Consider the following 68,800-nt stretch of genomic DNA (forward strand, 5'->3'; position numbering starts at 1 on the left):
TGAGCCTCAGTTTCCCCATCTGTGAAATGGGCTTGGTGCGATGATCCTTTCCTTCCTCCTGGTGGGACTGAATTAATTCAAGGGGCAGCCCAACTAATGATAATACTAATAATAATGATAATAACTGTGGTACTTGTATGCGAAGCAGTGTGGCTCAGTGGGAAGAGCCCGGGCTTTGGAGTCAGAGGTCATGGGTTCAAATCCCGGCTCCGCCACTTGTCAGCTGTGCAACTTTGGGCAAGTCACTTAACTCCTCTGTGCCTCAGTTCCCTCACCTGTAAAATGGGGATGAAGACTGTGAGCCCCCCGTGGGACATCCTGATCACCTCCCCAGCGCTTAGAACAGTACTTTGCACATAGCGCTTAATAAATGGTATTATTATTATTAGTTTGCTAGGCACTTACCACGTGCCAGGCACCATTCTAAGAGCTGGAGTGGAAACCAGTAAATTGGGTTGGACCCTCTCCCTATCCCACGTAGGGCTCACAGTCTCCATCCCCATTTTGCAGATGAGGGAACTGAGGCACAGAGGAGTTAAGTGACTCGCCCAAGCTCATGCAGCAGACAAATGGCAGCAAACCTTCTGACTCCCAGGCCCGTGCTCTATTCCTATGCCATACTGCTTATCTGTCGATGGTTGTCGATTAATCTCTGGTATGTACAGAGTGCTCGCTTGCTTTGTGGAGAGCCCCACAAAGAACGCTTGGGAGGGTACACTACAACAGAGTTGGTAGATGTGACCCCTGCCCACAAGGAGTTTAGAGGAGGAGTTGGGCGTTAAAAACAGATTATTGGATCGGTTTCATCAGACCACACAGACAAACGTTTTAAGTGCCTGCCAATGAGAAAGTAAGAAATAATCTTTAGGAGGCGTGAAGATGTAGCCATCTAGTCTCGGCTTGCTACCGCTGCAGCAGAACCGTTTAATTTTTGCCTCATGATGGCTTCTGCTTAGTTACTTGGTTTTATGAAGAAAAATTGGATCTCGCACCTGCAGTATTGGGTAACATCCAGCTCCTCAATTTTACTCACTTTTGACCCACTGCACATCCACCGTACACCCCCTGGCCTGGAATGCCCCCCCTCCCCACATCCGCCAAGCTAGGTCTCTTCCTCCCTTCAAGGACCTACCGAGAGCTCACCTCCTCCAGGAGGCCTTCCCAGACTGAGCCCCCTCCTTCCTCCCCCCCTCCTCTCCATCCCCCCCAGCCTTACCTCCTTCCTTTCCTCACAACACCTGTATATATGTATATATGTTTGTATGTATTTATTACTCTCTTTATTTATTTTACTTGTACATGTCTATTCTATTTATTTTATTTTGTTAATATGTTTTGTTTTGTTCTCTGCCACCCCCTTCTAGACTGTGAGCCCACTGGTGGGTAGGGACCGTCTCTATGTGTTGCCAACTTGTACTTCCCAAGCGCTTAGTACAGTGCTCTGCACACAGTAAGCGCTCAATAAGTACGATTGATTAAGGAGAGAAAGGAGGCAGGGAGGTCAGCAAGAAAGTTGATGCAGTAATCAAGGTGGGATAGGATAAGGTCTTGAATTAACTGATAGTTTGGATGGAGAGGAAAGGGTGGATTTTAGTGATGTTGTGAAGGTCTAATGTGTGGTTGAAGGAGAGAGGTGAGTCCAGCATAATGCCAAGGTTACGGGCTTATGAGACAGGGAGTTTGGAGGTGCTGTCTACAGTGATGGGAAAGTTAAGGGGTGGAGAGGGTTATGGTGGGAAAATGAGGAGTTCTGTTTAAGTTTGAGGTGTTGGTGGGATATCCATGTAGAGTTTTCCAACAGAGGCAGGAGGAAATGTGAGACTGCAGAAAAAGAGAGGTCAGGAATGGAGATGTAGATTTGGGAGTCATCCACCCAGAGATGGTAGTTAAAGCCATGGAAGTGAATGAGTTCTCCAAAAGAGTGGGTGTAGACGGAGCCTAGAAGACAGATGCAGGGATCTAAAATGGAAAGGGACTGAATTGAGAAACGAAAGGTAAGCACTAGCACCTACATGCCTCTGTGCCTGCTGACAGTGGAGGGTGCGATGGAATTGGAGAGACAAATCAATCTCTGGTTTATGGAGTTCAAAACAGAAATAACTGAGATTCTTTCAACTATTAGAATTTCTCAGTTCCAGGCTTTTCTTCATTTTTATTTTGCTGTATAAGACCCCTTTTCTGAAATTTGTCCTGGCAGCCTTGCTAATGAAATAGTAAGCTCCTCTCTAGATAGATAGTAAGCTCCCCGTGGGCAGGGCACGTTCCTGATAACTGTTATATTGCAACTTTGAAAGTGCTTAGTTCAGTGCTCTGCACACAGTAAGTGCTCAATAAATATCTCTTATTGTCGATTGATTTACCTTATCCCATTCTCCCTTTGCTCAAATCAGCCAATTAATCAGTCCTATATACCCGGCACATAGTAAGCGCTGAACAAATACCATGAAAATACTATCAGTTGAGTCGCTGCTGCTTGGGAGAGTAAAAAGATTTAGAAATGACAATCCTTGCTCCCCAAGGGGTTTATAGACTAGCTGGTGGGACAGACAGTTACATTTCAGATAAAGTAGAATGTTTAAGATTGTACTCTCTCAAGCGCTTTGTAAAGTGCTCTGCTCACAATAAGCGCTGAGTAGTTACTAATGATTGATAAAGTTGTATAAGGAAATGCTTTGGGGGTTGTGGGAATTTAAGTACTCCAGTGGCATAGAAGAGCTTAGTAAAATTTGGGACTGTAATGTGGGGATAATAAAGATTAATCAATCAATCAATGATATTTATTGAGCACTTACTATGTGCAGAGCACTGTACTAAGTGCTTGGCAAGAGTACAGTACAACAGAATTAGCAGATATGTTCCCTGCTCAGAACAAGTTTACAGTCCAGATGAGCTTACAGGGAAGGCCTGCTTAGGGAAATGTGATTTCAGAAGGGCTTCTTTCTAAGCTGGTGAGAGTTGTCATTTTTCAGACATGAAGCTCACTGTGGTCAGGGAATTTGTCTGTTTATTGTTATATTGTACTCTCTCAAGTGCTTAGTACAGTGCTTTGTATATAGTAAGCACTCAATAAATACTATTGACTGACAGGGGACGAAGTCCTTTGCTTCAGGGAAGGCCTGAGCAGGAAGTGTGCAGCAGGAGATACAAGAACATAGAGTACATAGATACAAACACATAGAGTAGGTTAGCTTGAGAAGAGTGAAGCCCTCCAATTGGGGTGTAGTGGGAGAATGAAGTGGATGTGTGTGTAGAGGGGGAGGGAAGGAAGGGAGAAAAGAAGAAAAAGCTGATTGAGTGCATTGAGGCCAATGGTCAGGAGTTTCTACTTGTTGTCGAGAGGTGTGCCCCCAAACCAATGGAAGTTTTTGAGACGTGGCCAGTCGGTTTTAGAAAAATCATCTGGGCAGCAGAGTGATGTATCATCTGGGGAGGGGAGAAACTGGAGACTGAGAGTGAGGATCCTGACACTCCTTCCTCTCCGTTCAAACTGCAGCCACACTGATCCAAGCACTTATCCTACACTGCTGTGATTACTGCATCAGCCTCCTTTCTGACCTCCCTGCCTCCTGTTTCTGCTCACTCACTCTTCTGCCCAGACCATTTTTCTACAAAACTGTTCAATCCAGGGTTTCTCCACTTTTCAAGAGCCTCCAATAGTTGCCCATCTAGCTGCATTAAACAGAAACCCCTTACCATTGTAAAGCACTGAATCACATTGCCCCCTCCCACCTTACTTCTCTGATTTCCTACTACAACCCAGCCTGCACACTTCAATCCTCTTGAAACATGCAAAATCCCTTATTTCTAAAATACTCCTGGAAAAGAGCTCATCACTTGGGGAAGCAGCGTGGCCTACAGTATAAAGCTCTAGCCTGGGAATCAGAGGACCTGGGTTCTAATCCCAGCTCAGTGACTTGCCTACTGAGTGATTTAGGCAATGCACGTAATTTACCTGGGATTCCTTTACCTTAACTGTCAAATAGGATTCACTACCTGTCCTCCTTCCTACTTAGACTGTAAGTCCCATGTGGGACAGGGACAGTGCTTGATGTAAAGTAAGTGCTTAACAAATACCATTTAAAAAAAAATTAAGGAAAATGCTAAGTGCGTTCTTTGTTGTGCTCTTAAGATTACTGTTTGCAGCACCTGAAACTTTTTTTTTCCCCACCTTGTCTCTTGATCCTTACAAAAATTTGGTTCCCTTCTGGTTTGCAGTTCACCATACTGGTCAATCCCCAGCCATTGACTCCCAAGCAATATTCTCACCTGCTCCCTGCCCAGTTTCTTAGTGGTTCAGCCTAATCTCTTTCAGTTCTGTGGCCCCATGTCCAGACTGCTTTGCTATGCAACTCTGCCTCCTTATTCTGTATCTGTAATGAAAGTAAGTGTGGGAATGAGAGTCAAGACCTGGGTTCTAATCCTGGCTCCACATTTTGCCTTCTGTGTGATTTTTTGGGTTAGTCATTTAGATTCCTTAGGCCTCAGTTCCCTTATCTCTAGGCTGTGATGTTGTTGTGGGCAGAGCATGTTATAATATACTCTCCCAAGTGCTTAGTTCAGTGCCCTGCACACAGTAAGCGCTCAGTAAGTATGATTGAATGAGTGAAGGAATGAATGAATAAAATAGGGATTACACACTCTTTTAGAATGTGAGCCTGTGGGTCAGGGAAAGTGTCTGATATGATTGTCTTATATCTACTGCACAGCATAATGTAGTGGTTGGCACATAGTAAGCATGTAACATATATCACACAAATAGTAATAATTATTATTACTGTTTTCATTACGTAGTTTGTTCTAGTGGAAAGAGCACAGGCTTGGGAGTCAGAGGGTCAGGGTTCTACCTGCTGTCTTGTACTTCCCAAGCACTTAGTACAGTGTTCTACACACAGTAAGCGCTCAATAAATACGATTGAATGAATGAATGATCTTGGACAAGTTCCTTAACTTCTCTTTACCTCAGTTTCCTCATCTTTAATTTGGGGATTAAATACTTGTTCTCCCTCCTACTTAGAGTGTGAGCCCTTTGGCACAGGTACTCTGTGAATTCCAAATAATTTGTAGGTACCCCAGTGCTTAGAACAGTGCTTGAAGCATAATAAGCATTTAACAGATACCATAATAATTTACAGTAGTGTTATTTCTTGAGCATCCACTGAGTGCAGTGCTCTGTACTAAAACTCGTGGGTAGTACAGTAGAAACACAGGGCACGTTCCCTGCTGACAGTAGAATCAAATACTTTCCTGGTTTTACCACATTTTAAAGTTGGAGTCCATGTTTTTGTTTTGGCCTTTAGATTATCTTTAGTGACTTTGTTTTTTCTTTTTTTCTGGCCTCTGCCTGCCCCTATTAATCAGCCACTCACATGTTTCTTAGGAGTACCTATGCAGTGTTTGGTTGTCACATTGTTGGTTTTTTTTTTAATTTTGTTCATTTTCTTAGTCTTTGATGGTATTTTGGGTGATTTTTGGACAGTAATATCGTAGGGATTAATATTGGAAGTTATAATAGACTTAATTGAGACTGTGAGCCCCACATGGGCCAGGGACTGTGTCCAACCTGATTTGCTTGTATCCACCCCAGCGCTCAGAACAGTGTCTGGCACACGTTAAGCGCTTAACAGACACCATTTTAATGGAGTTAACATGAATCCAAATATCCGGAAAGAAGTGATTTTATCTTTCCCACCGTAGATGTAAGTAATTGACTCTTTGCAAGTGGTCAGTATTCCTCCTGATTGCTTGAAATTGAGTCAGGTAAAGTCCTCTAACTACTTTCATGCCTGAAATGAGGACTTCTTATGTGGAGCAGCTCACAGAAGGAAATTGTGATATAAGCAAATAAGGGCCATCCATAAAATGCAGGTTGCATAGTTTCAATAAATGGAAACTGATATTGAGAAAATAGTTAAAAGAGGCCAGTGTCTGATCTGCTCAAGGTGTAAACTCCTTCCCTCCAATCTCCCTGGGTATCAGTGGAGCTGACAGGCGGCGTTACCTAATTTTATTATAGGTCGGGTCACCTGAACCCTTGAAAGTTTCCTCCAAATTGTAGCGAGTGAAATAAATTGCATTCAGAAAAGTGCATCTCCAGAAATGATATTTATACATGGCCCAAAAGAAATCACTGTGAAAACTATGAGGCACTAAAAGCAGTTTTCAATAAAAAGTCACGGTAGCCTTTTAGATTCTTACCACTATATTGCTACACTAAATTTGGAAATAAAACCTTGATATAATACCCCCTACAGTAGACCTATCCATTTTCTGGCCTTTGAACTATTTCGGGTGTATATATTAAAGCGTGCTATATTTTATGTACTTTGAAACCTATTTTAAAAGGCAAACTGGACATTTGACATTTGGACATATGGACATTTGAGGAATCTGAAAATGGGAAAATTTGGTAGCAAGTACTGTGTATTAGTAAAAATGGATATGACTTAAAAGGACACCCTAATTATTGTAAAAAGGGTAGTTTGTTTTGAAAGGTCATCAGTGATGCTCAGCAATGAGTTAAAATGTATAAAATGGGAGGGTAGCCTTTTGGTTTTCTTTTAAACCCTATGCACTTTTCTCCTTCAGTCCTTTTCCTGAATTTCTTATTCTTCCCCCCTTGCCCCTCTTCCCCCTCCCACACCCTCCCACTCAGTACAAATCTCCAAGACTGCTACTATCATCACATACTAGATAATGACTCTATTAAATACCATACTGAAGGTTAAATAGACATGATTCTGTCCCTCTAGTTACTTACCATCCGAGTTAGAGAAACCAGCGATGTGCACAGATGTATGAAAGATATATCTGGACAAAACTGAACAGCACATAAAATTAAATGAAAAAAGCAAGGTGGTGTGAGTGAAAGGAGAGTTGTAGCTACAGGAATAGAAAGTGTAGAATGAAGAGGAATTCCTTATTAGCAATATTAATAGTAGTAGTAGTAGTAATCAACCAATGGTACTTATCGAGCATTTAATAATAATGATGATACTTGTTAAGCACTTACTATATGCCAAGCACTGTTCTAAGCGCTGGCTTAGATACAAGGTTATCAGGTTGTCCCACGTGGGGCTCACAGTCTTAATCCCCATTTTACAGATGAGGTAACTGAGGCACAGAGAAGTTAAGTGACTTGCCCAGGGTCACACAGCAGACAAGTAGAAGAACCGGGATTAAAACCCAGATCCTTCTGTCTCCCAGGCCCATGCTCTTTCCACTAAGCCACACTTTACTGTGTGCAGGGCACTGTACATAGCCGTTGGGAGAATTCAATCAAGTAGACATAATCTCTGCTCTTGGGGAGTTTACAGTCTAGTAGTAGCAATAGTATTTGTAGTATTGGTATTTATTGAGTCCCCTACAAGGTGCATTGTAATGTTCTAAGGACAAAGGAATCCATCAGTAGTATTTGTTGAGCATTTACTGATCACTGGAGCGTTGCCCGCTGTTGGGTAGGGACTGTCTCTATATGTTGCCAACTTGTACTTCTCAAGCGCTTAGTACAGTGCCCTGCACACAGTAAGCGCTCAGTAAATACAATTGAATGAATGAATGAATGAAGGAAGGAATGAATGGTAGACACAATCCCTGCCCTCAGAGAGTTTACAGTTTTAGTAGAGCACATTTCCTGCCAGCAATAATAATAGTAATAATGATCATTATAGTATTTGTTAAGCACTTTTTATGTGCCAAGCACTGTTTTAAGCATTGGGGTGGAGACAAGGTAATCTGGTTGTCCCATGAGGGGCTCACGGTCTTAATTCCCATTTTACAGATGAGATAACTGAGACACAGAGAAGTGAAGTGACTTGCCCAAAGTCACACAGTTGATAAGTAGCGGAGCCGGGATTAGAATCCACAGCCTCCGACTCCCTAGCCCATGCTCTTGCCACTAGGACATCCCAAGGATTTCCCAAGGAACTTTGCCTCTGACAGAAGACCCAGACATAACGAAATCTACCAATAGAGTAGTCTATATCAAAAATTAAAGTGCTGAGGGTGGACAGAATAATAATTAATAATAATGATGATGGCATTTATTAAGCGCTTACTATGTGCAAAGCACTGTTCTAAGCACTGGGGAGGTTACAAGGTGATCAGGTTGTCCCACGGGGGGCTCACAGTCTTCATCCCCATTTTACAGGTGAGGGAACTGAGGCACAGAGAAGTGAAGTGACTTGCCCAAAGTCACCCAGCTGACAAGTGGCGGAGCCAGGGATTTGAACCCATGACCTCTGACTCCAAAGCCTGGGCTCTTTTCCACAGAGCCACATTGCTTCTCTATATAAAGTAGAAAATAAGTTCATCAGCTAGTGAAGGCTGAAGGGTTTTTATACAACTTAGGGTTCTGGGCAGTAATCAGGAAAGGCTTGTTTAAGGAGGAGGGATTTTAAGAGGGCTTTGAATATCAATTAGTCAAACAATTAATCATATTTTTTGAGTGCTTACTGTGTGCAGAACACTGTACTAAGCCCTTGAGAGAAAATCCCGACTCCACCGCTTGTCAGCTGTGTGACCTTGGGCAAGTCACTTCAGTTGTCTGGGCCTCAGTTCCATCTGTAAAATGGGGATAAAGACTGTGAGCCCCGCGAGGGGCAACCTGATCACCTTGTAACCCCCCAGCGCTTAGAACAGTGCTTCATTCATTCATTCATTCCGTCGTATTTATTGAGCGCTTACGGTGGGCAGAGCATCATCATCATCGATCGTATTTATTGAGCACTTAATATGTGCAGAGCACTGTACTAAGTGCTTGGGAAGTAGGGAATCAGCCTGGCTCAGCGGAAAGAGCCCGGGCATTGAAGTCAGAGGTCATCGGTTCAAATCCTGGCTCTGCCACTTGTCAGCTGTGTGACTTTGGGCAAGTCACTTCACTTCTCTGGGCCTCAGTTACCTCCTCTGTAAAATGGGGATTAAGACTGTGAGCCCCACGTGGGACAACCTGATCACCTTGTAAATGCCCCAGCGCTTAGAACAGTGCTTTGCACATAGTAAGCGCTTAATAAATGCCATCATTATTATTATTATTATGACACAGCAATGTAACAGTCACATTCCCTGCCCACAACAAGCTCACAGTCTAGAGGGAGAGACAGGCATTGATATGAATAAATAAATTACGTATGTGTGCATAAGGGCTGTGGGGCTGGGAGAGGAGGTGAGTAAAGAGAGCAAGCCAGGGCGACACAGAAGGGAGTGGGAGAAGAGGAAAAGGGGGCTTAGTCGGGAAAAGCCTCTTGGAGGAGATGTGTCTTCAGTAAGAGTTTGAATAAGGCTTTGGATATGAGGAAAGTTGCATCCTGTCAGATCTGGGGAGGGAATTTCAAGCAAGGGAAACAGCCTGAGCAAGGCAGCAGAGGTGGAGGAGTGAACAGTGAAATGCATTTGGGAGAAATGAAAGCATCAAGCTGGGAGGTAATGGAGAAGAGAATTGCTTACAAGTAAACTTCATCAATCTTTTGAACACTTACTATGTGCAGAGTACTGTGCAGAGTGCTTGGGAGAACACAATATAACAGAGTTGGTTGACATGTTCCCTGTCTAAAACAAGCTTAATGTCTAAAATGGAGAGAAGATGGTGGAGAGAGCCTTTAAGCCAATGGGGAGGAGATTTTGTTTGCTGTGGAGAGGCATGGGGAACCAACGGAGGGTTTGGAGGAGAGGAGAGATGCATGTTGAGCTGTGGCTCAGGAAAGTCATCCATGCCCGTAGTGGGTCCTAAAGATTGGAGGTGGTGAGACTGGAGGGAGACTGGAGACCGGAGAGGAGATGACCCAGTATTCTAGCCACTATGTAACTAGGGCTTGACTTGTACTTCCCAAGCACTTAGTACAGTGCTCTGCACACAGAGAGCGCTCAATAAATACGATGGAGTGAATGAATGAATGAATGAGTGAACGAACCAGGGTGGTAGCAGTTTGGCTCTAGGAGATGTGAAGGAAGAACTTGGCAGTGGATTGAATGTGAAGTTGAAAGGTACCAAGGAGTCAAGGATGATATTGAGGATGTGGGCTTAATGGGCAGGGAAGATAACAGGGTTGTCAACTGAGATAAGAAAGAGGGGAGGAGTAAGTTTATGGGGACAGGTGAATAAATTTGAGATATTGAGTTTGAGGTGCCAGTGGGACATCCAAGTGGCGATGCGCTGAAGCTGTCTTCCAATCGTGTTCTGTTGTACTCTTCCAAGCGCTTAGTGCTGTGCTAAGCATACAGTAAGAATTCAGTCGGAGTCCCTGAAGGCAAAAGGAGATGTGGGATTCTAGGCCAGGGATGAGACAGGTAGATTTGGGAGTCCTCCCTCTAGACTGTAAACTCGTGTGGGTACAGAATGTGCTCCCAACTCGCAGTATGGCACACTCCCAAGCATTTAGTACAGTGCTCCACATTCAGTAGGTGCTCAATAAATACCATTGATCTATTGATCTACACAGAGATGATAGTTGAAACCAGGTGATGGGATGAGCTCTCCAAGAGAGTGAAGTTAAGAGTGAGAATAGTAGGAAGCTTAATCAGTCAATCAAGCAATCAATTGTTTTGATTACTGTGTGCAGAGCACTGTACTGAGCACTTGTGAGAGCCCAATACAACAGAGTTGGTAGACATGTTTCTTGCCCACAGTGAGCTTGTAGTCTAGAGGGGTAGCATAGAGCATTGAGGGAGCACCTCTCTAAGAGATGAGAGGCACAAGGGGAGGTTGCAAACAGAACTGAGCAATCCAGAGAAATGAGATGGGAACCAGGTTAGTAAAATCAGCCGAACAAAACCGAAGAGTGTTTCAAGGAAGAGGGAGTGGTCTTCAGCTTCAACAAAAGTTGACAGGTGGTCGATTATCAGGGTGGCATATAGCCCTCCTAGAGCCCAGGTCCTTCTGACTCCCAGGCCGAGGCTCTATCCATTAGGCCATGCTGGGTCTAGAACGTGGAGTTCCCAGGATGGGTTGAGGAACCCCGAGACCTGAAATGGTGATTATTTTTTAACACCCATTATTTTTAAGGTATTTGTTAAGTGCTTACTATATACCAGGCATTATAATAATAATTTGTTAAGCGCTTACTATGTGCCAAGCACTGTTCTAAGTGCTGGGGTAGATACAAGGTCATCAGGTTGTTCCACGTGAGGCTCACAGTCTTAATCCCCATTTTACAGATGAGGTAACTGAGGCACAGAGAAGTGAAGTGACTTGTCCAAGGGTCACACAGTAGACAAGCGGTGAAGCCAGGATTAGAAACCAGGTCCTTCTGACTTCCAGGCCCCCGGGCTCTCTCCACTACACCACGCTGCTTGGAATCAGGAACCCAATATGAGGTTTCACCCCACCTTCTTTTGCCTCCTATTCTTTTATTTGCTGTAGGCAAAAGCACTACAAATACAGCCCTGAAGAGCCTGCCCTTCACAGATTTTCCCCTCGGGCTCTCCGGCCGGGAGTACCACCCTCAGCAGATTGACAGTGAAGATGTGTTGCGCAGAAGGAACTAGCTGACAAGATACTTAGCTGAGTGTGACTGGACACTTAACATTCAGCCTTCGTCTCCCGCAGTTGTCAAGCGAGAATGAGCGATGTGGGGAAGACTGTAGCGGGGATTGCTGGCATCTTGGTTCCGAGGGGAATATGCAGGTGCAGCAATCGGGGAGGTTCGATTCAGGGGGAAGTTTGAGTCTGATCTAGCCTGATCTGGGGTTTTCGGATCCCTTGAGCCTCAGTTTCCCCCTCTGTGAAATGGGCTTGGCGCGATGATCCTTTCCTTCCTCCTGCTGGGACTGAATTAATTCAAGGGGCAGCCCAATTAATGATAATCTAATAATGATGATAATACCTGTGGTACTTGTATGAGAAGCAGTGTGGCTCAGTGGAAGGAGCCCGGGCTTTGGAGTCAGAGGTCATGGGTTCAAATCCCGGCTCCACCACTTGTCAGCTGTGTGACTTTGGGCAAGTCGCTTAACTCCTCTGTGCCTCAGTTCCCTCACCTGTAAAATGGGGATGAAGACTGTGAGCCCCCCGTGGGACATCCTGATCACCTTGTAACCTCCCCAGCGCTTAGAACAGTGCTTTGCACATAGTAAGCGCTTAATCAAATGCTATTATTATTATTATTATTATTATTATTATTATTCGTTTGCTAGGCACTTACCACGTGCCAGGCACCATTCTAAGAGCTGGGGTGGAAACCAGCAAATTGGGTTGGACCCTCTCCCTATCCCACATGGGGCTCACGGTCTCCATCCCCATTTTGCAGATGAGGGAACTGAGGCACAGAGGAGTTAAGTGACTCGCCCAAGGTCATGCAGCAGACAAATGGCAGCAAACCTTCTGACTCCCAGGCCCGTGCTCTATCCCTATGCCATACTGCTTATCTATCGATGGTTATCGATTGATCTCTGGTATGTACTGAGCGCTCTCTTGCTTTGTGGAGAGCCCCACACAAAACGCTCGGGAGGGTACACTACAACAGAGTTGGTAGATGTGACCCCTGCCCACAAGGAGTTTAGAGGAGGAGTTGGGCGTTAAAAGCAGATTATTGGATTGGTTTCATCACACCCCACAGACAAACGTTTTAAGTAAATGCCTGCCAATGACAAAGTAAGAAATAATCTTTAGGAGGCGTGAAGATGTACCCATCTAGTCTTGGCTTGCTACCGCTTCAGCAGAACCCTTTAATTTTTGCCTCATGATGGCTTCTGCTTAGTTACTCGGTTTTATGAAGAAAAATTGGATCTCGCACCTGTAGTATTGGGGAACATTCAGCTCCTCAATTTTACTCGCTTTTGGCCCACTGCACATCCGCCATACACCCCCTGGCCTGGAATGCCCCCCCCCCCCCCCCCACATCCGCCAAGCTAGCTCTCTTCCTCCCTTCAAGGTCCTACTGAGAGCTCACATCCTCCAGGAGGCCTTCCCAGACTGAGCTCCCTCCTTCCTCTCCTCCTCCTGCCCCCTCCCTCCCTCCCACCTTACCTCCTTCCCTTCTCCACAGCACCTGTATATATGTATATATGTTTGTACTTATTTATTACTCTCTTTATTTTACTTGTACATATTTATTCTATTTATTTTATTTTGTTAATATGTTTTGTTTTGTTCTCTGTCACCCCCTTCTAGACTGTGAGCCCACTGTTGGGTAGGGACCGTCTCTGTGTGTTGCCAACTTGTACTTCCCAAGTGCTTAGTACAGTGCTCTGCACACAGTAAGCACTCAATAAATATGATTGATTGATTGATTGATTCCCGGGATAATCGCAAAGATAATGCTTCAAGCTGAAGCTGCCGGTTTCCAGTTGTTGCAATAATGTGCTAACATGCTGGTCCCCTGAAACAGGCTGCTTATTAACTGTGATGCCCAAAATGCCATCTGGAGTGTTATCTAGTCATCTATAATTGTTCTGTCTTCTCTCTCCTTCCGTTTGATTGTCTGCTTTGTTACAGCGTACTGTCGGTTGTTGAGTTTTTCGAGAGGGGAGCCGGTGGGTGGGGGGTGGGGGGAGAGGATAGGTGCAGGTACCTAGCTCTTTCTTTTCTCATTCTACTGAGATATTATTTCTTATGGCAGCTCTGTCATCCACGTGAAGTGACAAGATTATAAAGTACCAAAATGTTAGCTAAGGAAAGGTTTTACGTATCCCGATGAGGAAGCGAAACGAACTTGGTGACATTGGTGCTGGAAGGACAGAAAAAGCTTCAATTATAAATACAAAGCATTCAGGAACTTAAAAGAGGACTTGATCCACTGCAGAAAGGGCATTTCCTTGTTCTGATCAGTTCCTCGGGCATGATCAATCAATCAATCCGTCGTATTTATTGAGCGCTCACTTTCACAGGCCTGGGAGTCAGAAGGACCTGGGTTCAAATTCTGACTCTGCCACAAGTCTGCTGTGTGACCTTGGGCAAGTCATTTCACTTCTCTGGGCCTCAGTTACCTCATCTGTAAAACAGAGACTGAGTGTGAGCCCCATGTGTCCAAACTGAGGCAAGTCATTTCACTTCTCTGGGCCTCAGTTACCTCATCTGTAAAACAGAGATTGAGTGTGAGCCCCATGTGTCCAAACTGAGGCAAGTCATTTCACTTCTCTGGGCCTCAGTTACCTCATCTGTAAAACAGAGATTGAGTGTGAGCCCCATGTGTCCAAACTGATTAACTTGTGTCTAGCCCAGTGCTTAGAACAGTGCTTGGCACATAGTAAGCACTTAGCAAGTACCATAATCATTAATTTTTATTACTTTGTGCAGAGCACTGTACCAAGAATTTGGAAGACTATTCCTTCGTTCAATCATATGAGAGCTTACTGTGTGCAGAGCACTAATACTAATACTAATTGAACTGAGGGCAGAGCAGTGTATTCAGAGAGTACTATATTACAGATTTGGGAGAAACGTTTTCCGTCCACAACGAGACATAGATGGAGCAGGCTTTTGGGTCTTGACCTACCTCCCCGGTATCTGCTGTCCAGATAGAACAAGGCTGATTAGCTTGCACTCACTGGGGAAACTCAAGCCTCTGGAAGCCTGGGAATCAGGTGGCCAAGGCAAAGATGCCAGCTGTTTCTTTGTGGCTACTGCTCCTAATTCTAGAAGGTTCTGGTCCAATGACTTGGCATACTTTAGCAGAAGAGCAACCCCGGTTAGAGGCATCATTATTAGCGATGTAGAAAGAGACCAGCTTCATTCAGTCAGTCGTATTTATTGAGCACTTACTGTGTGCAGAGCACAGCACTATGCGCTTGATCAAATCCTGGGCTGCCAGGATTTCTTCCTTCTGCTTGCCTCTACTTCCTACCTCATCCCTTGCTCTTTTGGAACAGATGGGCTCAGTGTCTCCTTCTGACAGTCATCAACCTGATGACACCTTGGTGTCATCCTCGACTCCGCTCCCTCGTTCGCCCCACACATCCAATCCGTCACCAGAACTGGCCAGTCTGACCTCCGCAACATCGCCAAGATCCGCCCTTTCCTCTCCATCCAAACCGCTACCCTGCTGGTTCAGTCTCTCATTCTGAACCACCTGGATTACTGCATCAGCCTCCTCTCTGATCTCCCATCCTCCTGTCTCTCCCCACTTCAGTCCATACTTCATGCTGCTGCCCGGATCGTCTTTGTGCAGAAACGCTCTGGGCATGTTACTCCCCTCCTCAAAAATCTCCAGTGGCTACCAGTCAACCTACGCATCAGGCAAAAACTCCTCACTCTTGGCTTCAAGGCTCTCCATCACCTCGCCCCCTCCTACCTCACCTCCCTTCTTTCCTTCTACGGCCCAGCCCGCACCCTCCGCTCCTCTGCTGCTAACCACCTCACTGGGCCTCGTTCTCACCCGTCCCGCCATCGAGCCCCGGCCCACGTCCTCCCCCTGGCCTGGAATGCTCTCCCTCCGCACATCCGTCAAGCTAGCTCTCTTCCTCCCTTCAAAGCCCTACTGAGAGCTCGCCTCCTCCAGGAGGCCTTCCCAGACTGAGCCCCCCCCTTCCTCTCCCCCTCCCCCCCCATCTCCCGCGCCTTACCTCCTTCCCCTCCCCACAGCACCTGTATATATGTTTGTACAGATTTATTACCCTATTTATTTTACTTGTACATATTTACTATTCTATTTATTTTCTTCTGTTAATATGTTTTGTTCTGTTGTCTGTCTCCCCCATCTAGACTGTGAGCCCGCTGTTGGGTAGGGACCGTCTCTATCTGTTGCCAACTTGTACTTCCCAAGTGCTTAGTACAGCTCTCTGCACACAGTAAGCGCTCAATAAATACGATTGAATGAATGCTGAGCTTTCTCCAAGGAAGCAATGTGGCCTAGTGGAAAAGTCAGACAGTCAGCTGTAGTCCCTGAGCACTTATTGTGTGCAGAGCACTGCACTAAGCACTTGGGAGAGTTCAGTGTAGCAATATTACAGACATATTCCCGACCCACAGTGAGCATGGGTTCGGGAGTCACCTTATTTTAATCCCAGCTCTGAGCCCGTTGTTGCGTAGGGATTGTCTCTGTTGCCGAATTGTACTTTCCAAGCGCTTAGTACAGTGCTCTGCACACAATAAGCTCTTAATTAATATGATTGAATGAATGAATGTATCAATTTGCCTCCACTGTAATCTTGGGCAAGTCACCTAACTTTGCTGTGCCTCAGTTTCCTCATCTGTAAAATGGGGATGCATTACCTATCTTGGACGGTGAGCCCCCTGTGGTACAGGGACTTTGTTCCATCTGGTTGTCTTGGGTCTACTCCATCGTTTAGTACAGTGCTTGGCACCTAGTAAGCCCTTAATGCCATTAGTAGTAGTTGTAGTAATAGTAGTAGTAGTAGTAGTAGTAGTAGTAGTATTACCATCATCATCAACAATTTATTGAGCCCCGATGTGATCCAGAACACACACTACTTACATGGAAATATTTGGAGAAAAAATGGACACAACCTTTGCTTTAACCAAGGTAATCATAACAATAATAATAATAATAATAATTACATTTATTATTGCTGCCAACATATTCCCTTGCACCTCAATCTCACCTCTCCTGCTGCTGACCTCTTGCTTACTCACTCTCTGCTGCCTGGAACTACTTCCTATTTTACATCCAATAGACCAGTGCTCTTCTCATTTTCAAAGCCCTTCTGAAAACCCATCTCCTCCGGGACGGGACGCATTCCCTGATTAGCCTCTCATTTCTCCACCCTTAAATCCCCCTAACTGCCCTTCAGGCAGGGGGATTCAGGGTCACTTTCGCCTTTGGGTCCTCACCCCCTTACTGAAGCACATATGGACATAAATCAATAAATCAATAAATCATTTATCTCCCCCTCTAGACCGTAAGCTCACTGTGGGCAGAGAATGTGGGTGTTGTTATATTGAACTCTCCCAAGCACTTAGTACAGTGGCTTGCGCAGATTAAATGCTCAATAAATTTGATTGAATAGATGAATTTGTATTTATTGAGCACTTACTCTGTGCAGAGCACTGTACTAAGTGCCCGGAAGAGTACAACACAGCAATATAACAGACACATTCCTTGCCCACATATTCTATTACTTCCTCCTATCTGTAATTTCTTTTACTGTCTGCCACCCCCTAATTATTATTAACTAATAACTAAAGATTATTAACTCTAGGATGGCAGGGATCATTTCCACTTCTTCTGTTGCACTCTCCCAAGTACTTACTACAGTGCTTGGCACACATTGGTCAATACATGTTATTAATTAATTGATTGACGTTCACTCCTACATAAAGCTTCCTTCCTGCCTCATTGGAATTGGAAGAGAAGAACTGATAGAATAATATTCCTATATTGGGCAATCGATCAATCAGTGATACTTCTTGAGCACTTCCTGTGTGCAGAGGACTGACTTAGAACTTGGGAGAGTGCAGTACACTGGAGTTGCTAGATGCAGCCCCTGCCACCAAGGAATTTACGGTCTACAGGATATGTGCAAAATATACAATTCCTTTGACTTGCCTTGCCCTCATAATCTTAGTGTTGCATTTATGTTGTTCACATTCTTGTTGGGTGATGTCCAGTTGCCTGTGTGATCTGCCATTTTTGCTGACTGTGAGATCTTTCAGCATAGGGCTTAGGTCAGTTTGTTCCAGGTCCAGTTCAGCCGTATCATGTCCGTGAGGGCGATGAGGTGGGAGTGTCCTACAGTAGCCCAAATGGGCCTGAAGTGGCCTGGGATGGGGAGGAATTCGTTGTTCATTAGGGGAAGTGCAGCTAAGTCAGGCAAGGAGAGCAACATGGACTCGTGAATAGAGCACGGGCCTAAGAGTCAGAAGGACCTGGATTCTAATCATGGCTCCGCCTCTTGTCTGCTGTGTGACCCTCGACAAGACACTTCATTTCCCTGGGTCTCAGTTCCCTCATCTGTAAAATTTGGATTAAAGACTCTAAGCCCCATGTGGGACATGGACTGGGTTCAACCTGATTATCTTGTATCTAGGCCAGCACTTAGTACAATGCTTGACACGTAGTAAGAACTTTACAGATACCGTTAAGAAAATCAGTGGTATTTATTGGTACTTTACAAATTAAGAGCTCCATAAATACCATTGATTGAGCGCTTGCCCTATGCAGAACATTATACCAAGCACTAGGGAGATTACAGTCCAATAGATTTGGTCAGGATGATCCCTGCCCTCCAGGAATTTACGGTCTAATGGACATGAAAGGGAAGGAAAGTGAGTGGGAGGAAAGAGAGCTGCAGTCCTGTTTGGGAAGGTGTAGAGCTCACCTCCTCCAGGAGGCCTTCCAAGACTGAGCCCCTCCTTCCTCTCCCCCTCCTCCTCCTCTCCATCCCCCCCGCCTTACCTCCTTCCCTTCCCCACAGCACCTGTATATATGTATATATGTTTGCACGTATTCATTACTCTATTTATTTATTTTACTTGTACATATTTATTCTATTTATTTTATTTTGTTAATATGTTTTGTTTGGTTCTCTGTCTCCCCCTTCTAGACTGTGAGTCCACTGTTGGGTAGGGACCGTCTCTATATGTTGCCAACTTGTACTTCCCAAGCGCTTAGTACAGTGCTCTGCACACAGTAAGTGCTCCATAAATACGATTGATTGATTGATTGATTGATTGATTAGTTTCTCTCTTCACGTAAATGTTTGTCTTCCCCCAAGATAGTTAGAGGCAGGGAACGTGCCTGCTAATTCTGTTGTTGCACTCTCCTGGCCAGTCAGTCACTCAGTGGTATTTATTGAGTATTTACTGTGTGCAGAACAGTGCATTAAGCACTTGGGAGAATACAACGGAACAGACACATTCCCAGTAGAAGGGGAGACAGACATTAAAACAAATAAATTACAGATATTTTCAAAAGTGCTGTGGGGATGGAGGGGGCATGAATAAAGGGAGCAAGTTAGGGTGATGCAGAAGGGAGTGGGAGAGGAGTAAAGCAGGGGTTAGTCAGGGAAGACTTCTTGGAGGAGATATACCTTCAGTAAGACTGGGAAGAGAGGGCAAGTGCTCCGCACATAATAAGGGCTCAATAAATACAGTCGATTGATATATAGGAGGCACACCCTTTCAGCACATCTAGCGCTTAGAATAGTGGTTGGCACATAGTAAACGCTTAACAAATACCATCAGTATTATTTGCCCTCCAACAACTCTTCTTGGGTCACATATTCTGGCAAAGGGGCCAGTTTGAGAGTGGTCTGGCACACACTGGCTTCAGCTGTGTGTAGTGAATGAACCTGAGGCAGGGGAGAGTCTCACACTGTCCCCATAACCGCCGGCTCACCCCGTCTCTGGCTGACTCAGTCACAATGGGGTAAGGTGTCCAAGGCGACGGGTGGAATTCCTAGCTCAGCCATGCTGCTTGCCAGTGGTGGCTCTCTTAGATCAATAAGGGAAAGGCAGAGGAGAGTGTAGCTCATTTCTATGTGAGATCGTTTGGGTCCTGACCCCTGGGTAATATTATTATGGTTTATTTTTAATGGTATTTGGTAAGCACTTGCTGTGCGCCAGGCACTGTACAAAGTGCTGGGGTAGATGATCATAATAGTAATGATTATGGTATTTAAGGGCTTACTATGTGCCAAGCTAAGCACTGGGATAAATACAAGATAATCGGTTGGGCACAGTCCATGTCCCACAGTGGGCTCACAGTCTTAATCTCCCTTTTACAGATGAGGGAATTGAGGCACAGATAAATGAAGTGATTTTCCCAGGATCATACAACAGATATGTGGCAGAGGTAGAATTAGAACCCATGTCCTCTGAACTCCCAGCCCCATGCTTTTTTCATTAGGTAAGTGCTTAGTACAGTGCTCTGCACACAGTAAGTGCTCAATAAATATGATTGAATGAATGAATACTGCTTCTCTGTTAAGTGCTGACTTAATTGTCAATCACTGTTCTAGACACTAGGTTAGATACAAGTTGAACCGGTCAGACACGGTCGTTGTCCCCACAAGGAGTTCACAGTCTAAGTTGGAGAGAGATCTACAAATGAGGAAATTGAGGCACAGAGCAGTTAAGTGATTTGCCCAAGTCTCACAGTAGGTAACAAGCAGCATGGCCTAATGGGAAGAGCATGGGCCTGGAGTCAGAGGATGTGGGGCCTAATCCCGGCTCTGCCATTTCTCTGTTGTGTGACCTTGGCAAGTCACTTCACTTATAGACTGTGAGCCAGTTGTTGGGTAGGGATTGTTTCTATTTGTTGCTGAATCGTAATTTCCAAGCGCTTAGTGCAGTGCTCTGCACACAGTGCTGAATAAATACAATTGAATGAATGAATGAATGAATGAATGAATGCATGCATGAACAAATCATCTGTAAAATGAGGATCAAGACTGTGAGCCCCATTTGGGACAGGGACTATGTCCAACCTGGTTACCTTGTATCTACCTCAGCGCTGAGAGCTGTGCTTGGCACATAGTAGGCACTTAACAAATATTATTGTCATGATTTTTATTACTATTAATGATAATAGTAACTGGCAGTGCAGGATTAGAACCCAGGTTTTTTTTTTTTGACTCGTGGTCCACTTTTTGACTCTGTTTCCACCAAGGATTGCTGCTTCTTTGTATCCCCAGAAATTATCCTCCAAAGCACTTTTAATGGCTAGGTCCCACTGTGGCACAGAGAAATGAAGTGAATTCCCCAAAGTCACACAGCTGACAAGTGAGGGAGCTGGGATTTGAACCCATGACCTCTGACTCCAAAGCCCGGGCTCTTTCCACTGAGCCACGCTGCTTCATTGATTCATTTGCTCGTTTATTCTTGTTTATTGAATAACCTCCTTGGGCCTTGGTGCAAAGCACTGTACTAGGCACTGGAAAAGCCCTGGATGAGAATTAGACCCTATCCTCGAAGAGCATTTGAATGGGTTGCAGGTGTCTGTAATTAAGGACGGTTTTCCAGATCCTTTTAACACTGAGCAGCTGCAAATGCCCTTCTCCTTAATAGCCTTCTGCCTCTTTTTTTTTCCTTGCTCCTACAGCCCCGCCTCTTGAAAACCCAGTCTCTCCATTAGTCTCTCCAGTCAAGGGGGCAGGGGCACTGCTCCTTTAATGTCCCAGAGGTAAGGCCTGTGGGTTTTACCTGTTGAGAAGAGAAGGAGGCTGAGGAGAGAAGACAGAGTGTGTTCCTCTGGCATTCTGGTGAGGAGGGCCTGTAATGGCCCTATGATTAGCTTATCTTTTTTTCAGTTGTGGTAGTTGATATATTGGATTAAGAGTCCCCCAAAGTTGGCTTTCTCTACCTACTTCATACACCAGTGGTCCTGAGGCGGGTAGGACAAATGGTTTGGTTTTGATGGATCCGAAGTGACTTGACCTGATGCTTTTTGGGGGTAACTTAATGCTGGGCTAACTGATGTTAGGGAGTGGCTTGTGAGGGGAGTTGGATGCTTAGGTTTGGGATATTAGTGATTTTTAATTCATTATGGTGATTGAGGGGGTTGAGGAATGGGCTGGACTCAGGGTTAGAATGAAAGGGCTGAAGAAGGGAGACCCGCACTGGGGATAACTGACAGAGTGGTGGTGCCAGCGGTACCCTGGTGAAGGGGGCTGCAGTTAGGAGTTTGTATTCACCCTAGTGCTTAAGACAGTGCTCTGCCTACAGTAAGTGCTCCATAAATATGATTGACTTTGTATTATTGATAAAAAATAATGGTGCTTGTTAAATACTATATGCCAAGCACTGTACTAAGCACTGGAGTAGATACAAGCTAGGTAGTGATAGCAGTGGAGTTGATAATCTAGGGTTGGGATAAGTGATATCACCTGTACTGAATTTTCCAAGGAAGGGGGGCTGGGGGGGGGCGGGGGGGGAAGAAAGCTGGAGGTGTGTGTGTAGCAGGGCAGGCAGGAGACTAGGGCTGGATAGGCATTGTCAGTTGGATTAATGATGTGTCTGTAGTGGAGAGGGCTGAGGGTGGTAGGAGAATAATGTGTTGGATAGCATTTCCTTGTCCATTCTGTTGATGAGATGATGGTGTTTCGTAGGTACTTAATATGTGTTCCAAGTGCTGTCAGATTGGACACTGATGTGTGCGGTTAACAGTGTTGGTAGCCGGGCCTCTGATTTTGTTCTCTGGAGTGGAGGAAGTTGAGGGGTTGTGATGCAATGAAGTTCATTTGTATTTTAGGGAGATGATTGCTGCTCTGGATCTAGAGGTGAGGGTTTTGATGGGGCTGAAACCATGGGGTGCATGAGGGGGGGTGCATGCTCACTGTGTCTGAGTGTCTCTGTGTGTCTTTGTCTCTGTCATTGAGCTCTCTTCCTGTGCTCTCGCCAGGCCCCAGTTAGCTAGTGTTGCCTACTTGACCCTAAAGTCATCCAAGCGAGTGACCTTCCACAACCTCAACACAGGACTTTGTGCCTGGAATGTGCTGGATTCCAGACACAGTTTCTGCAGGGATTGTGCAACCCCCCCACCCCATTATCCAAAATGGGGTGCCTCTCCAGCCCCCATCCACGGAAAACTTGCCCTCTGTTCTCCACTCTCCTCACTGAATTCAGCACCGTGGGTCGGTCCTGGAGCGTCAGAATGTGAGTCCCCCCGGGGACGGGAACCGAGACCCACCGATGGGGAAGGGGTGGGGTGGCAGCGCCATCACGCAGCCCTCGAGGGCAGATTGCGCCGACCGCAGCTCGCCGTCGGGAGACTCTTTTTGGGCTTCCCAATTCCTGTACCCTGAGATACAAGTCTCCCATTATGCCGCTGTGGGACTCCATGAGAGCCCCACAAAAGCCCAGCAGTGAGTTGGGGTTCAGTAGTCCCACCCATGTGGAGTAGACTGTAAACTGGTTGTGGGTGGGGAATGTCTGTTCCACTGTGCTCTCCAAAATGCTTAATACAGTACTGCGTGCTCAGTATATACACCGGCCTGACCCAGAGCACCGCCGACACAAGCGCGGTTGTAAGAGCAGAGGCCGCGTCTCCAACAGTATTCGTTGAGTACTTAATAGATGCGCGCCTGGGAGATGGAGTTACGATGTGCACATCTCTCCTTGAGTTGGCATCTAGTCTACAGAATATTTCCAATTGACTCTTCCACCCACTTGTCACGGCTCCTACATAAATGGACGTAATTTATTCCTATTAAAGTCTGTCTCCCCTTCTGGATGGTAAGGTCACAGTGGACAGAGAATCTATCGATGGTTATATTGTGCTCTGCAGTAAGTGCTGGACAGGTACGATTGACTGAGGCCTCTCACGCCCGTCGGGCTCTTTGTACGGTGCTCTGTCAAATGGCGTACGATAAACACTCTTGCTGTCTTAATGCAATACTGCCACCCTTCACTCTACCTACTGATTTACTTGTTTTTCATGCCGATTCAAGCTTATCATGGGTTCAGCATGTACAACTTCATGTACTGACAGTGTCTATGCCGTTCCACCTGCATAAAACTCAATTTTAATGCCTGTCATGTAGATCGGACACTTCCTGAGAGCAGGGGCAATGTGTGCTATGTAACGCTGACCTCTTTGAAGCATTCTCCCCATGTTGTTCCAAAGTCATTGTGTACCCCTCTAGGCTGTGAGCTTGTTGTGGCATGTTTGTTGCATTGTTCTATTGTAGTATGTGCCAACGGGTTAGCAGAGTGTTCTGCACATGGGAAGCACTCCAATGCAATGAACTGACTGACTGACTTAGATTGTGAGCTCCCAGTGGGCAAGGACTGTGTCTCCTAAATCGGGTGCTTGAGGGGGTGTGGTCTAGCGCTAGGCCAAATTTGGGGTCAGCTGCCCCAATCCGGCCTCCTGTGGAGCAGGGGTGAAGGACCTGGCACTGGGTAAGTGTTCAGGGATTTGGCTGCCTGAGAGAAAGGGCAGAAGCCCAGCTTGTTTCTGCCCCCTGGAGAAGCCTCTTAGACAATCCTGTTCAAAGATAAGCCCCTGGGGAATTGGTGGGTGGGGTCTGCAGGGGCCGTGACTCTGGGGGAAACCCAGACTGCCTGGGGTGTCCTGCCTTGGGGTGACAAAGCCAGTCAGGGCCTCCCCTGCAGGGTGTGTGAATGGCAGCTGCTCTGTTGTGTCGGAGGGGTCGCCCCTCATCTCTGGCTCTTACTCGGGCTCTCGCTCTTTCTCTCTCTCTCTTACTCGCTTCCTCTTTTCCTCTTGTGCTCGCTCTCACTTCTGGGGTGAGTGAGCCTGCAGGGGACAGTCCAGCTGCAGCATGGGGGCACAGATGGGGCTGGGGCTGCAGCCCCCGCGATCTGAGACCTGACAAGATTTCTCCTTAGGGCCAAGGAAAGAGCCTGAGCCCCAGGTGCATCCTGGAAGACCCTGACCCCTGGTCCAACCCCGCCTCCCAAGGACGTGTTGGTGCAGACAGGACTGGACAGAACAGTGAGTTTTATGCATTAAGCTTGGGGCTGTCTGGGTTCTGTTTCGGGCAAGTGGAAGGAATCGATGGGCTTTATAGTGCACTTAAGTCTAGAGCACGCCATGAAGTGCTTGAGAGAGTATAGTAAGGGGAACCATATCCCCCACTACTACTACTACTACTACTACTACTACTACTACACACACACACACACACACACACACACACACACGCCACTGCATCCTTATAGTCCACAAACCGGAGTAATGACTGAGTCCCTCTGGGCTCGGCAGTGACCCCTGACCAGGCTGCTACCCAACATCCAACTTCCTGCTCCCAGGCTGGAGGAATTGGCTCCCCACTGGAGACCCATCCAAGCCTTCCCCACGCCCAACTGTGCTTGACTGGCTCTCTCCCCCTGGCCGGGCTGCGGCATACCTTGTCGGCCAACCAACGGTCACATCTGTCCCCAGGAAAGCCACAGCACAGCCCCGAACCGGACCACCCGACCCTGTGGACAGTGGAGGACTGACCAGCTACTCACCTGGTGTTATGGACACTCATAGATTGATTGCGCCGGCCCCACCATGAGGGAATCGGTTGGCACTGGGCTGCTGCCCCCTGGTCACCGCTCCCCCACGCCCTGGCCCCCCACCCCCTGGCCCCCCAACCCACAACTGTATCCCCTCCTTCCAGACAATGCCATTTCTTTTAGGAGTCAAGGGTCAAACCCCGCATCATGGGTGCCAAATCAGTCTCTTGCAACTCTAGGAGGTGATGGAGGTGTGTGTGTGTGTGTGTCTGTTTCTTGTGTGAGAGCGAGGGCTGGGACATGAGCAGGGCGAGAGGGGCTGCCCTACTTCGGAGGGGTAAAGGTTTCTGGAAACAGGGGTCTAGAGTCCTGTGCCTGTACTCCGTGGACCTCAAGACCGGGTGTGAAGTCGTGCCGGGGCCCTTAATTCTATAGTCAGTGCGACTTACTCCCGCTCTGGTCCGTTGGGAGTTCTCGGGCCTGCTCTGGCTTCAAGAGTACAGACTCTCTTTCCCACCGAGGGGCGTGCCCGTGGGGGAGTGGGGTACAGGGACAGAAGTAGTGGGGTGTGTGTGTGTCTATCTGTATGCATGCGTCACTACTCTATGTCCTCCATCCCTCCTGGCTGAGCACAATAGTGGGGGAGAGGACTAGCAGCAAATTCTAAAGTGGGAAGATGCAGAATGGTTTTCCCCCCCCAATCCTACCAACAGAAATGGCACGGTCTGGCCCCCTCCTCTCGTCCTCCCCTCTCTATCCCCTTGGCTGCCTGGGCTCTGTAAGCCCATCTACATCTGTATGGAATAAAATGGATATTTTTTTCTGTCTTTCCTGTGTCCCTCGATCCACTGGCAGCTGGCTCTGCTCCCCAGAAGGGTTATAATTTGGGGGTATGAGCGGTGTACTCAAAGCAGGAGGATGTCACCAGCTTCTAATTTGTAGATTGACAAGCTCTCACCCTCCCTCCTCCCTCCCCACCTCCACCTTTCATTCCTTCAGTCTCACCCACGCATGTAAGGGGGATGGAGATGTGAGAGGGCCAGCAGAGGGGGTGATGACACCCTCTTTTTCTCCTTCTCTCTCCCCCCATACCCACCCTGAGTGTCTCGAGAAGAATGTGGCTCCCATCGGTGGGAGAGTCTCAGATTTCTCTCTGCCCCTATCGACTTGTTGTGCAGGGCTAGGCCGGATGACATGACCTGCTTAGGCCCAAGAGACAGGAAGGCGGCGGCGTGAGTTGGAGGAGGGCAGTGGCTCAGACTGGAGGTTGTCCCAGGTTCTACTACTTGGGAATCAATCAGTCATATTGAAGTGACTTAAGTGACTTGCAGCGTGACTTTAGCGGTGTCCCTCCATCTCTCTGGGTTTCTGCTTTCCCCTCCCCTTTTCTAATAATAAATACAATCCTTGGGGTATTCATTGCTTAAATGCCAGAATACACATCACTTATGTATTTATATTCATGTATGTCTCCCCATCTAGTTTGTGAACACCTTGTTCATTCATTGTCATATTTATTGAGCGCTTACTGTGTGCAGAGCACTGTACTGAGCACTTGGGAAGTACAAGTTGGCAATGTATAGAGATGGTCCCTACCCGACAATGGGCTCACAGTCTAGAGGGGGAATGTGTCTACTAACCCTGTTGTAATAGTAGTGATGATACTAATAACTGTGGTATGTGTTAAGTGCTTGGCATAGGTTGGGCACTGCAGCAAGAGCTCGGTTAGACACAGGCCATCAGATTGGATACAGTCCCTGTCCCGCACAAGGCCTACAGTCTCCATCCCCATTGTACACATGAGGTAACTGAGGCCCAAAGAGGTGAAGGGACGTGCCTAAGGTCACACAGCAGACAAGGAGCAGAGCTGGAATGAATCACTTGTGGTATTTAAGTACCCAAAAAGTGGCAGGCACCGTACTAAATGCTGGGGGAGCAAAAGCAAAGCAGTTTGGACATCCTCCCTGTCCCACCTTGGGTTCACTTCTTAATCCCACCTCTGCCACTTGCCAGCTGTGTGACCTTGGGCAAGTCACTTAACTTCTCTGTGCCTCAGTTCCCTCTTCTGTAAAATGGGGATGAAGATTGTGAGCCCCACATGGGACAACCTGATCACCTTGTATCCTCCCCAGTGCTTAGAGCAGTGCTTTGCACATAGTAAGCGCTTAACAAATACCAAAATTATTATTATTTTCTCCAGTTTACAGCTGAGGTAGTTAAGGCACAGAGAAGGGAAGTGACCTGTGTGAGGTCACACAGCAGACAAGTGATGGAACTGGGATTAGAACCCACGACCCTCTGATTCTGTGCCCCAAGACAGGGAATTGTAACCAGACACATTCAGAATGGTGACATCATAGGTAACTATATGCAAGCATCCCCAAGCAGACAACTCAAATAATACCTATTCACGTGTAAATAGCCCACCTGGGTGGGTGTAATAATAATGATGGCATTTATTAAGCGCTTACTCTGTGCAAAGCACTATTCTCAGCGCTGGGGTGGTTACAAGGTGATCAAGTTGTCCCACGGGGGGCTCACAGTCTTAATCCCCATTTTACAGATGCATTAACTGAGGCACAGAGAAGTTAAGTGACTTGCCCAAAGTCACACAGCTGACAATTTGCAGAGCCAGGATTTGAACCCCTGTCCTCTGACTCCAAAGCCCAGGCTCTTTCCACTGAGCCATGCTGCTTCGTGCATATTTCAATTCCGTGCATACACACACACGCAGAGACAAATACACTTGTGACTTGATTCCAAGGCCCGTGACAAGAAGTTGTAACTAGACACACACAGAACGGAGACATCATAGGTGGCACATGCAAGCACGCACAAGCAGACAACTCCAATAACTTCACACTTATGCATAGCCCAACTGGTAGGGTGCACACACTAACACACACAGTTGTGCCCCAGATATCCCACCTACCTGTACTTTTAGTTTAGGGTCCGCCTCCCCTGGTAGAATGGAAGACACTTGAAGGCAGGGATCCTGTCTCCCAGCTCTGTTGAAGACTCCCAAGCACTTAGAATGGTGGTCTGCATAAAATAAACACCATTGATTAATCTCCCATGTGGCCTCTTAAGCAATGTCCAATCTGCTGAGCCAAACCCTTCTCCTTTAGTTAACAAGGCAGGGAAAGGAGAGAGAGAGAGAGGACAGAAATCTGGTTAGAAACGAGTTGGCCCCTAACCCCTTCCTGTCTAATAATAATTGTGGTGGCATTTTAAGTGTCCAGTTTGTGCCAAACACTGTACCGAGCACTGGGTAAATTCAAGATTATCGGGTCAGATTCAGTCACCGTCCCACATGGAACTCACAGTATAAGAAGGTGGGGGAAGAGGTATTGAATCCCCATCTTATTATTATTGTCATTATTAATAATGGTATGTTTTAAGCACTTAGCTATGTACCACACACTGTACCAGGAGCTGGGGTGGACCCAAACAAATCCAGTTGGATACAGTCCCTCTCCCACGTGGAGCTAATACCATGACTTCCGATTACTTTTGTTTTTCCAATTCCAAATGGCAAAATCTCCCTCTTCTAATCACTTTTTTTAGAGAAGCAGCGTGGCTCAGTGGAAAAAGCATGGGCTTTGAAGTCAGAGGTCATGGGTTCAAAACCTGGCTCCACCACTTGTCAACTGTGTGACTTTGGGCAAGTCACTTAACTTCCCTGGGCCTCAGTTCCCTCATCTGTAAAATGGGGATGAAGACTGTGAGCCCCACGTGGGACAACCTGATCACCTTGTAAATTCCCCAGCGCTTAGAACAGTGCTCTGCACATAGTAAGCGCTTAATAAATGCCATTATTATTATTATTATTGGGTGCTGGTAGTTCTGGATGCTGCAGTGAGTCTACCCAAATCTTTGTGGAAGTGGTGTAATTGTTATATAATCATGATGAGCTCATTAATCAATCCATAGTATCTAGTGCTTGCTGGGTGCAGAGCATTATATGAAGCGTTTGGGGGAGTCCAGTACATCGAAGTTGGAAGACACGAGCTGCCACCACGTCTAGAGGGGAAGACAGACATTAATATAAATTGCAGAGAGGGGAAATAGTTGAGTGGAAGTTTAATTGATGATTTGATGACACTGTCCTGAAAGAAACTCAGAAATATGCCACCCTCACACGGCATATTGTTGGAGAGATGGATATGGGAGTCATTCATGTTGATGTGGTAGCTGAAGCCGTGTTATTGTTGTTATTATTATTATTATTATGGCATTTAAGCGCTAAGCAGTGTGGCCTAGTGGAGAGAACCTCGGCCCGGACGTCAGAGGGACCTGTGTTCTAATCCTTGCTCTGCCGCTTGTCTGCTGTGTGACCTTGGGGAAGTCACTTCACTTCCCTCTATCTCAGTTACCTCATCTGTAAAATGGGGATGAAGACTGTGAGCCCCATTTGGGACAGAGACTGTGTTCAAAGCAATTTTCTTGTATCTACCCCATTACTTAGTACAGTGCCTGGTATATTTTAAGTGCTAAAGCAATGCCACATTACCACTACTAATTAATAATAATAACATTATTATTAACTGTCCCCTCCGTGCTCACAACCACTGCATTTCTGTACACCAAATGCGTAGTTTACAGGTATACATATAAGTTCTGCAGGGGAAATAGGGAACGTCCACTGGTCACTGACAGTCGAGGATGCAGAAGGATAAAGAAGCCCGGGGGCGGGTGGGGGAAGAGGGCTTAATCAGAGAAGGCATCTTGGCGGAGTTGCGACCTTAATATTGTTTTGAAGACCTGGAGAGTGGCGGTCTGGCCAATGTGGAACGGGGAGGGCGATCCAGGCCAGGGGGAGGCGGGGAGAAAGGAGCCGGAGAAGCCGGCGCTGTTGGAGCAAAGTGCCACCAGGTGGCGATAGAGAAGCGCGGAGGCCCAGCATCATCTGGAAGGGAAGCAGCGCCGCCTGGTGGCCACATCCCGGAAGGACCTGGCTCCAAATCCAGCGTCGCCCACTTCTCTGCGAGGTGACCTTGGGTAAGTCATTTCACTTCCCCTGAGAATAATAATAATGGTATTTATTAAGCGCTTACTATATGCAAAGCACGTTCTAAGCGCTGGGGAGGTTACAAGGTGATCAGGTTGTCCCACGTGGGGCTCACAGTCTTCATCACCATTGTACAGATGAGGGTACTGAGGCACAGAGAAGTAAAGTGACTTGCCCAAAGTCACACAGCTGGCAAGTGGCGGGGCCGGGATTTGAACCCATTTGAACTCCAAAGCCCGTGCTCATTCCACTGAGCAATACTGCTGCTGAATCATTCATTTTTTCATGCATTCATTCAATCGTATTTATTGAGCACTTACTGTGTGCAGAACACTGTACTAAGCGCCTGGGAAGTCCAAGTTGGCAACATCCAGAGACGGTCCCTACCCAACGGTGGGTTCACGGTCTAGAAGGGGGAGTGGAGATTAAGAAGAGATATATGATTGAGAATCAGCTATATCATCTCTCAAATGGGGATTAAGGACTTGTGAATCCCCTTGGGAACGTGGACTGTGTCCAAACAGATGAGCTTCTCTCTATCCCAGCACTTAGTACAGTGCCTGGCACGTCGTGAGTGCTTCACAAACACCGTAGAGAATGGTCGTTGCCACCAGGTGATGGTAGGGAGGCAAAGCCTCCCAGAACAATAGGTAGTACCACCACGGGGCTCAATTATTGAGAAAAGGGCAACCTCCCTGGCCAACGCCTGTTGCCACAAGGCGGCGATAGAGAGGCGCAGCGGCCCCGAATCCCTATTAGTGCCACCAGGGGGCAGCTGCTGTGCTCAGACCCGAGGGCGGTTCTAGTTCTTGGTTCCTGGTTCCAGGGGCATCTGTCCAGAGCAGCAGCTGCTCAGTGCTTCTCTTCGGCCTCGAGGATCCTCTCTTTGCTGTGGGCAAAGTCAACTCCCAGATTTTCCCCATTCCTGAGTGGGCTGCATTGCTATCCCAAAGAGAAGGAAGGGGGCGTTGGTGGTGGTGGTGGTGGTTTGTGAATAATAGGGAGGAAGAAGAGTGACGAGGAGGCTGCCACTCGTGGGAGCACAGGGGCCCGGGCTTTGTGCAGGAAGCTAGTTGGGTCTTGACTTGCCTGGGACTGAGAAGACCCAGGGCCTTTAGTTCTGTAGATGAGTCAAGCCTCCCTAGGACTACCATTCATTCATTCGATCGTATTTATTGAGCGCTTACTGTGTGCAGAGCATTGTACTAAGCGCTTGGAAAGTACAAGGCAGTCCTGCCTGCAGGGTCGCTTTCCAGCCTCATTCCCCGGAGAATGGACCTTTTTGGGCTTAATGTGGAAGTTTGTGGGATCAAATGTCAGGAGGAGGTCAGGGTGTCTAGGTGTCTTTAGCCTATTTCTCTCTGTGAGGCAGGGTGGTGCAGACTCCTGCCTGAGATCAAGACAACGGGGGTGGGTGTGGGCCGGGAGGATAGAAGGCAGGTATTATACCAGAAACTGAATTCTATCCAGCACGCATGCAGTTCTGCCCCTTCAGTCAGTCAATCGTATTGATGGAGTGCCTCCGGCGGGCAGAACACTGTACTGAGCACTTGGGAGAGTACAGTAGGACAGATGCATTCCCTGCCCACGATAAGCTTACAGTCTAGAGAGGACTGGAGTTCATGGAGTAACAGAATTGGGGATCTGGGGGTGAGGGGGATATTGGGCAAGTCTTAGTAGGACATTGCAGCAGTCAGCTGCAGCTGTTTGTATACACCCTCTCTTGGCCTTAGGGTCAGTGTCTTAGGGGATGAGGAGACTAGTGTTTGCTCCAAACTAGGCTGTCTAAAACCCCTTACCCATCTCCTTCCCGCTCCTATACTGCTGACTTCTTCCTCCCAGCTCTGAGACTGATTTGTCTAGTAACACACACGGTTCTCCGCTTTTTCCAGAGGGCAGGATGGGAGACCCAGGATCTCGGGATCGGTAATCCTATCATCTCTCCAGATCAGTTCCACGATTCTAGATGAGGATTCCTGCCGAAACTGGTGGTGAGTTATGAGTCCTTCTCTTTCTCCCCTCTCATCCCCCAGCAGTGCACAGGATGACCAAGCTTAGACCGACCGTCCAACTATTACTGTCACTACAGACACTGGTCAGTGTATTTCCCCGACCTGGAGAACTGTTCCATTGAAGTGTGGGTTCATGGAGGTCAGTTCACACAATGTACAACCAGTTTCCAAGGCCTAATGGACAATTTGGGGAATTCTAAGAAAACTGTGCCAAATGCCCAGTCAGGATAGAAAATTGGTAAAAGCTTCACTTGTCTAGAGGAAATGTTTGCATCTCTGCTTTTTTTAATACTCCCTTTTTCCTGCTCAGGGTTTCTTCAAAATATGTGTTTCTGTGGGACCAGTGGCTTCCTCTTGGGGAGAGAACGGGGAAGGGGAGAGATGCAGAGTCTGCGGTAAGGTGGTGACTGTAACTGTGTCCACTCCATCCCCCTTTCTGAGAGGCAGAACCATGGGGGGTATAGGATGAGGCAGTCAGCAGCAGGGATGGCTGGGGAATCAGGGAGCAGAGAAGGCAGGCGTCGTACAGGAAACGTCGTCCAGTCTGCAGCCTTGCTGGGTATCTCAGGCCCCAGGAGTACTGACGGCTGTGAGGCTCTCTGGGGTCCAGCGTTAAGTGTGGGGCAGAGTATAACAGTCAACCTGTCAGGTTTTTGCCTGTACACCCATTCTTACTGGTGAAGCCAGTGTTGGGGAGTTTGGGTGGCCGGGGAAAACTGCGAGAAAGGAGAAGCTGCACTGTCTGCAAATTCTTTCTTCTCCTTCCTTCTTTCTTCTTCTTTCTTTCTCCTGTGCTTGAAATAGGATGAAGGAAGCCTTCCCGTGAGAGGGCTGCAGTAGCCTAGAGGAAACATAACGGCCCCAAGAGACGGGAGGCCTGGGTTCTACTCCTGGTTGTGGAGTTAGGATCTAAAAAAGATCCTTATTCCACAAGTGCGATTAGAACTCACAACTTTGTTATGCTGAGGTAACCTCCTCCCTGATCTCCCATCCTCCTGTCTCTCCCCGCTTCAGTCTATGCTTCACTCTGCCGCCCAGATTATCTTTGTACAGAAACGCCCTGGGCATGTCACTCCCTTCCTCAGAAGTCACCAGTGGTTGCCTGTCAACCTACGAATCAAGTAAAAACTCCTCACTGTTGGCTTCAAGGCTCTCCATCACCTCTCCCCCTCCTACCTCACCTCTCTTCTCTCCTTCTACAGCCCAGCCTGCACCCTCCGCTCCTCTGCCGCTAACCTCCTCACTGTGCCTTGTTCTCGCCTGTCCCGCCGTCAACCCCCGGCCCACATCCTTCCCCTGGCCTGGAATGCCTTCCCTCCACACATCCGCCAAACAAGCTCTCTTCCTCCCTTCAAAGCCCTACTGAGAGCTCACCTCCTCCAGGAAGCCTCCCCAGACTGAGCCCCCTTTTTCCTCTCCTCCTCCCCATCCCCCCCACCCTACCTCCATCCCCTCCCCACAGCACTTGTATATATTTGTACAGGTGTATTACTCTATTTATTTTACTTGTACATATTTACTACTCTATTTTATTAATGATGTGCATATAGCCCTAATTCTGTTTATTCTGATGGTTTCGACACCTGTCTACATGTTTTGTTGTCTGTCTCCCCCTTCTAGACTGTGAGCCCGTTTTTGGGTAGGGACCGTCTCTATATGTGGCTGATTTGTACTTCCCAAGTGCTCAGTACAGTGCTCTGCACACAGTAAGTGCTCAATAAATACGATTGATTGAATGAACGAATGAAGGTGAAACCCTTAACCCTAGTCCATAGAAGACCCCCTACAATTTTCTCAAGTTTTATTTTATTTTACTGTTTCTAAGGTAATGAGGCTAATTAAGAACAGCTGGAATCAATTAACACTAAGTTTATGATAGGAAAGTTCTTTCTGTTTTTATTCCTTTCCTTCTTCTCAGCTTTGAGATCACTGGGGTGCCATGGATGACCAAGGGGAGAGGCTCATTGGCTGCTCAAGGCGCCTCCATGATCTCAAGTCCTGCTATCACGTAGAGAGGGTACAGGTCGCATTTTTCAGTCGGCAGGGGTGGTTTGGGAGGAGCAGGGTAATCAGGCTTGGTACTAGAAATTGACGTGTGCTGCTGGGCTGGAGTTTCAGTCTCTGAAGAATGAGGCCCTTCTGGAGTAACAGAGCTGGGGTTTTGAGGAACGGGCCACTCAACATCAGTAGGGCAATAGTGCTGGTATTTATTGAGTACTTACTGTTTGCAAATCACTGTACTAAGCGCTTGGGAGAGTGCAATATAACATCAGATACATTCCCTCCCCAAAATGAGTTCACAGTCTAGAGGGGGAGGCAGACATGACTAGAAATAATTCAGTTAATTCAAAATAAATAAGGGCCGAGTGATAAGCTGAGGTGGTCTGTCTATACACCTCACCTCTGCTAATGATAGATTCAGTGTTTGGTGGGGGAGAGGGAACCTGGTGTCTGCAAAAGAAACGTATGTTTTTCTGCAATCTCCTACCCTCCTTCTCCAGCTATGAGACAACAGAGTCGGCTGGAGGCTGAAGGGTTTGGCCACAGAAACGGACTACAGAGGGCAAGGTGAGGGAACCTGGCCCCTCAGGCTCACTGATCCACATGTGTCTCTTAAGGTCAGGTTCCGCAACTGCACATGCATTTCAGACAGGACCAGCGGAGAAGCTCCAGTGACATTTCGCTTCCCTTAGACCCAAACTCTACTGCCTCCTCCCCAGAGGAGGGTTCTGCAGTGAGTCCTGTGTTTTGGAGGGGGCGGGGTTGGGTGTGGGGGAGAAAGGAAGCCCGAGTCTGTCCAGTTGGCTCAGACATCGAAACGGTGTTTGCCCCCTATAACGCAGGAGCTTAACTCCAAGCAGATTCATTCTGGATTTGGCGAGACCGAAGAAAGAGAGGAGCCTTTGCAATGGGGTTCATGTCACCTTTAATCTCGCGGAGGCCGGTCGAGGTCCTGGTGCGAGGACAGCCCCCTTCCACGGGACATCCGTGGAGCATCCGCACCGCAACAGGTGTGGGGCGGGCTTTTATACAGAACCGGACAAGCCTGGCCGCTTGCCAAAGGCTTATCGAAGGCCTACATAAGTGTGGCGCAGTTAGAAATATACGGCGCATGAGCAGAAAGCGGAGCAAGGAATTCTAGGTATCATAACAAAGCAAGGGATCCTGGATATCACAACAAAGCGAGGGATTCTGGGTATTGCAGTATTTCGTGGACATACACCCCCCCAACACCCCCCCCCTCAAAAAAACTAGGTTGTCTCCAGTCTTCTACATCTCCTTCTCCAGCTCTGAGAAAGGCTAGAGACAGACATATCAGGAGTGATGAAACAGTCAAACACAACATGCATGCACAAAATAAAAAAAAGATCAGCTTTTCCTCTTCTCTCACTCCCTTCCGTGCTTAGTACAGTGCCTGGCACAGAGAGAAGCAGCATGGCTTAGTGTAAAGAGCACGGGTTCGGGAATCAGAGGACGTGGGTTCTATTCCCTGCTCTGCCACTCGTCTGCTGTGTGACCTCAGGCAAGCCGTTTCCCTTCTCTGTGCCTCAGTTCCCTCATCTGTAAAATGGAGATTAAGACTGTGAGCCCCATGTGGGGCAACCTGATTACCTTGTAATACCCCAGTGCTTAGAACAATGCTTGGCACATAGTAACCAATTAACAAATACCATAATTATTAATTATTATTATTATTATAGTAAGCACTTAACCAACAGCATTATTATTATTATTATTATCATTATTCTTATTATTATAGAGGAAGTGAGGGCTTAGTTGGGGTAGACCTCTGGGAAGGGATGTGATTTTACGAAGGCTCTGAAGGTGGGGAGAGTGATGGTCTGTCTGCTTTTAAGGTCCAGGCCGCCCTGACTGTTCCTGGGGTCCAGTGTCAATGGCCCCGGACGTGGGGGCCTTGAGAAGGGAACTCAGGACAGGAAGGTGGGGTGGGGGTCAGGCCAGAGATGAGACCCCCTAGACAGCCATTTGGAATTTGTGTTTCCCTGGACAAACCCTTTCATGCTACAGATCCAATCTTATCTATCCCCCACCCCCTTTCCTATCCTACCCTATCTTTCCCATAGCCACCCAGTCCTCCCATGAAGCTGCTGGGGCTTCCTCCTGGGATACCTGATCTCTAATCCTGCTGCTTCCTATCAGGTGGACTACTGAAGTCAGGCCGGGGCCCACCCCCTCCCTGTCTAACCTATGTAAGACTTCAAAGCCTGAGACCATTCAAAGCCAAATGGGTTTTCTTTAATGTAAGTGTCTGTTGAATTTAGGAGGAGAAAAGAGCTGTTGGTGGGCAAGGAGGTGTTGAGCTTTGGGTAACTTTGCATCTGATTTCTGGGTTGCTAATGGGGGACTCTTCTGGGCCTGGCAATTTCCTTAAACAATAATAATAATAATAATAATAATAATGATGGCATTTATTAAGCGCTTACTATGTGCAAAGCACTGTTCTAAGCGCTGGGGAATTTACAAGGTGATCAGGTTGTCCCACGTGGGGCTCACAATCTTAATCCCCATTTTACAGAGGAGGTAACTGAGGCCCAGAGAAGTGAAGTGACTTGCCCAAAGTCACACAGCTGACCGGTGGCAGAGCCGGGATTTGAACCGATGACCTCTGATTTCAAAGCCCGGGCTCTTTCCGCTGAGCCACGCTGCTTCCCTACTTCCCAGGCGCTTAGTACAGTGCTCTGCACACAGTAAGTGCTCAATAAATACGACGGAACGAATGAATGAAGCACTGTTCTGAGTGCTGGGGGGTTACAAGGTGATCAGGTTGCCCTCCCTGCCAGACTGTTCTATGGAGGTATCATCCCTCCCCTTTCCTGACCTCACTTATGCCCTCTTTGGGGTTGGATAGTGGGGTGAAGGGCCTAACGCTCCATCACGGAAGGCTTCCTGGCCACTCAAACTGCACCTTTGTTAATCAACTTCTCTCTCTGTGGCTGTGGAAATTCAAAGAGACACTTCCTCCCTGCAATCAATCAGTAGTATTTGTCAAGTGTTTACTACATGTAGAGCACTGTACTACAAGGTTAGGAGAATACAGTGCAACAGAATTCACAGACATGTTTCCTGCAGCCTTGACAAACAATGTTACTGCACCTGCCCCCACTTCTCCCCTCTCAATATGGTGTCTCCTTCCTTTACACTTTCAATCAGTCAATCAATTGTATTCATTGAGCACTTACTGTGTGCAGAGCACTGTACTAAGTGCTTGGGAAGTACAAGTTGGCAACATATAGAGACAGTCCCTACCCAACAGTGGGCTCACAGTCTAGAAGGGGGAGACGGAGAACCAAACCAAACATATTAACAAAATAAAATAAATAGAATAGATATGTACAAGTAAAATGAATGGAGTAATAAATATGTACGAACATATACAGGTGCTGTGGGGAAGGGAAGGAGGTAAGATCGGGGGGATGGAGAGGGGGGAGGAGGGGGAGAGGAAGGAGGGGGCTCAGTCTGGGAAGGCCTCCTGGAGGAGGTGAGCGCTCAGTAGGGCCTTGAAGGGAGGAAGAGAGCTAGCTTGGCGGATGGGCAGAGGGAGGGCATTCCAGGCCAGGGGGATGACGTGGGCCGGAGGTCGACGGCGGGACGGGTGAGAACGAGGCACGGTGAGGAGATTAGCGGCAGAGGAGCAGAGGGTGCGGGCTGGGCTGGAGAAGGAGAGAAGGGAGGTGAGGTAGGAGGGGGTGAGATGATGGAGAGCCTTGAAGCCGAGGGTGAGGAGTTTCTGCCTGATGCGCAGATTAATTGGTAGCCACTGGAGATATGAAGGTAGCCACTGGAGATATGGAGATTTCGGATATGCTTGTTCTCCCCCATACTAACATAGTTCCCTTTCAGTCTTTTAGGTCCAGTATTAGTTGAGTGAGGAGGACCCAAATAATGCAATATGGGTAAGGGAAGGGTCTGAGTAGAAGGATGATAATGATGGTATTTAAGAGCTTACTAGGTGCCAAGCACTGAGATGGATACAAGGTAATCAGGTTGTCCCACGGGGGGCTCACAGTTTTAATCCCCATTTTCCACATCAGGTCGCAGAGGCCCAGAGAAGTGAAGTGACTCGCCCAAAGTCACAGCTGACCTAGTGGGTTGTGAGGTGAATACTTAAGTGCTTTCTGGGTGTGCCAAGTTGCATGGGTGAGCTGAAAGGGAAAATAAAATGTATGTGTGTGTATTTGCTCGGGTTAGGCATAGGGAGCACGTGAGCTGAGCTTATTGAAGAAGAAACAATTTCAGTAGTGATCTTATAGTTTTGGGAGACCACTAGAATGTCCACTCTATAGGTGGGAGGCTGTGTAGGGATGAATCGAGGACAGCTGTGGTTCCACGTGAGACACCACGAGGGGGCTGGACTTTACAGGGGCTTCCTAAACCTCCCTCAGACCCATCTGGTGGTGGATGTCCAAGGAGTCCTGGTGAGGGTAAGAGAGGGAACAGAAGCCTCTCACCATACTTCTTGGCCATGAGGACTGTTCCCCCTGCAGTGAGGAGGCAGAGCAGGTGATTCCCATGGAGAGGTAGACTCAGGAGCTGAGCTTTCATCTCTATGGGAAGGTGATGGGGGCATGTGTGGATGATTAAGGGGTATGGCAGGAGGAGATGAGCAGAGGGGCCTGTTACTCTCATCCCTGAGGCTGGTTCTGTAAACGGCAGTTAAAGCCCTGTGGTCCTACTTGACTGTGGGCGTGAGAAGACCCAGGACCCTTAATTCTGTAGATGAAGTCAGTCCTCCCTGAACCCACAGCTCCGTGCACAGGGTCATCCTGCTTATCCTTAGCCTCTCCAGAGCTGAAACCCCTTGGTCCCTGACAGTGACTACCTCTGAGGGAGTTGGGAGGTTACAGGGGGGCTGGGGGACAGTCTAGTGTTAAGAGTGAAGTTGGCTAGGTGCTTTCTGGTTTGCTAGTTGGGAGCTGTTCTCTGCCAGGTTCTAGGCCAAGGGCCTCCCTGCAGGGCTGTTGTGTGTGTTTGTGGTGGCGGTATCATCCCTTCCCTATCTTGACCTCATGACCTTGTTGTGGTGGAAGGTTCAGGGCTGGGGTAGTGGGGTGAAGATCCTAAGACTCCATCTCAGATGGCTCCCTCACTCCTCAAACAGCCTCTTTGTTCTCCAGCCTCTTTCTGTAGCTGTGGATGTTTTCGGGGACCCCACCCTCTTGCAGTCAATCAGGGGTATTTAGTGAGTGCTTACTATGTGCAGAGTACTAAGTGCTCGGGAGAGGGCAATACAACAGAATTAGCAGAAACGTTCCCTGCAGCCCTGACTCACCACCTCAGTATACCTGCCTCCACTTTTCTGCTCTCATTATGGTGTCTCCCTCCCTTGTATCTTCAGATGTGCTTGTCCTCTGGATTCTCAAAGAGTCCCCTTTCAATCTTATAGGTCCAGGATCAGTTTAATGGAGTGGACCCAGATGATACAATGCAGGTAAGGGAAGGATCTGAGTATAAGGATATGTACGTAATTGCTTTGGAGTGAATTTTTCAGTGCTTAGTGGGTGGGATTATGTTAATGGGTGAGCTGGAAGGGAATATAAAGTGTGTCTGGGTGTCAAGGTCACTCTTTCCATTCTCTCCTCCCAGGAAAGGAACCCTTTTCTGAGTGCCGGTGGCTTCTGGCAATATAGTGCTAGGTGGAGGATAGTGCCCATCAGTCTGTCCACCCCACTGTTCTCTGAGAAGAGTTGAGTGATCTCTATCAGGGGTCATCAGGGATGTGGGTGGGGAGGACTGAGCAGGCATAGTATTAGAAAGTAAATGATTCCATGTGTAGCTGCTGGACCTCCAGTCCCTTGAGGAGGTCCCTGTATATATGTATCTATGTTTGTACATTTTTATTACTCCATTTATTTATTTATTTTACTTGTATATATCTATTCTATTTTATTTTGTTAATATGTTTGGTTTTGTTCTCTGTCTCCCCCTTCTAGACTGTGAGCCCACTGTTGGGTAGGGACCGGCTCCATCTGTTGCCAACTTGTACTTCCCAAGCGCTTAGTACAGTGCTCTGCACACAGTAAGCACTCAATAAATACAATTGATTGATTGATAAGCCATTTCTGGAGTCGCACAGTTGGATCTGAGGTGCAGGTTGGCATCAATTTTGGGTTGAGTGAAGCAGCTTGCTTAAGCATGGTCTGTCTCTGCACCTCTCAGTTAGGGCCAGTGTCTTGGGGGTGAGGCAGATGGTGGAGGGCCAAGTGCTTCCAAGAAAATAAGGCTGCCTGCAACCCACCTGTGTCTTAGGGCTGGGATCCACAAGTCCACATGGGTTTTAGCTAAGACAGGTGGAGAAGCTCCAATGACACTTCACCTCCATCAGACCCATGCTCCAGGCTCCACTGTCCCTATCCAGAGGAGGCTTTGGTGGTGAGTCACAATTCTCCTGCCCCTCACCCCCTACATTAGATCTGCGTCCCATTGGTTCGGATGCAGACAGGAGTCCCGGAGCACAGCTCAGCAGTGCAGAGCTCAGGGTAGGATTCCTCGAGGGTGAGAATTTTAGCGGCTATTACTCTCCAGAGACTGCTCAACAACTCACCCTGGCCTTGAGGATCAACCCCTTGCAGTGTAGGTCCAGTCAAATCAATTCTCAGATTTGCCCTCCCTGGAGAGATGGAGCTTGGGTTGCGTCACCACCACAAAGGGAAGGGTTTTGTTGGGGGGGGGGGGGGGGGTGTTTCGTGTGTGTGTCTGTGTGTGTGTCTGTGTGTGTGTGTGTGTGTGTGTGTGTGAGAGAGAGAGAGAGAGAGAGAGAAATATTGGGTTAGCTTTTGAGATAGGTTAGTGAGGCAGGGGCTGCCACTCTTGGTACAGAGGGTGGTTCTGAAAGCTGAGAATCTTTGCAGGGAACTGGTTCTATAGGGCTTGACTGCAGGACCAAGAAACCCTGAGCCCCTTAATTCAGTAGAAGAGTCAAACTCCCTATGTCCACAGTCCTGTTGGCAGGGTCACCCTGCACATACTGAGTCACTGGAGACCAGACCCTTCTGTGTGTAATATTGGTGGCTTCTGGGAGGCCAGTGTCAGAAGCAGGACAGGGTAGCATCAATGTGTCCATTCCATTCGCCTCCAAGATGCAGAGTCTTGTGGGCTCCCACCCGAGACCAAGTCAGCAGGGGAGTGGTTTGGGGAGGAGCAGAGCAGTGAGGCTCGGTACTAGAAGCTGGACCTTCAGCATCTGGCGAATGAGCCCCTCCAGTAGTAACACAGCTGGGGTTCTGAGCAAGGGGGCCACTAAGTATCAATAGGGCAGAGCACTGCAGTCAGCTTAGCTGGGGTGGTCCGTCTCTCCACGGCACCTCTCCTGATGATTGGTTCAGTGTTTTGTGGGGGAGAAGGAAATGGAGCCTGCCAGAAAAACCTAGGTTGTCTGCAATCTCCTACCCCTCCCTCTCGTGCTATGAGACACCTGAGTCTGCTGGAGACTGAAGGGTTTGTCCACAGAGACAGACCTCAGAAGGCAGAATGGTTGGGGGAACCTGGCCCCTCAGACTCACTAATTCATATGCGTCCGTTAAGACCAGGTTCCACAACTCCAGATGGCTTTCCGTCAGAATTGATGAAGATACTCCAGTGACACCTTGCTTCTGTTAAGACCCAGACTATTGTCTCCTACCCAGAGGAGGGCTCTGCAGAGAGTCCTATGTCTTGGAGGGACCAGGGGGTGGGTGTGGGGAGAAGGGGAGTGCAAGTATGTCCTGTTGTCTCTAACACAGAAACAGTGTTTGCCCCCCTCCCCCATCCCCAAACTCCCCTGACTGTTTCTGGGGTCGTTCATTCATTCATTCAATTCATTCCATCGTATTTATTGAGCGCTTACTGTGTGCAGAGCACTGTACTAAGCACTTGGGAAGTACAAATCAGCAACATATAGAGATGGTCCCTTCTGAACAATGGGCTCACAGTCCAGAAGGGGAGGAGCAGCAGGGTCAAGTATCAGTGGCCCGGAAGCGGGGGCTGTGAGGTGGGAACTGAGAAAGGACAGGAAGGTGGGGTAGGGGTTAAGCCAGAGATGAGACCCACGGGTCAGATGTTGGGAATTTGTCCTTCTGTGGACAAACCTTTTCATCATAATAATGATGTTTGTTAAGTGCTTACTATGTGTCTGGCACTGTACTAACCACGGGGTGGATACAAGCCAGTTGGGTTGGACACAGTCCCTGTCCCATGTGGGCTCATGATCTCAATCCCCAAGTTACAGATGAGGTAACTGAGGCACAGAGAAATAATGTGACTTGCCCTGGGTTACACCGCAGATGAATGGGAGAGCAGGGATTAGAACCTGTGACCTTCATGCTGGAGATCCTATCCCCTCTCCTATAATGATAATAATAATAATGATGATGGCATTTGTTAAGCACTTACTTTCTGCCAAGCACTGTTCAAGGCGCTGAGGTTGATACAAAGTCATCAGTTTATCCCACATGGGGCTCACAGTCTTAATCCCCATTTTCCTGATGAGGTAACTGAGACACAGAGAAGTTAAGTGACTTGCCCAAGGTCACACAGCAGACAAGTGGCAGAAAAGCGATTGGAACTTGCATTCTCTGATTTCCAATCCCATGATCTTTCCACAAAGCCATGCTGCTTTCCTACTATCCCTTATCCTACCCTATCTTTCCCACAGCCATCCCCTCCTCCGGTGATGTGGCTGGGGCTTCCTCCCGGGACACTTGATTAATAATGATGGTATTTTGTCAAGCGCTTACTGTATGCCAAGCACTGCTGTAAGCGCTGGGATAGATACAGGGTAATCAGGTTGTCCCATGTGGGGCTCACACTTTAATCCCCATTTGACAGAGGAAGTAACTGAGGTACAGAGAAGTTAAGTTTAAGTTGTTTACTGCATCAGCCTTCTCTCTGATCTCTCTGATCTCCCATCCTCGTGTCTCTCCCCACTTCAATCCATACTTCATGCTTCTGCCCAGATTGTCTTTGTCCAGAAACGCTCTGGGCATGTTACTCCCCTCCTCAAAAATCTGCAGTGGCTACCAATCAATCTGCGCATCAGGCAGAAACTCCTCATCCTCAGCTTCAAGGCTCTCCATCACCTCGCCCCCTCCTACCTCACCTCCCTTCTCTCCTTCTCCAGCCCAGCCCGCACCCTCCGCTCCTCTGCCGCTTATCTCCTCACCGTGCCTCGTTCTCGCCTGTCCCGCCGTCGACCCCTGGCCCACGTCATCCCCCTGGCCTGGAATGCCCTCCCTCTGCCCATCCGCCAAACTAGCTCTCTTCCTCCCTTCAAGGCCCTACTGAGAGCTCACCTCCTCCAGGAGGCCTTGGCAGTCTGAGCCCCCTCCTTCCTCTCCCCCTCGTCTCCCTCTCCATCCCCCCCGTCTTACCTCCTTCCCTTCCCCACAGCACCTGTATATATGTATATATGTCTGTACATGTTTCTCTATTTTTATTTATTTATTTATTTTCCTTGTACACATCTATTTATTTTATTTTGTTAATATGTTTGGTTTTGTTCTGTGTCTCCCCCTTCTAAACTGTGAGCCCACTGTTGGGTAGGGACTGTCTCTATACGTTGCCAACTTGTACTTCCCAAGCGCTTAGTACAGTGCTCTGCACAGTACTAAGCACCCAATAAATGCAATTGATTGATTAAGTGACTTGCCTAAGGTCACAGAGCAGACAAGTGGCAGAGCCGGGAGAAGCCGATGGTAAGGAGTTTCCTTTTGATGCAGAGACAGATAGGCGTCCACTGGAGGTCCTTGAGGAAAGGGGAAACATGGCCTGAATGGTTTTGTAGAAAAATGATCCAGGCAGCGGAGTGAAGTATCAAGTTAAGTGGGATGAGACAGGAGGCAGGGAGGTTAGCAAGGAGGCTGATACGATAATCAAGGCAGAATAGAATAAGATTAGAACCCATGTCTTTTGACTCCCAAGTCTGTGCTCTTTCCACTAAGCCATGCTGCTTCTCAAATCTCTCTCCCAGCAATTTCCAGCCAGGGGGATTAGTGATGTCCAGGCTGGCCCTTCGCTGCCCTATATAAGCTTCCTGGGCCTCACCCTGCTCCAAGCTGAGTGTGTTTGCTTCCATGTAAGTAACTGGTGAGTTTAGGGAAAAAAGTGTTTAGGAGGTGTTGAGTTTTGGGTAACTTTGAATCGGCTTTCTGGCTTGCTCTTCTGGGCCAGGTAATTTCCCTTAAGGCGTCCCTGCATGACTCTTCTGTGGGGGCTCTCATCCCTCACATATCCTTATGGGGTGAAGACCTGATCACTCCATTTGCCACTTTGTTCTCCTGCCTCTGTCTGGGCTGCAGACACTTCCCTCATGCAATCAATGGTATTTGAGTGTTCATTATGTGTAGTGCCCTGTACTACATGCTTAGGAGAGTACAGTGTAAGGGAATTAGTGGACATGTTCCCTGCAACCCTGCCTCATCAACTCAGCACACCCGCCCCCCACTTCTCTGCCATCAGTATGGTGTCTCCTTTTCTTATACCTTCAGATATGCTTGTCTTTCACATTCTAGCAGAGTTCCCTTTCCAACTTCTAGGTACAGCATCAGTGGAATGAGGAGGACACATATGATACAATACCGGTAAGGGAAGGATCTGAGTATAAGGGTATGTGGTGAATTCTTCAGTGCGTGGTGGGTGAATCTAAGTGCATGGGTGAGCTGGAAGGGAAAATAAGGTGTGTGGTGGGGCTAGGGGTGGATGGGGCGAGATGAGAGCTTTAGTCAGGATAGGCTTGTTGGAGAAGAAAGAATCTTCATGAGGTTTTGAAAGTTTTGGGAGACTGCTGGTATGTCCACTATGTGGGTGAAGGGTGGGAGTTGCAGGTGGGAGGAGGCGTGGGGATGGGTTGAGGGTGGAGGTCGTTCAGGTGAGACACAGTGATGGGACTGGAGCTTTCAGGGGCTTCCTAAATCCAACTCAGAGCTACCTGGAGGTGAAGGACAAAGGGGTCCTGATGACGGTAAGAGGCGGACCAGCTCCCTTCTTCTTCCAGAAGCTTCTCACCATACTTCCTGGCTGTGAATGTTCCCCCTTCTGTGAGGATGCAGAGCAGCTGATTCCCATGGAGAAGTAGAATCAGAAGCTGAGCTTCCATCTCTATGGTAAGATGATGAGGTATGTGTGGATGAATTAAGGGTTATGGCAGGTGGAGGAGGTGGTGGTGGTGGCAGCAAGCAGAGGGGCCTGTCATTCTCAGCACTGAGGCTGGTTCTGCATGTGGGGGTGAAGGGTCTGTGGAGGCTACCGGGTTCTTTCGGACTTGACTGTTGGACTGAGAGTTCTCTAGAATTCTCTTAATTCTATAGTTGGCTCCATCCTCCCTGAGCCCACAGTCCTGTCCACAGGGTCACCCAGTACATCCTCAGCCCCTCCAGAGCTGACATCCCTCTGTGGCTGCTTCTGAGAGAGTTGGGGATGGTGGGGAGAGTAAAGTGTTAGGAGCGTAGCTGGCTAGGTGCTTTCTGTTTTGCTAGCAGGGAGGTCTTCTAAGTAATGCTCCAAGAGCTTCCCTGCAGGGCTATTCTGTGGAATTATCATCCCTCACCTCTCCTGATATCATTTATGCCTCCTTTGGGTGTGGGAGGTGGGTAGAGGGGTGAAGGGCCTAACACTCCATCTCAGAAGGCTCCCTAGCCATTCAAACTGCCTCTTTGTTCTCCAGTCTCTCTCAGTGTCTGTGGAAGTTCTCAGAGACCCTTCCTTCTTGCAATCCATCAGTGGTACTTACTGAGTGCTTACTCTATGCAGAATACTGTTTTAAGTGCTTGGGAGTGGACAGTTCAATGGAATTAGCAGACATGTTCTCTGCAGCCCTCACTCACCACCTCAGTATACCTGTCCCAACCTTTCTGCTCTCATTATGGTGTCTCCCTGTCTAACACACTGAGATGTACTCGTCTTCTGCAATCCAAAATAGTCCCCTTTCAATCTTACCGGTCTGCTATTGGTTGAAAGGCGTGGGTCCAGGTGGCATATTGCAGCTACAGGAAGGATGTGAGGATAAGGCTATGTTCCTGATTGCTTAGGCATGAATTCTTCAGTGCTTAATGGGTGAGCTGGATGGAAAATAGAGAGAGAGAGAGAGTGAGTGAGTGAGTGAGTATGTGTGTATCAGCCTTTGCATCCTCTTCTTCCAGGGAAGGAACAGTTCTGTGAGGGCTGCTGTCTTCTGGCAATAGAATGCAAGGTGGAGCATAGTGCCCATCAGTGTGTCCACCCCATTCCTCTCTGAGAAGAGTTGAGTGGGCTCCATGTGAGTCATCACAGGTGTGGGTGGGGAGGTCAGAGTAGGCATCATATTAGATAGTGAATTATCCCATGCCTAGCTGCTGGCCCTCCAGTCCCTTGAGGACAAGCCATTTCTGGAGTCACACAGTTGGATCTGAGGGGCAGGTTGGTATTGGTTTAAGGTAGAGTAAGCATCTGGCTTAAGGGTGGCCTGTCTCTACAGCTCTGTTTGTTAGGGCCAGTGGCTTGAGGGTCGGGGGGTGGAGGGCCAAGTGCTTTCCAAAAAGCTAGGCTGCCTGCAAATCTCCCCCATTCCTCCAGCTGAAACCACTGGCTGTTGATAGAGGGCAGGGAGGGCCAGCCACATCTCTCCACATTACTAATTCAGGTGTGGTTTTCAAGTCCAGGTTCCAAAGCTCCCAAAACAGCCCTCATTTCAAGTGCTCCACTGTAACACTGCACTCCATTGCGTAGGGGCTCTTCTGTGCCATCCCCAGAGAAGGCCTCGCTGTTGAGTCCCAAATACCCCGGTGACATGTCGGTTCAGTCCTGGCAGCGCACAGCTCAGGGTGGGATGGTCACGGGTAGACTCTGACCTGGATGTTCCTCTCTCTACAGAGACACTTCAGTGCATCTCCCCCGCCTCATGGACCATCTCTCTGTTGTATGGATACAAGCCAATTCCCAGAAATGCCCTGCTTGTCAAGATGGTCCCAGGCTGGGCTTCCACCCAAAAGGGAACTGTGTATGTATTATGTGTTGGCAGAGAAAGTGTGTGGGGCGTGCTTAGTGAAAGGACCACCACTCTCAGCACAGAGGTTGGTTCTGGAAGCTGAGGGTCTGAGTGGGGCACTGGCTCTGTTTGACTGTGGGACCTAGCAGTCCCAGGGCCCTTAATTCTATAGACAGGTCAAGCCTCTGGGCCCACGGTCCTGTCTGCAGGGTCACCCTGCACGTCCTCAGTCTCCAGAGAAGGAACCCTTCTGGACTTGACAGCAGAGCCGTGCGGACTTCAGTCTCAGAGTAATTCAGCGGGGGTGCTGGTGGAAGGGAATGGAGAAGGCTGGATTCTGTCTAGTCTGCTGCTGTGCTAGGCCTCTCATCCCTGGAGAATGAGCCCCTCCTGGACTAAAAGTGTTGGATCTGAAGGTGGAGGTTAGAGGTGCATAATGTAGCTGTGCTGAGCTGTGCCTGTAAAGCTCACCTCTCCTAGACCATCCATGTTTGGGGGAGACTGTCGTTTGCAAAACTAGATTTTTTGCAACCCACTCTCTCTTCCTTTCCATGGGACAGATGTTTCTCCTGGAGACCAAGCGTCTGACAGATGGGGCTTTTGGCCACTGACAGAGGACAAGGTGGCGAGACGTGGGCCTCTATGATTCCTATAATCCAGTTGCGTTCCAGTCAATCGGCTGTATTGAGCACTTAAGGTGTGCACAGCACTATAGGTAGACTCCCATTCCCTGCCCCCCAGGGAGATTAGAGTATAGAGAAGGAGACAAACGTTAATGTAAATAATAAATGATCCCTATATACATTAATGCTGGGAGGGGGAAAGCGGGGGAGCCCCACCGAAGGGAATGGAACAATAGGAAGAGAGGGCTTAGACAAGGCCTCTTGAAGGAGAAGTGTCTCAAATAGGCTTTGGAGGCTGGGGAGAGTCATTTAATGGAGGATATATAGACTGAGGGTGTTAGAGTTCAGAGGTGGGACACAGGCAAGAGGCCAGCGGCAAGGTAGACGAAGTTGAGGTAGAGTGATTAGGTTGGCAGTAGAGGAGCTAAGTGTGTAGGTTGGGATGTAATAGGATAGTGAGGTAGGAGTGGGCAAGGTGACTGTGAGGTTGAAAACTAAAGGTAAGGAGTTGCCGTTTGATGTGCAGGTAGATGGGCAACCACTGGAGGTTCTTGATCCTTGATATCTCTCTCTCTCTCTCTCTCTCTCTCTCTCTCTCTCTCTCTCTCTCTCTCTCTCTCTCTCTCTCTCTCTCCCTCTCTCCCCCTCTCTCCCCCTCTCTCCCCCTCTCTCCCCTCTCTCTCCCCTCTCTCTCCCTCTCTCTCCCTCTCTCTCCCTCTCTCTCCCTCCCTCTCCCTCCCTCTCCCTCCCTCTCCCTCTCCCTCTCTCTCTCCTTTTGCAACGTGGCCAAAATCCTTCCTTTCCTGTATCCAAACTACCCCGTTAATCCCATCACCACTTATTCTATCCCACCTTGATTATTGTATCAGCCTCCTGTTTCTTCCCACTCAACTTGATAGTTCACTCTGCTGCCCGGATCATTTTTCTCCAAAAACACTCAGGCCATGCATGTTTCCTCTCTCTGCAAGAACCTCCCGTGACTGCCCACCTGCCTCTGCATCAAAAGGAAACTCTTACCATTGGCTTTTCCCTGCTCTGCCAGTTGTCTGCTGTGTGACCTTAGGCAAGTCACTTAACTTCTCTGTGCCTCAGTAAAATTGGGATTAAGACCGTGAGGCCTATGTTGGACAGGGACTGTGTCCATCCCAATTTGCTTGTATCTACCCCAGTGATAGAACAGTGCCTGGCACATAATAAGCCCTTAAGAAATACCATTATTATTATTATTATTATTAGTATTATTATTATTATTATTGTTTAAAACACTCAATTACCTTGTTCCCTCCTACCTCACCTCATTACTTCCCTACTGCAACCTAGCCAACACACTTGGCTCTAATGCTAAGGTTTTCACTGTACCTTGATGTCATCTGTCTTGCTGCTGGCCTCTCGCCGGTGTCCCGCCTCTGATCGGGAAGTCCCTCCTCTCTCATAGCCGACGGACAATTACTCTATTTACCGTATTGAAGGCACATTTCCTCCCAGAGGCCTTCCCATAATAAGCCCTCCTTCCCTCTTCTCCCAATCCCTGCTGTGTCACCCTGACCTTCCCCCTTCATTCATCACCATGACCCCTCAGTCCCAGAGCACTTATATATATATATATATGTGTGTGTGTGTGTGTGTTGTGTGTGTGTAATTTATTTATTTCTAATGGCTGTCTACCCCTCTGGACTGTAAGCTCATTGCAGGCAGGCAATATATCTGTTGTACTCTCCCACTTAGACCAGTGTTCTGCAAACAGTAATAGCTCAATAAATACAATTGACTGAGGGGTGAGGTGTGGGGGGGTAGGAGGAAGTGTTTGCAAAAACCAGTTGTCTGCAATCTCCTACCCCTTGTTCTTCAGCTTCTCCCAAACACTTAGAACAGTGTTCTGCAAACAGTAATAGCTCAATAAATACAATTGACTGATGGGTGAGGTGTGGGGGGTAGGAGGAAGTGTTTGCAAAAACCAATTGTCTGCAATCTCCTACCCCTCGTTCTTCAGCTTTGAGACAGTTGAGTTGGCTGGACACTGAAGGGTTTAACCAGAGAGACCTTAAAGGACAGGTTAGGGGAACAAGGACTCTTAGGTTCTGTCATCCACATATGTCTTATGGCCAGGTTCCATAACTCCAAATGGGTTTCACCAGGACCAGTGGAGAAGCTCCAGTGACAATTCGCTTCTATGAGACCCATCCTCCAGGCTCTACTGCCCCTTATCCAGAGAAGGCTTTGGAGGTGAGTCACAAGTCTCATCCCCTTCGCCTCCCGCACCAGGTCTGTGTCCTGTCGGCTTGGAAGCAGACGGGCATCCCACATCACCCACCCACTGCAGTGCACAGCTTGGGGTAGGGTGAGCCACGCTGCTTCTCTGATAGGGGTCAGGCCAGAGATGAGACCCCCTGGATGGCTGTTTGGAATTTGTGTTTCCCCTGGACAAAGCTTTTCATGCTACAGATCCAATCTCATCCTATCCCCTTTCCTATCCTGCTCTACCTTTCCCCTAGCCACCCCCTCCTCCAATGAAGCTGCTGGGGCTTCCTCCCGGGACACCTGATCTCTAACCCAGCTGCTTCCAATCAGGTGGATTACTGACTTCAGACCGGGCCCCCCACACCCTCCCTAACCTATAGAAGCCTCCAGAGCCTGAGGCCATTTAAAGCTGAATGTGTTTGCTTGAATGGTAAGTGTCTGTTGAGTTTAGGAGGAGAAAAGAGCTGTTGGGGGGGCAAGGAGGTGTTGAGTTTGGGGTAACTTTGAATCTGATTTTTGGGTTGCTAATGGGGGGCTCTTCTGGGCCTGGTAACTTCCTTAAAGGCCTTCCCGCCAGGCTGTTCTATGGAGGTATCATCCCTCCCCTTTCCCGACCTCATTCATGTCCTGTTTGGGGGGTGGGTAGTGGGGTGAAGGGCCTGATCCTCTATCTCTATTTCATGGCCACTCAAACTGCATCTTTGTTCTCTCTCTCTCTCTCTCTCTCTCTCTCTCTCTCTCTCTCTCTCTCTCTCTCATTCAGAGACACTTTCTTCCTGCAATCAATCAGTCATATTTATGGAGTGCTTACTTCATGTAAAGCACTGTATTCCACGGTTAGGAGAGTACAATGCAACAGACAGAATTGGCAGACATGTTCCCTGCAGCTTCTGACAATCAGCCTTACCGCGCCCATCCCAATTCTCTGCTCTCCATTTGGGGTCTCCTCCTCTTACACCTTCAGATATGCTTGTTCTCCCCATGCTCACGTAGTTCCCTTTCAATCTCAGTTGAACGAGGAGGACCGAAATAACCCAGTACGGGTAAGGGAAGGGTCTGAGTAGAAGAATGATGATGATGGTAGTTAGGAGCTTACTATGTACTAAGCACTGTTCTAAGCACTGAGGTGAATACAGGGTAATCAGGTTGTTCCCCGGGGGGCTCACAGTTTTAATCCCCATTTACACACCAGGTCACTGAGGCTCAGCGAAGTGACTTGCCCAAAGTCACAGCTGACAAGTAGTGGGTTGTGGGGTGAATACTTAAGTGCTTGGTGGGTGTGCCAAAGTGCATGGATGAGTTGAAAGGGAAAATAAAGTGTGTGTATGTATGTGTATTTGGGTTGGGCATGGGGAGCCTGTGAGTTGAGCTTATCGAAGAAGAAACAATTTCAGTAGTGGTCTTCTAGTTATCGGAGACCACTAGCATGTCCACTATGTAGGTGGGAGGCTGTGGTCCACATGAGACCCCACAATAGGGCTGGGCCTTTCAGCGGCATCCTAATCCCCACTCAGACCCATCTGGTGGTGGATGTCCAAGGGGTCCTGGTGAGGGGAAGAGGGGGACCAGAAACTTTTGGGCCACGAGGACTGTTCCCCCTGCAGGGAGGATGCAGAGCAGGTGATTCCTATGGAGAGGTAGAATCAGGAGTTGAGAGTCCATCTCTGTGGGAAGGTGATGGGGGCATGTGTGGATGATTAAGGGGTATGACAGGAGGAGGAGGTGAGCAGAGGGGCCTGTCCCCCTCATCCCTGCGGCTGGTTCTGCAAACAGCCGTTAAGGCCCTGTGAAAGGAACTGGTTCTGTCTGATTGGACTGTGGGACGGAGAAGACCCAGGACCCTTCATTCTGCAGATGTCAATGCTCCCTGAACCGACAGTCCCGTCCACAGGGTCACCCTGCTCATCCTTAGCCCCTCCCGAGCTGAAACCCCTTGGTCCCTGACAGTGACTACCTCTGAGGGAGTTGGGAGGTTACAGGGACGCTGGGGGACAGTCTAGTGTTAAGGGTGAAGTTGGCTAGGTGCTTTCTGGTTTGCTAGTTGGGAGCTGCTCTTGACCAGGCTCTAGGCCAAGGGCCTCCCTGCCGGGCTGTTGTGTGTGTACGTGGTGGCGGTATCATCCCTTCCCTATCTTGACCTCATGACCTCGTTGTGGTGGAAGGTTCGGGGGTGGGGTAATGGGGTGAAGATCCTAAGACTCCCATCTCAGATGGCTCCCTCGCTACTCAAACAGCCTCTTTGTTCTCCAGCCTCTTTCTGTAGCTGGGGAAGTTCTCAGGGACATTATCCCACTTGCAGTCAATCCATGGTATTTATTGAGTGCTTACTATGTGCAGAGTACTTTTCTAAGTGCTCGGGAGAGGACGATACAACAGAATTAGCAGGCGGGTTCCCTGCAGGCCTGACTCACCACCTCAGTATACCTGCCTCCAATTTTCTGCTCTCATTATGGTGTCTCCCTCCCTTATATCTACCTTCAGATGAGCTTGTCCTTTGGATCCTCAAAGAGTCCTCTTTCAATTTTATAGGTCCAGGATCAGTTAAATGAAGTGGACTCAGATGACAGGTAAGGGAAGGATCTGAGTATAAGGATATGTACTGAATTGCTTTGGAGTGAATTTTTCAGTGCTTAGTGGGTGGGCTTATGTTAGTGGGTGAGCTGGAAGTGAAAATCAAGTGTGATTGGGGGTCAGGATCACTCTTTCCATTCTCTTCTTCCAGGAAAGGAACCTCTTTTGAGGGCTGGTGGCTGCTGGCAATATAGTGCTAGGTGGAGGATTATGCCCATCAGTGTGTCCCCCCCACTGCTGTCTGAGAAGAGTTGAATGGGCTCCATCGGGGGTCATCAGGGGTATGGGTGGGAAGGACTGAGCAGGCATTGTATTAGAAAGTGAATTATTCCATTCGTAACTGCTGGACCTCCAGTCCCTTGAGGACAAGTCATTTCTGGAGTCGCACAGTTGGATCCGAGGTGCAGGTTGGCATCGGTGTAGGGTCAAGTGAAGGAGCTTGCTTAAGCGTTGATCTGCCTCTGCACCTCTCAGTTAGGGCCAGTGTATTGGGGGTGAGGCGGGTAGTGGAAGGCCAAGTGCTTGCAAAAAAACTAGACTGCCTGCAATTCACATGTGTCCTAAGGCCAGGTTCCACAAGTCCACATGGATTTTAGCCAAGACAGGTGGAGAAGCTCTAGTGACACCTCCCTTACATCAGACCCATGCTCCAGGCTCTACTGCCCCTATCCAGAGGAGGCTTCGGTGATGAATCACAAGTCTCCCGCCCCTCGCCCCCTACACTAAATCCGTGTCCGGTTGGATCGGATGCAGACAGGAGTCCCAGGGCACCAACCCCCGGCAGTGCACAGCTCATGGTAGGATTACTCGAGGGAGAGAATTTGAGCCACTATTACTCTCCAGAGACCGCTCAGCAGCTCGCCCTGGCCTTGAGGATCATCCTCAGGCAGTGCAGGTCCGGGCAAATCAAGTCTCAGATTTGCCCACCCTGGAGAGATGGAGCTGTGGGTCACATCACTGCCAAAAAGGGAAGGCTTGTTTTTTGGGTTTTCTCTCTGTGTGTGTGTGTGTGTGTGTGTGTGTGTGTGTGTGTGTGTGTGTGTAAGAGAGAGAAGGATAGACTGGGGTAGGTTAGTGAGGCAGGGGCTGCCACTCTTGGTGCAGAGGCTGGTTCTGTGCAGTGAACTGGTTCTATTGGACTTGACTGCAGGACCCAGAAAACCCGAGCCCCTTAATTCAGTAGGTGTCAAATCTTCCTGTGTCCACAGTCCTGTTAGCAGGGTCACCCTGCACATACTGAGTCGCTGGAGACGGGACCCTTCTGTGTGTGATGTTGATGGCTTCTGGGAGGCCAGTGTCAGAAGCAGGACAGGGTAGCATCAATGTGTCCATTCCATTCGCCTCCGAGAAGCAGAGTCTTGCGGGCTCCCATCCGAGACCAAGTCAGCAGGGGTGTGGTTTGGGGAGGAGCAGAGCAGTGAGGCTCGGTACTAGAAGCTGGACCTTCAGCGTCTGGCGAATGAGTATCAATAGGGCAGAGCATTGCAGTCAGCTTAGCTGGGGTGGTCCGTCTCTCCACGGCGCCTCTCCTGATGATTGGTTCAGTGTTTTGTGGGGGAGAAGGAAATGGAGCCTGCCAGCAAGACCTAGGTTGTCTGCCATCTCCTACCCCTCCCTCTCGAGCTATGAGACACCTGAGTCTGCTGGAGACTGAAGGGTTTGGCCACAGACACGGACCTCAGGAGGCTGAATGGATGGGGGAACCTGGCCCCTCAGACTCACTAATCCATATGCGTCCTTTAAGACCAGGTTCCACAACTCCAGATGGCTTTCCATCAGAACTGATGAAGAAACTCCAGTGACATCTGTTAAGACCCAGGCTATTGTCTCCTACCCAGAGGAGGGCTCTGCAGAGAGTCCTATGTCTTGGAGGGACCAGGGGGTGGGTGTGGGGAGAAGGGGAGTGCAAGTCTGTCCTGTTGTCTCTGACACAGAAACAGTGTTTGCCCCCCCCTCCCCCCCCCCAAACTCCCGTGACTGTTCCTGGGGTCGGTCATTAATTCATTCAATTCATTCCATCGTATTTATTGAGCGCTTACTGTGTGCAGAGCACTGTACTAAGCGCTTGGGAAGTACAAATCGGCCTCATATAGAGATGGTCCCTTCCAAACAACGGGCTCTCAGTCCAGAAGGGGAGGAGCAGCAGGGTCAAGTATCAGTGGCCCGGAAGCGGGGGCTGTGAGGTGGGAACTGAGAAAGGACAGGAAGGTGGGGTAGGGGTTAAGCCAGAGATGAGACTCACAGGTCAGATGTTGGGAATTTGTCCTTCTGTGGATAAACCTTTTCATCATAATAATGATGTTTAAGTGCTTACTATGTGTCTGGCACTGTACTAACCACGGGGTGGATACAAGCCAGTTGGGTTGAACACAGTCTCTGTCCCATGTGGGCTCACGGTCTCAATCCCCAAGTTACAGATGAGGTAACTGAGGCACAGAGAAATAATGTGACTTGCCCTGGGTTACACCGCAGACGAATGGGAGAGCAGGGATTAGAACCTGTGACCTTCATGCTAGAGAACCTATCCCCTCACCTATAATGATAATAATAATAATAATAATAATGATGATGATGATGATGGCATTTGTTAAGCACTTACATTCTGCCAAGCACTGTTCAAGGCGCTGAGGTAGATACAAAGTCATCATTGTATCCCACATGGGGCTCACAGTCTTAATCCCCATTTTCCTGATGAGATAACTGAGGCACAGAGAAGTTAAGTGACTTGCCCAAGGTCACACAGCAGACAAGTAGCGGAAAAGGGATTGGAACCTGCATTCTCTGTTTTCCAAGCCTGTGATCTTTCCACTAAGCCATACTGCTTTCCTACTATCCATTATCCTACCCTATCTTTCCCACAGCCATCCCCTCCTCCGGTGATGTGGCTGGGGCTTCCTCCCGGGACACTTGATTAATAATGATGGTATTTTGTCAAGCGCTTACTGTATGCCAAGCACTGCTGTAAGCGCTGGGATAGATACAGGGTAATCAGGTTGTCCCAATTGGGGCTCACACTTTAATCCCCATTTGACAGAGGAGGTAACTGAGGTACAGAGAAGTTAAGTTTACTGCATCAGCCTTCTCTCTGATCTCTCTGATCTCCCATCCTCGTGTCTCTCCCCACTTCAATCCATACTTCATGCTGCTGTCCGGATTGTCTTTGTCCAGAAACACTCTGGGCATGTTACTCCCCTCCTCAAAAATCTGCAGTGGCTACCAATCAATCTGCGCATCAGGCAGAAACTCCTCATCCTCGGCTTCAAGGCTGTCCATCACCTCGCCCCTTCCTACCTCACCTCCCTTCTCTCCTTCTCCAGCCCAGCCCGCACCCTCCGCTCCTCTGCCGCTTATCTCCTCACCGTGCCTCGTTCTCGCCTGTCCCGCCGTCGACCCCTGGCCCACGTCATCCCCCTGGCCTGGAATGCCCTCCCTCTGCCCATCTGCCAAGCTAGCGCTCTTCCTCCCTTCAAGGCCCTACTGAGAGCTCACCTCCTCCAGGAGGCCTTGGCAGTCTGAGCCCCCTCCTTCCTCTCCCCCTCGTCTCCCTCTCCATCCCCCCCGTCTTACCTCCTTCCCTTCCCCACAGCACCTGTATATATGTATATATGTTTGTACATATTTATTACTCTATTCATTTTACTTGTACATATCTATTCTATTTATTTTATTTTGTTAATATGTTTGGTTTTGTTCTGTGTCTCCCCCTTCTGGACTGTGAGCCCACTGTTGGGTAGGGCCTGTCTCTATATGTTGCCAACTTGTACTTCCCAAGCGCTTAGTACAGTGCTCTGCACACAATAAGCGCTCAATAAATACGATTGATTGATTAAGTGACTTGCCTAAGGTCACAGAGCAGACAAGTGGCAGAGCCGGGAGAAGCCGATGGTAAGGAGTTTCCTTTTGATGCAGAGGCAGATAGGTGTCCACTGGAGGTCCTTGAGGAAAGGGGAAACATGGCCTGAGTGGTTTTGAAGAAAAATGATCCAGGCAGCAGAGTGAAGTATCAAGTGAAGTGGGACGAGACAGGAGGCAGGGAGGTTAGCAAGGAGGCTGATACGATAATCAAGGCAGAACAGAATAACATTAGAACCCATGTCTTTTGACGCCCAAGTCTGTGCTCTTTCCACTAAGCCATGCTGCTTCTCAAATCTCTCTCCCAGCAATTTCCACCCAGGGGGATTAGTGATGTCCAGGCTGGCCCCTCGCTGCCCTATATAAGGTTCCCTTTCCTCTCCATCCAAACCGCTACCCTGCTAATTCAAGCTCTCATCCTATCCCGTCTGGACTACTGCACTAGCCTTCTCTCTGATCTCCCATCCTCGTGTCTCTCTCCACTTCAATCCATACTTCATGCTGCTGCCCGGATTATCTTTGTCCAGAAACGCTCTGGACATATCACTCCCCTCCTCAAAAACCTCCAATGGCTACCGATCAATCTGCGCATCAGGCAGAAACTCCTCACCCTGGGCTTCAAGGCTCTCCATCACCTCGCCCCCTCCTACCTCACCTCCCTTCTCTCCTTCTACTGCCCAGCCCGCACCCTCCGCTCCTCCACCACTAATCTCCTCACTGTACCTCGCTCTCGCCTGTCCCGCCATCGACCCCCGGCCCACGTCATCCCCCGGGCCTGGAATGCCCTCCCTCTGCCCATCCGCCAAGCTAGCTCTCTTCCTCCCTTCAAGGCCCTGCTGAGAGCGCACCTCCTCCAGGAGGCCTTCCCAGATTGAGCCCCTTCTTTCCTCTCCCCCTCGTCCCCCTCTCCATCCCCCCGCCTTACCGCCTTCCCCTCCCCACAGCACCTGTATATATGTATATATGGTTGTACATATTTATTACTCTGTTTATTTATTTATTTATTTATTTTACTTGTACATTTCTATCCTACTTATTTTATTTTGTTGGTATGTTTGGTTCTGTTCTCTGTCTCCCCCTTTTAGACTGTGAGCCCACTATCGGGTAGGGACTGTCTCTATGTGATGCCAATTTGTACTTCCCAAGCGCTTAGTACAGTGCTCTGCACATAGTAAGCGCTCAATAAATACGATTGATTGATTGATTGATTGATTGGGCCTCACCCTGCTCCAAGCTGAGTGTGTTTGCTTCCATGTAAGTGTCTGGTGACTTTAGGGAAAAATGAGGGTTTGGGAGGAGGTTTTGAGTTTTGGGTAACTTTGAATGAGCTTTCTGGCTTGCTCTTCTGGGCCAGGTAATTTCCCTAAAGTCGTCCCTGCAGTCTTAATCCCCATTTTACAGATGAGGGAACTGAGGCACAGAGAAGTTAAGTGACTTGCCCAAAGTCACACAGCTGACAATTGACAATCTACCCCATTCCTCTCTGAAAAGCAGAGTTATGAGATTGAGCCGTCACAGGTGCGGACAGGGTGTGTGGAGTGCCGGCATCATAACACTGAATTTTGTCTCGTTTGGGTTGGACCTGAAGTCCCTGGAGTACAAGCCCCTCCTGGACTAACAGATTTGGAGGGGGTGGTTAAGAATTTGTAGGGCGGAGTTTTTCATTTGGCTTAGGTATGACCGATTGTGTCTGTAGAACTGATCTCACCTTTTCTGGTGTTGTGGTTACTGCAGGAGGGAGAATGGAATATTTGCCACACAAAACAAGTTATCTGACATTCCTTCCCTTCTCTTTCCAGGTTTGAGACCGTCGATTCTCTCAGAGACATGAGACTCCGGCGATTTAGCTGTGGTCCCCAGCTGTGGACAGAGGGCACGGTGAGAAACACAATCCTTCAGTACCACTAGCGCGGCCGTCCCCCCCCCCGCCACGTCCCCCCCTCCCCCCCCCCCCCCCCCCCACCGCCAAGGTAACGTAATTGCGTCGGCTGGGACCGGCGGACAAGCTCCAATTATAACCCAGTTCCATCGGACCGATGGTCCTGGCAGGAAGTCCCACAGCCTGAGTGCCTGGCAGTGCACAGGTTGGGGTGGGAAAACTTGGACTAGCTATTACAGTCTCTCCAGAGGCTGCCCAATTCATTTCCCCAGCCTTGAGGACCATTCCTCCACAGTTTGGACTGTCAGGTTAATTCGTAGCCTTGCCCTGCAATTGAGATGGAGCCATGGGCTGTACTACTACCACACAGGGAAAGTGTTGGTTGTGTGCGTGCATGAATGACGGTGGGGCCGGTTAGCTGAGTGCGGGGATAGAAGAGTGAGGAAGTGGATGCCACTGTTGAAACAGAAGCTGGTCCCGGAAATGGGACTCTGTGGGGGACACTGGTTCCATTAGATTTGGTTGTGGGACTGAAGATACGAAGTCCTGAACTCTGTGGAGGGATAGAAGTCCTGCCTTCAGAGTCTCCCGGCACATCCTCAGTCCCCAAAGAAGGGACTCCTCTATGTCTGACAGTGGTTTCTGGGGAATCCAAGTAGGTGGTGGTCTGTCAGGAGCAAGGCGGGGATTGTCTCTGTCTATGTCATTAACTTCTGAGAAATTGAGTTAGGGGCATTTTCGTACGAGATGGATGTTAGTGGTCCGAGTCACAGTGAGGCACAATGGAATAAGGTGTGATGACGGTCAAGCATACCGGCTGGGGAGCTGAAAATGCAGGCACTGTACTATAGAAGCTGACTTCTGTCCATTTTACCAATATGCTGGTTATCTTTGGACTCAGTTATACCAGCCGTGCAGGCCTGATAGTTGTGTGGATGGCGGGGGATTGGCGGGAGGGAGACGGTTCCAGGATGAAGAGTAGAACTGCCTTGCACATCTCTAGAATTCACAGAAGGGGAACTTTCCATATCGGCAAGGGGTTTATCCCAGCAGAATGGTGGGGGGTTTGTGTTAAGGTGGACTGTGTGTGTGTGCGTGCGTGTGCGTGTGTGTGTGTGTGTGTGTGTGTGTGTGTGTGTGTGTGAGTGAAAGAGAACTCCTTTCTTCTCTTGATTGCCATAGCCTCCAACCTGAGTCTTTGCAGGGAGCATAGGAAGACTACCGGCCTTACCACTCCCCTGTTCAGTCTGCCATTGCACACCAGGAGACCTCTTGCCCTTTGAGGCCAGGCCTCTCAAAGCCTGGGAATGTGGAGATTGAATGGCAGGGGTAGGGAATCGTGGAGAATCTAGGGTGCCTGAGGCTGTCCTCTCATGTCTGTTGAACAATAGGTTGATATGAGAGGGTGGGGCATGGAGGAATGTCTGTTTTGAGGAAACTGCATTGTTTGAATCTCCTCCCATTTCCTTCTCAACTTGCAGGAGCACCATCAGACCACTCACTCCACGGAGGGCTGTTGTGGAGAATCCAGGCACTAGGACCCCCTCAACCATCTCTTAGCCAGTGAGAATGAATTTAAATTGGCTTTCTCTTCTGCTCAGCAACAATGCCTCCCCTCCCTCATTGACTCCCATGCCTAAAGCCTTCACCATTTTTTCTAGTTTTTTTTTTAACTGCTGCCTTAACCCCCCAGTAACCTCCAACTCCCTCCTTGTTACAGAAGCAACTGTCAGTGCTTAATATTGTGCTGTGCACTTAAGATGCACATCACTACTACCAAAGACTCTGGAGCCACTGGATTTATTCTGTCCCCAAATCTTCTCCCGCACTCCTCATCCTTCCTAGCCATCTCACGTCTGTGCGGTTTCAAAATCAGTCCCTTCAAATTTGCCTTTGATTTCCCTTCCTTCGCATTGCCTTAACACTCGCACCCACTTTTCTTCCCTTTCTGATTACCATCACCAAGCAGCCCTTCTGTGCCAAATTCATTCCTTCTCCACTGCTTTCCAACAGGCCCGCTCTTTCCCTAGTTTTAGAGAAAAAAACCAAACTGTCCTTTGCCCCACTGTTCACAGGGTAGCTGAATGGGATGGTGTCCGAAGAATCCACTGCGTCAAGGCCAACGACAACTACCCACCGATCGTTCCACCGGGTGCGGACCGCCCGGGGTCTCCACACGAGGACGATCTTCACCGTGCAGTGTGGATACCAACTGGATGGCTCCCCGGCCCTTTCCAGAGACTGAGTTAAAGAACCATCCCTTGCCCTCAACCCAACAATGCCATTTCTTTGGGGCTAAATATTGTATCACCAGGGGCTCTCTGTTGCCTCCTCCAGAAAGCGATGGACTTGTGTGGGGTATGTGTGTGCGTCATGGGGTTGACTTTTGGGGGTGAAGGTGCTAGAGGGAGTCTTCCGCTCTCTCAACATCAAGGATGGCCCTGGATCCAGGAGCAGGGGATCTGTACCGGGAATAGATTCTGCCGACCGGACCGTGGGTCGGAGAAGACCCGGGGCCCTTACATCTATAGATGGGTCAAACCTACCGGATTCCACGGTCCAGTGTTCAGCATTGTCCCACACAGAACTCTGGCCCCCAGCAAAAGGAGCTCTTTGGTGTTTCTGGGGCGGCGGGGGGAGGTCTGGGGAGAAAAAGGGGACCCAGCATTAGGAATGGTTAAATTTGCAATGCCAGGTTTTCTGGGACTGTATGTGGCACATGAGTTGTGGAGAAGAAGGAGCATTTTAGGGAATCCGGGCTGAGTCCAAATCAGTCGGGGGCTGGAAGAATCCCAGTGGTTCCTGGAATTTGCCTTGTCAGTGCAAATGGTTTCCTCACCTGAAAGCATTGGAGCGATGGTTAGAAGGAGACTCATGTGGGATTCAGGGTCCTTTTGGTGTCAAGTGTTTTTGTCAACTGAGAACCAAAAGGATCTCCTAACCCCTCCACTCCACCCAGGGCTGCAGAATAGGTTGCTCCTAAGCTCTGTGTTTCAGGGTTCTGTGAAGCTCATAATAATGATAATGATAACGGCATTTCAGCACTTACTATGTGCCAGACACTGTGCGAGGCGTGGGGGTAGATACAAGCAAATCAGGTTGGATAGGGTCATTTTCCAGCATGGGGTTCACAACGTTAATCCTCATTTTACAGTTGAAGCAACTGGAGCCCAGAGAAGTTAAGTGATACGCCAAAGGTTACACAGCCGATAGGTTGCAGGGCCAGACTTGAAACCCAGGTCCTTCTGACTCCCAGGTCTGTGCTCGATCTATCCACTGGGCCATGCTGCTTCTCGTCATGTTATTAACAGGTTCTACCCTCCCCTGCCTCCAACGCAGAGCCACCGATGTGTTCTCTATGTGAAATAAGTTTGACTTTGGCATACGCTGAAATGAAATGATGGTGAGCTTGAGTCTGGTGTGTGACCTTTAAGGGCCTGTGAGCTGGATGTTATTATAGGCTAAGGGGGGTGGTTTCAGACCCACATGAGTACGTCACTTCTCACGGCAGATATATAGGATGTCCGAAGTCTCCGTCATCTGCGTCGCCTTCGCCTCGGTCGGCTCCGGCTCCATCTTCACGTCTCTCTCGGCTCCGACGTCTCCCTCGTCTCCGGCTACCCCGCCCCCCTCCGGCCCCCGCTGCATCGGGCCCGCGCCCTGTCGGCTCGGACGCAGATGGAAATCCCGCGGCACTGACCCCCAGCGGTGCACAGCTCGGGATACAGTGACTTGAGGGGAGAAGCAGACCGGCCACTACTTCCTAAATAGAGGCCACTCAACACTTCATCCTGGCATTGAGGATCATCCCCTTGCTGTGTGGGTACGATCAAATCAATTTTCAATTTTCACTCACCAATGAGCGATGGAGTGGAGGGTCACGTTGCTCCCACGAAAGGAAGAGTGTGTGTGTGTGTGTGTGTGTGTGTGTGTGCGCGCGCGCACGCGCGCGCTCAGTACAGTGCTCTGCACATAGTAAGCACTCAATAAATACGATGGAATGAATGAATGTGTGTGTGTGTGTGTGTGATGGGGTTAGCTTTAGGGCTAGGAAAGTGAGGCAGGGGCTGCCACTCTTGGTACAGAGGCTGGTTCTGAAAGCTGAGACTCTGTGCCAGAATCTGATTCTGTTGGACATGACAGAGAAGAGTCGGGACCCTTAATTCTGTAGATGGTTCAAATCTCCCTGTGTTGACAATCTTGTATGCGGGTTTACCCAGCATATCCTCAGCCCCTGGAGAAAGGGATCTCTCTGTGTCTGAAAGAGGTAGCTTTTGGGGCTCTAGTCTCCAGAGCCCGAAAGGGTGGCATCATCGCATCCATTCCATTCACCTCTGAGAAGCAGAGCCATGAGGACTACTGACCGAGTCCAGTTCAGCAGGAAGATGGGAAGAGAAGAGCCGTGAGGCTTGGGACTAGAAGTTGACTTGTGCAGTTGTCAGCTTAGCTGGAGTGGTGACTGTTTTTTTGCGGGGAAGGGGAAAACAATGCTTGCCCTGCTTCCCCGCCCCACCACAAAGAAAATAAACAAAAAGCCTAGGTTGTTTGCAGTCTCCTCCTCCTCCTTCTCCACCTGTGAGAATTGTTGCTGTTGAAGACTGAGGTGTTGTGGTAACAGATGAGGACCTCAGAAGGCTCACTAATCCACCTGTCTCTCCCGGGGTCAGTTTCCTCCACCTCAAGTAGGTTTCAGCCAGGACCAGAGGAGAAGTTCCAGTAACAATCGATTTTGATCGGAAGGGTGCTCCCTGCTTCTCGGCGAGTCCCAAGTTTCTGCGCACATCCCTACCGGCTCCACAACTTGCCAACTCAGACACAGAAACAAGCCCGGCGAAGTCCAAGTTGGAGTAGGCTGACCAAGGGAGGAATCTGAGCAGCTATTCCTCTTCAAACAGATGCTGCTGAATGAATTACCCTGGCCCTGAGGACCATCCCCTTACAGTGTGGGCACAGTCAAGTCAATCTCCAGACTTGCCCCATCTATGAGGGATTGAACTGTATGGACATGTTGCCACCACAAAGGGAAGGATTTATTTATTCATTTATTTATTTATTGTGTGTGTGTGTGTGTGTGTGTGATGGGGTTAGATTTTGGGGAAGGATAATTAGGAGGTGGTTACCACTCTTGGTAGGGAGGAAAGAGGGCCTGGGACTCTGTCCTGGGAACTGGTCTATTTGACCTGACCGTTGGAGTGAGAAGCTGCGGGGCCCTTAATTCTAGAGGTGGGTCAAACCTCCCTTCACCCACAGTCCTGTCTTCAAGTGAACTCTCAGGTTGTCAGGCCCTGGAGAAGAGACCTGTCTGGGACTGCCAGGGATGGCTTAGATTGAATGAATGAGTCCAGTGTCCATAGTGCATCAGGAAGAGTATTACTGTATCCATTTTCTTCTTTTCTGAAAAGCAGAGTTCCACAATGGGGTTGTCACAAGTGTGGACAGGGAGTATAGAAGACGGGCATGTACTCACAACTGAAATAAATCCGGTTTAGGTAGGACCTCCGGTCTCTGGAGTACAAGCAATTTCTGGACTAAGAGATTTGGAGTGGGTGGTTCTAGTATTAGTTGGGCAGAGTTTTGCATTCAGCTTATTTGTGTTTGATCTGTTTCTGGAGACCTCACCTCTCACGGTGTTGAGGTCTTTGGGAGGCAGGAGAATCAAATGCTTGCTTAGAAAAAAAGTCATCCGAAACCCCTTCCCTTCTCTCCCCAGCTTCGAGACCGGCGATCCTCCCAGAGACGTTAACATCCAGCGATTTGGATGCGGTCCTCAGCTATGGACAGAGTGGAGGGCGAGAAAGCCAAGCCTTCGAGATCATGAATCCAGGCGACGTGCCTGCCAAGATCTCAGTCGCGCGTCGTCCAGGACCGGCGGAGCGGCTCCGCCCGTCCCCCACCTTTGTCGGTCTGACGCTCCGGGTTCCGGTATCGTGTCACCGGAGGAGGCCTCGGCGGCAAGTCCCCCGAGTCGCGTTTCCAAACGGCTCCGATACCCGGGGGGAAGTCCCGCGGCCTCGGGTCCTGACAGTCCACGGGCTGGGGTGGAATGCCTGAGGGGAAAACCCTGATTAGCTATTACTTTCTCTACAGAGAGGACTGTCCTCTCTCTTGACCTGGCTAAAATTCCACTCCATCCAAACTGGTACCACATTAATGCAAGCACTTATCCTTTCCCGCCTTGATGATTGTGTGAGCCTCCTCTCTGACCTCCCATCCAGACCATACTCCAGTATGTGTGCTTGGATCGTTTTCCTACAGAAATGTTCAGACCACGTTTCCCCACTCCTCAAAAAATTCCAGCGGTTTACCGTATACCTCCACAACAAAGAAAAACTCCTCACCACCCCTATCTCACTGTGCTATCCTCCAAGAACAACCCAGCCCACACACTTTGTTCCTCTAACGCTAACCTTCTCACTGTACCTCAATCTTGTCTATCTCACCACTGACCTGTTACACACATCCTCCCTCGCTCTTCATATCAGGCAGATAATTGTTCTCCCCCACTTCAAAGCCTCACTGAAGGCACATCTCCTCTAAGAAGCCTTCCCTGACTAAACCCTCTTCTCCCCCTCTCTTCTGCATCACCCTGACTTACTGCCTTCATTCATCCTTTGTCCCATCCCCACAGCACCCATATATATATATATGTATATATATATACACATATATATATACACACATATATATACATATATACATATTTACATATATATTTGTACATATATATACATATATATATATATATATGCATATATATATATAATTTGTTTGTGTAGATGAATGTCTGTCTCCCCCTCTAGACTGTGAGGTCCGTGGCAGGGTATTTGTTTGTTGTTGTACTGTACTAACCGAGCGCTGAATACTGTATTTTCCACACAGTAAGTGCTTAAGAAATACGACTGAATGAATACAGAGGCTGCCCTAAGTATTTCTCCAGCTTTGAGAACTATCCCTCCACACTGTAGACTGTCAGGCCAATTCTCTGACTTGCACTGCTATTGAGAAGGAGCCATGGTCTGTAGTGCTATCTCAAAGGGAAGCTGTTGGGGGCGGGGGGATGGGGGCGGAGGGCATGTGGGTGCGTGTGTCTGTGCATGCTGAGGAGGCCCAGTGTGTGGTGGTGAGTACCGAGGCATATGTGGGATGAACAGTATTGCTCCCCAAAGGGCTGGTCTTGTCTTTGTTGGTTGACCCAGAGGAGGCAGGATAGAGAGTCCTATCCGGGCCACCCTCTAACCGCGCTTGTCATTTGGGCCATCCTTTTTGACCAAACACTTGCGTTCCCAGGGGAGCCGCGATGAGAGGGAAGGCGCCCAGAGTGCGGACGAGGTCGTGACTGACCGCTACCGACCGTTCCACTAGGCACAGACCGTGAGGAGTCACCACGGCCGCGAAGATAGTCACCGTGCGATGAGGATCTCCGGTGTCCCTCGTGGCTTAATATGTCTAAAATAGAACTGTTTACCTTCCCACTCCAATGCCGTGTGGCTCTGGAATTTGTTTGCATGTGACAATGTCCGTCTCCCACCGTAGCCCGCAATGGGCAACAGTGTGGCTGTCAATCCGTTGTTTTGTATTCTCTCAAGTGCCGTGTCTCGTCTCATTTTATGCCGTCGAGTCATCTGTGCATCCCACAGCGGCGCCACGGACGCGTCTCTCCCAGAACGCCCCGCCTTCATCTGCGTTGATTCTGGTGGCGTATCCGTGGAGTTTTCTCGGTAGTAAATAGGGAAGAGGTTTACCGTCACCACCTTCCGCACGATAAACTCGAGTCTCTGCTTTCGACGCTCTGCCTTGCTGCCCGGTTCGGGGGAGGTATGACGTATGGTATCTCCCCTTCCGCTCTTGTCGCCACCGCTGAAGCTAGGATTGGAACGGATATGCCTCCACTCGACTCTGTCTCGCAGTAGAAATTGTAATCGGAAACCCTTCGGTTGTGATCCCGAGAGGGGAAGTGCCACCACGTACGGCGTGAGAATTGAGCAGAAATGATGGGTCGGGCCAGAGAGCAAGGGTGAGGACCGAGGCAGTGGCTGGGACAACTACGTGGCGCATGACAGGGATATGGGGTGGGGGGAGGGCGCGGCGGGTAGGGCGATAGGCCGCCGTGAGCAGGGAACGTGTACCCGTCTAGTTGTACCGTACCCTTCCGACCACTCGGTATCGTGCTCTGCACACAGTAATTATTCAATAAAAACAATCAAATGAATACTCTTCAATTCTTAGGCTATCCCCACTCTTTTAGATTTCAGATGGTCTTCTAGCTCCTCAGTGCGTAGCCTCACTGCTCCATCTACAACTCAGCCCTTACGCTTCACAGTTGAGGTGAGCTACTCCTTGTGTCTGCACCTCATTCTTTCATCTGTCTCTCATCTCTCAGTGTTCCCTTGCTCATCCTTTTATCTCTGAGCCCCCCTCCCCCCACCCCCAACTTTCTTGTGCGGCAGACCCTTGGTTTCCATCTTTAAGGATCTGATGAGATGACACCTTCTCCGGGTGGCATGGCGTGATTCATCTGTCATCTCTCCACCCTATCTCCCCCTCCGATGAACACTCTGACCTTCTCATCTCAAAAAGATATGGACATTCATTCATTAGAATCGGGAAAGGATTCTGGGTGGCGGCCACTGCCCGCACAAAAGGGTTTTGGAAGCCAAGCCTCCGCGCGTGGAACCGGTTCCGTCGGACAGGAGGAGGGCCGGGGCCCTCAATTCTATAGCCAGGTCCAATCTCCCCGTGTCGATCCTCAGTTCCCGGAGAAGGGACCCTGCAGCGTGTGACAGAGGTATCTTTTTGGAAGTATAGGGTCGGAATCATGATAGGGCATGATAGGGCAGCATCAATACATCCAGTCCATCCGTCGTCGAGAAGCAGAATCTGAAAGACTCGCATCTGAGGCCAAGTTGGCAGGGTGCGGACCGGGAGGAGCCGAGTAGTCAGGCTCGGTAGCAGAAATCGAGTCGTGCATTTGTACGGGACCCGCGGAGAATGAACCCCTCGCGGAGTAAGAGAGCCCCTAAATGTCAAGAGGCCAGAGAGTCACCATCAGGTTAGGCGGGATGGTCTGTCTGTACGCATCACGTCCCCCGACAGTAGGTTTGATGTTTGGTGGGGGAGAGGGAAAGTGGTGTCTGCAAAGGAAGCCTATGTTTCCTACCCTCCGTTACCTGTCCCTCTCCAGCTATGAGACGACAGGGTGTGCCGGAGCCAAGAGATGGACCTCAGAGGGCAAGGTGAGGGAAACCGGCCCCTCGGGCTCCTCGATCTCCACATGTCTCTCAACGTCATGTTTTATAACTCTAGGTGGGCTTCGGGTCGGGTCGATCGAGAAGCTCCCGTCCCACCGTCCTTCCTTCATATCCGAACTCTGCCGCCTCCTACCCGGTGAGGGTTTCTACAGCGAGTCTTGGGTTTCAGAGAGGGCGGGGCCGGAAAGGGAGACAGGGCAGCGTGAGTCGGTTCTGTCGGATCAGATGCCGAAAGGAGCCCCGATCTCCGTAGTGCACAGGTCAGGGTAGAATGGCTGGAGGAAGAAAGAACGTGATAGACTATTACCTTCCCTGCAGAGGCCACTCAGTTATTTCCTGTGGCCTGGAGGAGGATCATCCCCATGCAGCTTGGGTCCAGTTGAATCCATTCTGCCACCTGCCCGGAGATTGAGATGCAGCTCGGCTAAGTGGAGAGAGCCCGGGTTTGGGAGTCAGAGGTCATGGGTTCTAATCTCCACTCTGCCACTTGTCAGGTGTGTGACTTTGGGCGAATCACTTCACTGTGCCTCAGTTATTACCTCATCTGTGCAATGGGGAGGACGACTGTGAGCCCCACGTGGGACAAGCTGTTTGTCTACCCCAGCACGTAGAGTAGTGCTTGGAACGTAGTAAGCGGTTAACGAATACCATCCTCATTATTGAGAGATGGCATCCCGGACCACGTGGCGTCGAGGAGTGCGAGTCCATCAGAGGGGTCGGCTGCCAGGGAAGGGGAGAGAAGACAGGGCCGCCGCTCTAGGTAAAGGGCTCTGCTCCGCCCGAGGCTCCGCGCGGGGAGCCGGTCCCGTTTGGGTCGATGACAGGAGCGAGAAGAGCCAGGGCCCTCGATTCCGTCGGCGCTTCAGAGCTCCGTGTGCTCACGATCACATATGCGGAATGGAGCGGTGAGTGCTTAACTTTCGGAGAAGGGAAGATTCTGAGGCTGTCAGTGGAGGATTCTGGGAGTCTAGGGTCAGGAGCAGAAAAGGGTGGCTTCCACGCGTACCCACCGTTCCTCTCCCAAGAAGCAGAAGAGTCGTGCGGATTCCCGTCCGAGACCGTTTAAACAGGGGTGAGTCGGGGAGGAGCAGAGGGCGGGTTTTGACGTGGACATCGTCCAGGTGTCCGGTCACTGGAGGATGAGCCCCCTCACGGGATTCGGAGAAGGGGGCAGCTAAGCTTCCAACGGGCGGAGCATTGTAGTCATCTTAGCTATGGCGATCAATGACTCACGGCCCCGTGGGGAGGTGGAAACGGTGTCTGTCCCTAACCCCACCAAAAAAAAAAAACCAACCCAAAAACCGAGATGGTCTGCAATCTTTTACCTCTCTGTCTTCCTTTCGTGAGGTCCGACGCTTCCGGAGACCGAAGCGTCTGGGTCCAGACGAGGAGGATAGCGGAACTCAAGCTTCAGATGAGTGAGAGGAGGGGAGAGGAGGGCTTAGGGAAGGCTTCTGGGCAGAGATGTACTTTCAATAAGGTTTTGAAGGGGGAGGAGAGCGATCATCTGTCTGAATTCTACCAAGCACTTGGGAGAGCCCGGTACCACAGAGCCGGTAGGCACGTCCCTTGCCTACGACCGGCTTAAGGTCTAGAGGGAGAGACAGATGTTGATAG

General features: G+C 49.0%; 2 long non-coding RNA genes across 3 annotated transcripts; both read left to right on the forward strand.

Moving 5' to 3' along the window:
• Positions 1-19,378: 19,378 nt before the first annotated feature.
• On the forward strand, positions 19,379-25,620 carry LOC119940390. 2 transcript variants are annotated; one of them, XR_005454914.1, is made up of 4 exons: positions 19,379-19,393; positions 20,928-21,087; positions 24,179-24,284; positions 24,735-25,620. It is a non-coding gene; the product is annotated as an uncharacterized LOC119940390 (long non-coding RNA). The 2 variants fall into 2 exon arrangements; XR_005454915.1 differs by lacking the exon at positions 19,379-19,393 and adding an exon at positions 22,077-22,104 and having other exon boundaries at positions 20,926-21,087.
• Positions 25,621-29,479: 3,859 nt separating this feature from the next.
• On the forward strand, positions 29,480-44,633 carry LOC119939929. Its single transcript, XR_005454855.1, has 5 exons — positions 29,480-29,794; positions 31,697-31,795; positions 32,127-32,211; positions 39,222-39,266; positions 44,347-44,633. It is a non-coding gene; the product is annotated as an uncharacterized LOC119939929 (long non-coding RNA).
• The last annotated feature ends 24,167 nt before the right edge of the window (positions 44,634-68,800 follow it).

Source organism: Tachyglossus aculeatus, chromosome 18 (genome assembly GCF_015852505.1).
Source record: "Tachyglossus aculeatus isolate mTacAcu1 chromosome 18, mTacAcu1.pri, whole genome shotgun sequence".
NCBI classification, from domain to species: Eukaryota; Metazoa; Chordata; class Mammalia; order Monotremata; family Tachyglossidae; genus Tachyglossus; species Tachyglossus aculeatus.